Below are 72,089 nucleotides of genomic sequence, written 5' to 3' on the forward strand. Positions count from 1 at the left end.
ATCTTTCTTCTTCCCTGTACCTACTCTTACTCAGTTCACATTTTAAGAATGCCAACATTCCCTGATGTTTTTGTTTTAACCAGATATTTAAATCCAATGGTTTTTCCTTCCTTTTCCTTTTTGGAGCTCCTCCCTGATCATTAAAGGTTACTTTGCAGGGATTACAGCAAAAGACTGATATGAAAAGATAAGAGATTTGAACATTTATCCTAAAGCTTAAGTTGGCTTTTCTGTACTTTGATGTATAAGCTTCTTTCTGAATTTTCTCCAAATGTCTTGAGCAATACTGTGAAAGTACCTTCTTAACCAAAGGTTTGCCAGGTGGTGACAGACTGCCAAACACCTCAAGTCCTTTGGGCATATTAGGAGTAAGAGGACTTCTTTCTTGGATAAGTGAAATTGTTCAAACAGCTAAGTCTAGTTTTAAAGCTTTTATTTTACTTAGAAGTAAGTAAAATTTTCGGGGGCATGTTTTCTTAATAAAATTATTATTTTTTTATATTAATTACATTTACTCACTTTGTATCCCAGCTGTAGCCTCCTCCCTGCTCCCCTTCCAATCCCACCCTTCCTCTCTCATCTCCTCCTATGCCCTCTCCAAGTCCACAGATAGGGGAGGTACTCCTTCCCTCCCATCTGACCTTAGCTTATCCAGTCTCATCAGAGCTGGCTGCATTGTCCTCCTCCATAGCCAGGCAAGGCTGCTCCCCCATCTGGGGAGGCAGTCAAAGAGCTAGCCACTGACTTCATGTCAGAGACAGTCCCTGTTCCCATTACTAGGGAACCCACATGGATACTGAGCTGCCAAGGGCTACATCTGAAGTTCTAGGTTATCTTCATGAATGGTCCTTGGTTGGCATATCAGTCTCAGAAAAGACCTCTGTGCCCAGATATTTTAGCTCTGTTTCTATCCTTGTGGAGCAAGGATAGAATAAGGAATCTTATTTCCTAAGATTCCTTGCACTCTGCCAAAGAAAGGTTTGGTTATGAGTCTCAGTATCTGCTTTGATACAATGCTGGGTATAGTCTTTCAGAGTTCCTCTGTGGTAGGCTCCTGTCCTGTTTCCTGTTTTCTCCTACTTCCAATGTCCATCCCATTAGCCTTTCTAAGTGAGGATTGATCATTTTACCCAAGGTCCTCCTTCTAGTTCACCTTCTTTAGATGTACAGATTTGTGTAGGTTTATCCTATATTATATGTCTAGTATCCATTTATAAGTGAGTATATGCCATGTCTGTCTTTGTGTTTCTGGGATATCTCACTCAGAATAATCTTTTCTAGTTCCTAGAATTTGCCTGCAAATTTCATTATTTCCTTGTTTTTATTTGCTGAGTAGTATTTCATTATGTAAATGTACCACAATTTCTGTATCCATTCCTCTGTTGATGGACATCTGGGTTGTTTCCAGGTTCTGGCTATTACAAATAAAGCTGCTACAAACATGGCTGAACAAATATCCTTGTTGTATACTTGAGCATATTTTGGATATATGTCTAGGAGTGGTATAGCTGGATCCTGAGGAAGTGTTATTCCTACTTCTCTGAGAAAACACCAGCTTGATTTCCAAAGTGGTTGTACAAGTTTACATTCCCAGCAGCAATGGAGGAGGGTTCCCTTTCTCCACAACCTCTACAGCATGTATTGTCACTTGAATGTTTGATCTTACCCATTCTGATGGGTATAAGGTGAAAATCTCAGGGCCATTTTGATTTGCATCTTCCTGATGACTAAGGACTTTGAACATTTCTTCAAGTGTTTCTCTGCCATTCTATATTCCTCTACAAAGAATTATATGTTTAGCTCTGTACCCCATTTTTAATCGGATTATTTGATTTGTTGTTTTTTTTAACTTCTTTAGTTCTTTATATATTCTGAATATTAGCCCTCTGTCAGATATAGGGTTGGTGAAGATCCTTTCCAGTCTATAGGCTGTTGTTTTGTTCTGATAACAGTGTCTTTTGCTTTACAGAAGCTTTTCAGTTTCATGAGGTCCCATTTATTGATTGTTGCTCTTAGAGTCTGTGCTGTTGGTGTTCTTTTCAGGAAGTTGTCACCTGTACCAATGAGTTCTAGGCTCTACCCAACTTTTTCTTCTAACCGATTTAGTGCTTCAGGTTTTATGTTGAGGTCTTTGACCCACTTGGACTTTAATTTTGTGCAGGGTGATAAATATAGATCTATTTTCATTATTCTACATGTAGACATCCAGTTGGACCAGTACCATTTGTTGAAGATGCTGTCTTTTTTCCATTGTATGGTTTTGGCTTCTTTGTCAAAAATCAAGTATCTATAGGTGTGTGGGTTTATTTCTTGGTCTTCAGTTCGATTCCATTGATCCACCATTCTGTTTCTATGCCAATACCATGTGTTTTTTTTTTTATTATTATTGCTCTGTAGTACAGCTTGAGATCAAGGATTGAGATACCTCCAGATGATCATTTGTTGTACAGGATCGTTTTGGCAATTCTGGGTTTTTTGTTTTTCCATATGAAGTTGAGAATTTTTCTTTCAAGGTCTGTAAAGAATTGTGTTGGTATTCTGATTGAAATTGCATTGAATCTGTAGATTACTTTTGGCAGGATGGCCATTTTCACTATGTTAATTCTACAGATCCATGAGTACGGGAGATCTTTCCATCTTTGATACCTTCTTCAATTTTCTTCTTCAGAGACTTGATGTTTTTTTCAAACAGGTCTTTCACTTGCTTGGTTAGAGTCACACCCAGTTACTTTATGTTATTAGTGGCTATTGTGAAGGGTGTTGTTTCCCTAATTTCTTTCTTGGCCCTTTTGTCTTCAGTATACAGGAGGGCTTCTGTTTTTTTTTTTGTTTTTGTTTTTTTTTGAGTTAACTTTGTATCCAGCCACTTTGCTGAAGGTGTTTAGTAGCTGTAGGAGTTCTCTTGGTATATTTTTGGAGTCATTCATTTAGACTATCATGTCATCTGCAAATAGTGATACTTTGACTTCTTCCTTTCCAATTTATATCCCCTTAATCCCCTTAATCTCCTTTAGTTGTCTCATTACTCTAGCTAGGACTTCAAGTACTATGTTGAAGAGATATGGAAAGAGTGGGCAGCCTTGCCTTGTCCCTGATTTCAGTGGGATTGCTTTAAGGTTCTCTCTGTTTAGTTTGATGTTGGCTATAGGCTTGCTGTATAAAACTTTTACTATGTTTAAGTATGTGCTGTGTATCCCTGATCTCTCCAAGACTTTAAACATGAATGGGGGTTGGATTTGTAAAATGATTTTTCAACATCTAAGGAGATAATCATGTGGTTTTTCTACTTCAGTTTGTTTATATGATGGATTACATTGATGGATTTCTGTATACTGCACCTCTCCTGCATGCATGTTATAAAGCCTACTTGGTCATGGTGGGTGATATCTTTTATATGTTTTTGGATTCAGTTTGCCAGGATTTTATTGAGAATTTTTGCATCAATGTTCATAAGAGAGAGAGGTATGAGTTTATTTTTTTGTTTGGGCCTTTGTGTGGTTAAGTATTAAGGTAATGTTCCTTCTGTTTCTATTTTGTGGAATAATTTGAAGAGAATTGGATATAGTACTTCTTTGAAGATATGGTAGAATTCTGCACTGAAACCATCTGGACCTGAGCTTTTTTGGGAAGGGAGTCTTTGATGACTGCTTCTATTTCCTTGGAAAATATAGGAATATTCAATCTTTCTACCTGATCTTGATTTAATTTTAGAAAATGTTATCTATCCAGAAAATTGTCCATTTCTTTAGATTTTCAAATTTTGTGGCATGTAGGCTTTTGTAGTATGACCTAATAATTGTTTGGATTTCCTCGGTGTCTGTGATTATGTCCCTATTTTCATTTCTGATTTTGTTGATTTGGATAGTTTCTCTCTGCCTTTTAGTTAGTTTGGCTAAAGTCTGTCTAACTTGTTGATTTTCTCAAAGAACCAGCTCTTGGTTTCATTGATTCTTTGAATAGTTTTATTTGTTTCTAATTGATCAATTTCAACCCTGAGTTTGATTATTTCCAGCTGTCTGCTCACTTCTTTTTTTTTTTTCTAGGACTTTCCGTTGGGCCATTAAGTTGCTTGTATGAGATATTATATATTTCTTCTTGAAGGCACTTAGTGCTATGAGTTTTCCTGTGAGCACTGCTTTCATTGTGTCTCATATGTTGTGCCTTCATTTTCATTGAATTCTAAGAAGTCTTTAATTTCTTTCTTCATTTCTTCCTTAACCCAGCTATCATTTAGTAGGGAGTTGCTCAGTTTCCACGTGTTTAGGCTTTTTGCTATTTCTGTTATTGTTGAGGTCTAGCTTTAGTCCATGCTGGTCAGATAGAATACAAGGGATTACTTAATCTTCTTGTATCTGCTGAGGTGTGCTTTCTGGCCAACAATATGGTCTATTTTGGAGAAGGTTCCATGAGGTGCTGAAAAGAAGGTATATTCTTTTTAATTTGGGTGAAAAGTTCTGTAGACATCTGTTAGGTCCATTTGATTTAGGACCTGTGTAAGTGCCCTTATTTCCCTATTTGGCTTCTGTCTAGATGTTCTGTCCCTTGGTAAGAGTGAAGCATTTAAGTCTTCCACTATTAAGGTGTTGGGATCGATATTGTTTTCACCTTTAATAATGATTCATTTACAAATATAGGCACTGTTGTATTTGGGGCATAGATGTTCAGAATTGTGATATCCTTTTGATAGGTTTTTCCTTTGATGAAAATGTAGTGTCCCTCCTCATCTTTTTTGATTAATTTTGGTTGAAAGTATATTTTATTAGATACTAGGATAGCTACCCCAGCCTGTTTTCTGGGCTCATTTGCTTGAAAACATTTTTCCAGCCCTTTACTTTGAGGTAGTGGTTATCTTTGTTGCAGAGTTGTGTTTCTTGGATGCAACAGAATGTTGGATCCTGTTTCTGCAACCATTCTGTTAGTCTGTGTCTTTTTATTGACACACTGAGTCCATTGATATTGATAAGATAATAGTGACCAATGAATGTTAGTTCCTTTTATTGTGGAGTTGGTGGTGTTACTGTGATTCATTGCTTATTTTCTTTTAATTTTTCTTGTGAAAGTTATCTGTATCCTTTGTTTTCTTGGGTATAGTTGTTTTTCATTTGATTGGTGTTTTCCTTCTAGTATCTTCTGTAAGGCTGGTTTCCTGTGTAGATATTGTTTAAATTTAGTTTTGACATGAATTATTTTGCTTTCTCAATCTATCTTGATTGAAAGCTTTGCAGGGTATAGTAGTCTGGGTTGGCATGCGTGTTCCCTCAAGGTCTGCAAGACATCTGCCAAGGCCCTTCTGGTTTTATAGTTTCTGAAGAGAAGTCAGGTGTGGTTCTGATAGGTCTACATTTTTATGTTATTTGGCCTTTTTTCCTTCTGTCTTTAATATTTTTTCTTTGTTCTATAGGTTTAGTGTTTTGACTATGATATGATGTGATGAGTTTCTTTTCTGGTCTAGTCTATTTGGTGTTCTGTAGGCCTCTTGTATGGATATCTCTTTCTTTAAGTTGGAGAATTTTCTTTTGTGATTTTTTTTTTTAAATATTTACTTGACCTTGGAGCCTGGAATCTTCTTTTTCATCAATTCCTATTATTCTTAGATTTTGTCTTTTCATGGCATCCTTGATTTCATGGATGTTTTGTGTTTGGGACTTTCTGATTTTACTTTTTCTTTGAGAGAAGTATAAATTTCTGCGAGTGTATTTTCAGCACCTGAGATTCTCTTCCATCTTGTATTCTATTGGTGATGCTTACCTTTGTGGTTCCTGATCTTTCTTCTAAGTTTTCTAGCTCTAGGTTTTTCTCTGTTTGTGTTTTTTTATTGATTCTAATTCTTTTTTCATACCTTGCACCATTTCCTTTATCTGTTTGAATGTGGATTCCTGTCTCTCTTTGTTTCCACTCTATATGCTACTAATTGTGCCTCTACTTGTGCCTCTGCTCTGTTTGTTTTGCTGTATTTGTCTGTATTTCGTTGATTGCTTTGTTTCTTTCCTCTTTATTTGACTCGCTTGTGTGGCTATTTCTCTGAGAGATTTGCTTGCTTCCTCTTTATGTGCCTCAAATAACTGGATAAACATAGTTTTAAAGTCATTTCCTGTGTTTGTGATGAATTTATATATCCATTGATTTTGGGGGTTGCTGGTAGAGCCATAAGATCCTGATTTTTCTTGTGTTTATTCTTACACTTACTGCTGGCCATCTGCTCATCTATAACCTTCACTGTTTGTTCCTGGAGTCTGTACTTCAGACTGGGTCCATCTTTCTCTGGTTTCTGGAGTATTCTTCAGGAAGGTGAGAATGGTCCACTAGTTTGAGAGTGTGTGTTGGTGTTTCAGCTTTACCATTTTCAGAGTTTCAGATCCTCTGGCCCTCAGACATGGTGCATGTTGATTGAGGCCATCTTGGGAGATATTTTAAGGAATGGAGTTTTTCTGAAGAAATAGTTGCTAACAGAAACTTATGTAAGTATAATCAAATGTTAGTTCTTAAGAGCTAATACAATAAAATAGCCCAAAACATCTAGCCAGGCCCTTAATTTTGCAAGCAAAATATACTTCCTGCTTCTCAGGTATTACAGGTAACCATAAGAAAATGAAAAGGTGCCTATCTATTAACAACATTCTAAAGGCCATACATTTTCTTTTATTTGCTGGCCTTTATTTGTTCTCAATGACCTAATGTTTCCATTGATGAAATGTAACTATTCAGAGGATGTCCAAGTGTGGCTTATCAAGACAATAGAAACCAAACTTTGGGCAGAGTGCAGGAATCATATGAAAGAAGAGGGTGTTAGTAAGTGCTGGAGGGGACAGAAATACAAAAAGGAGAGCAACAGAACCATAATATCTGGGCAGAGGGGTCTCTTCTGAGGTTGACAATCCAACCAAGGACCATTCATGGATATAACCTAGAATCCCTGCTCAGATGTAGTCCATAGCAGCTCAGTATCCAAGTGGGTACCCTAGTAAGGGGAACAGGGACTGTCTCTGACATGAACTCAGTGGCTGCCTCTTTGACCACCCCCCTTGAGGGAGGAGCAGCCTTACCAGGCCACAAAGGAGGACATTGCAGCCATTCCTGATGAGATCTAATAAGCTAGGGTCAGATGGAAGGGGAGTTCCTCCCTTATCAGTGGACTTGGAGAGGGGCATGGGAGAAGAGGGAGGGTGGGTGGGGTTGAGAGGGAATGAGGGAGGGGGCTACAGCTGGGATACAAAGTGAATAAAATGTAATTAATGTAAAACATTAACATTTAATTTAAAAATAAAAAAAAATTAAAAAGACAATGGGGGGGGGTGCAGAGTTCAAGGAATCTCTGAGTTCAAGGCTAACCTGATCTACAGAGTGAATTCTAGGACAGCCAGGGCAACAGAGAGAAACCCTGTCTCAAGGGGGAAAATGACTACAGCAGACTTAAAATTTAATGCAATCAAATTGACTGTCCACAGGTGTAAGTGGCTGAGATTTGGGGAAAAACCTTGGAACAAATCCTTGAGGAACAGCACCATTTAAGTGATGCTTATTCACACTCTTGATGAAACCCATAGAGGTCTGCCTGTCATACAGGATCTCCCATGACCTTATGCTATAACTGCAAAGTCAGAAATCACATTTTAAAAATAGACTTACTAATGCCAACAAAAATAAAATGTATAATCTTCACACAACTTGTTGAGGCAAAGCATATCATGGCACAAAGTCTTCCTGCCACAAGTTAGGTCTATCTAGCATCTTTGAACTGTCCTTCAGTGACAAGTTCTCTTACCATAGTGATTCTTTCTCAAGACCACCAGATTTAGTGTTCCTTAAATCTGCCATGAAACTCTCTCTTGGGATTCCACAAGAAAATGAACATAGCAGCATGTTCTTGTAACCATGGCTGTCCCATACACATTTTCAGGCATACGCATGTGCTTACTCTCAGGACGCTGATTAAGAGGTGAATGTATCCCAGAGCACTCAGAACAATGGGATACTTAAATATATCTTTATTATTCTTTATTATAAAGTAGTTACAGAACAGTTGTGTTTTATAGAACATATTACAATGTAATTTTCATGAACAGTTAAGGTATGGTTGTGGAAAATGTTAAGATATACAAATCAGCAGTAAATTGGTCAGGGAATGGCCACTGCATTCATGCTCATATTTTACACAGGACAAATACTGTCTCTGTGGAAATACTCCCAAGTGTCTCATTCCTACAGTGAGCTGTGGAATAAAGTGGGCTCTCAGAAATAATTACTTTTCTATCATTTTCTTGATATAAGATTAGGAATAGTCTAATCACTAATTAACAGGAAGAATATTTTATTAGAGAAATGCCAGTTCTCCGGAGGGTGGGCAAAATAAGTCTTGTGCACATGAGCTCATGGAAAGCCAGTGCTGAGAAGTTCCTCAGGGATCCTCTGTCCCATTCTTTCTTTCACAGAAGCTCAAGGTCACAGGTCAAGTGAGGGGTAGAGGTGAAGCATCTGCCATAGCAGAGTATTTCTGTTACTGCACTGCAGTGTCATTTTGCCACCTCCAAATGGACGAAAGTCAAGCCAGGTAGCACAGACCAGCGTTACAGGGTTTGGATTCGGAGGAGACACCTAGTGATAATTAGGAAGCATACTGGAAGGCCATCAAGAGCCACTTTGGCCACCATTTCTTCTGTTTTGTCAGGTGTTTTGTTTTTCTTTGTTTATATATTTTTTATAGCTGCTAAGTATTTTTGCCACTACAAGAGCTCATGTTCATCTTCCCAAATGGGATTTTAATCTTAAAGAAGATTAAAATGAGGAAGTAGTAGGAAGGTTGGGAGAGTAAGGCAGAAGTGAAAGTCTAGCGAAAAGATTTTAAGACTAATGGGCTTTGGAAAGTATTTGCAAATCCGAGCTAGGCACAGGCTGGGTTGTCATGGAAACAGCAGTGCTGAGACATAGCAACAAGACCCAGTGAGGAAGGTTCTCCTTGAAGTTCTGGGGAATCTTTGGGTTTGTAATCAGCCTCTCTGCTACACAGAAAATGCATGCCACGGGGCTGAAAACATCTCAAGAGTTAAAAGCATTCCTTCCTTTGTCATCCTGCTGTTTTAGAAAATCCATATATTGTGTTCTTGGCTCCTCCTCTCTCTTATCTGCTGCAGAACAGGAGCAGAGGAGAGAAAGGCAAGGGCATCAGCACAGAAAGCATTTGGCAATGTTCTATCGATTTCCACTTCCTGCTTCATCAAATTACAGCAAAAAACTGTTTTCCACAAGCGGTGCTCATGGGGTATCAATTGTCATAATATGTTTGCTGAAAAGCTCTTTTCACAAAGGCTATCTTGTCAAGGAAGTAATTTTTACTGTGTGAGAACTCTGTAATACTGTTTGACTTTTGGAAATGCTGTTGTTTTGTACCTCAATTTAATAAGATTTTTATATGATTTGATATGTATATATCATATACAAATTTGTATATATATTATATATTTCATATAAAATTATATATAAATATGCACGTATAGAAGAGTTTGTATATATGTGCATTGATGTACACACAGCATACGTTTTTATCTTTTATGTACGTATTTTTTGTCTTAATTTCATTTTCTTCTAAACTTTTGTATGTAATATTTACCATTATTTGCAGTTAGTATAAAATATTTACTGCTTTTGAAAATTTTATAGGACAATGCTGTTAAGGTACTTAGAATTTTCTTGTTGATAAGAGAACAATTAAAATATTTTTGTCACCTTATCAGGTTTATCATATGATTCCTCCTTAGTATCTCCTTACAAGTCACTAAAATTGCAGTTACATTACTATATAAGAAATAAACACACACCTCAGAATAGGGAAGAGCTAGTACCTTCAAGAAAACACTGAAAATAGAAAGAGGGATGAGTGTAGCCATGAATAAAAACTTACTCGGGGGCAGGTGGTATGTGAGATTGATGCTTAGACTACTTGGCTTTCTGCCTTTACACTCTCCTGTTCAGCTCAATTAATCTGTCTCTACACTCATTGATTCAACCATGTCTATACCTTAACAGAGAAAGTACCAGAAGCCCACAACTACTGAACTGGATGAAGCAGATTATTTTTTATTACTGAGAATACTACTTCACACATATTTTTAAAACAAAATATTCTGATACCATACAAACATGGACTAATTTGATAATACTGAGAAATAAAGGTAGATGATATTAAAATCTTTTTTCCATAATTAAACCATTACATCCTATAAGAGTAGAAAATGAATATTCCATAGAAGGAATGAAATTCATAGAGCAATAGTCTTGAATCTGAGTGGAGGAATTTCAACAAACTGCATTGACGTATTTCAGCACAAAATACACATATTGAATGTCCAAAACCAAGGATGGCTACAAAGATAGCCTGTGGGGAGAACTGCTAGATTGCCAGAAACATGTCAGATTAATTATGCTTGGAGTTTAAATTAGGTTTTAGTCACTGTGTGTTCAGAAAAGGTTGACTGCTGTCAAATTCTTCATGATCCCACCTTCACTTACCTTACCCTTGCTTTAAAAAGTCTTACTTTGGTCTTTTGTGTGGGGATCAGGAACGGTTGGTGGGTACTCAGTGGAAACTGAGCCCATGCAGAATCCCAGGAATCAGACTCCAGAGACCAGTCTCAAAGGTGCAGATCTAACTTTATTGTCCAGTGTAAAGGCCACGCAGACCATCCCATGCTAGCCTCAAGTACCGGTAACAATCAACCAGGTTGGTGCAACAATAAGGAAATGTGGGAGACCTCCATAAAGAAGGGGAAGCAGTTACTGACCTGGCCTTGCATTAATTTTGAGACTTCACTAGTGTACGAGAAGTCCCTAGTAGATCAAAACTGTGTACAGTGGATCAGGATCTTTGGAGGAGTCATAGATGTCACTGATGCTTCACTCTCCATTACCTATCTCTATTGGCCTCCAAAAGGCTTACCTCAACATCCCCTCACTGTTGAAAACATTGTGCTCAGTCTCATTTCATGATAAGCAGCCTGGATGCAGTCTCTTTTCTGCCCACATCCTTTGCTTTCCACTAGTGGAAGTACCTTCTGGAATTCCTTCATGTTGCAAAGGAAGAATGGCCAGTTATGCACATCCCCAGCCTTTCTTGCAACCAATGTTTTAAATGTGAAGTAGAACTTATGCTTGGATGAGATTTGAGAGACAGAGCACTATTATTTGACACCAACCTCACTAGCAAACAAATCCTGCCCCATTGCTTCATGTCAGTTCTTTAAGTTCCTGACAGTAGAGCTGTGATTTCAGCAGTGCAGACGCCTGTGTCCACAGGCTGACATTAACCAATGCCAATAGCAAATGTAATGGCAGCTCCTGATTCTTGGATTTCAATGTGTCAACAATAACTTCTTGTATCAGTTGCCAGAGTCATCAACTTCCCAATAGTTTGAGAGGTAAGCATCCAATTTCTTACATTAAATAATTTGTGGAGTGAAATACATAGGTTTGGGCTTTCTAACATGAAGTCTAACTAACAATAACTATGTGGTCAGATTCTGTGAGGAGAGGGCAGAGATGGTATAACTTACAAATTCAACAAATGAGTCATTAACCTAAGACAGGATGAAGAAATCAAGAATAAAACATTCTAGTGATCTAGGCTGGCAGGGCTCACTGCATGAGCTCTCAAATCACAAGCAGAAGATGCATTTGACCTTGGATGAGAATCTCTTCTCATGTTCCAGAAAGTGAAGAGGAATTACAAATGAACACTACCATGGACCAGGTGCTAATGTAGATTCGTCTATGTCATCTGTAATAACTAATCAGATAAATGCCATCACTGCCACCCCTTTAGAGGCTACATCATAGAGTGATAAAAGAACGTGGTAAAGATTGCATGATTGGTAACAGGCAAAGCCAGAACTTGAGCCCAGACCATTGTAAGCCAAAGTCTCTGAAAAAAACATGTTGGAGTCACTTTGCAAGTAGTCTTCTTTCCTGACTTTCAGTGGGTATAGATATATTTTTCTAAACTTTCTTACTTTGGTGGTGGTCACTGGGCTAAGAAAAAAGTTTCCAAACTAATTTTGATCTGTGATACCCTCAGCCATTTCCATAGTAACTCAGTGATCCCAGGATCTCTAAGATTGTCACAATGTCTACTCTTCCTTTCTCTCTTTTTTGGGGGGACCTGGGTTGTCAGATTGTCCATCAGTCAGCTAGCATCGTCTTCCTCCCATGTGGCAGGCAGTCTCTTCTGTGTGGGCCAATGCCCTTGTCCTCTTTTTATACTAGTACTGGAGGGAAAGAGCAATCCTGCCAGGAAAGGTGCTACCCAGATGGAATTTAAAGAGAGTAGAACACAAAGTAATTTAATTGTGTGTGGGAGAGCACATTTGAAGGTAATAGGGAAAAGAACATAATAATGAGAACAGTTCTAGATATAATGAAATGCCCCCATTGTTGCTATTTGTGTGCATCTTTTTTTACACATGCTAAGCTTGTTTTGCTGTATTCTATTATTTTCCTGCTGAGGACACCCATTTCCCTCCCACATAAGCATGACCCTTTCCTCAGAGACAAAGTCATATTCTAATTTCCACTATCTTGGAAGCACGAGCTTTTTAGTTGGGAAAATGAAACTAAGAAGGAAGAAGAAACGCTTGACTTGCTCTGCCTCACCTTGGAGACTAGACCAAGGCTCCCAGGCTTCATATGCTCAGATGACCTCACAGAGGAGCCTAGGCCCAAGCTCCTAGCCTGTAAGGCTCGCAGCCTGTGTGTGCTCAGATGGAGATGAATGAAAAAAAAATAATTTAAAAGGAAAGGAACATGTGTGCTCCTAGGTATAAAGAGGGAAAACATCCAGAGTAGACATTACCAGGCTGAGATGGGCCATGTGAGGAGAAGGGAAGAGAGAGGGTAAAGAGAGAAACCAGGTACAACAGACAGGATACCAAAGGTACAAAAGGGACAATTAACTAAGATATCTGGATTATATAAGGAAGAGCTTCTGGGAAAAGGGCAGCCCAGCACCTGAGCTAGAGAGGTCAGGGAAAAGGCTGGAGTTAGCTATTCTCAGTATGGACTGAGGAATGCTGAGAGAACCTAGAGGTCAGGTAAGGTGTGCTATATTAAACAGACCCCTCAGCTATTTGTCCAGGGTTTGAAACTCACCAGGAAACCTCACAGGGATGCCTAGGCCCAGGCTCCAAGGCTCCAGAGCTCCCAGGCTATGTGTGCTCAGATGGTAGCCTCACAGAAGTGCCTAAACCCAGGCTTGCAAGCTGAATTTGTGCAAAGGTGGCCTCCCTGTGGCCTCCCACGGGCTTGAGAGGCTCGTATTTTTTAGTCCTACCAACAAGAGCTATTGTGAAATCCAATTTTGTATATTTATGTTCCTTTGTGTGTTCATTGCTTCTTTTTAAAGATTTCTTTTAATTTCTTTTAATCTGTCTATGTGGTGTATTTCGCATGTGTGTGAGTGCTTGCAGAGGTCAGACAAGACCACTGGATACTCTGGAGATAGAGTTACAAGTAGTAGTGTGTTGGAGCATTGCACATAAATGGAGCTGTGTGAGAAGAGTGCTGAGAGCTTGTGATATAATTCTAAGGAAACAAGGCAAGTCTTGTAACCTCCATTTCTCCATAACATGGGCTGTGCTTAGAATGTGCTTCCATTGCCCCTCACAGGTGTAATAAACAGGAGTGGTTTGCTTCAGATTACCCATCATCTTAAGGTTATTATTATTCCCAATGATGTTTCCAGGCATGAACTGTCATGTATACAACCTAAACTCATGTTACCTTTGCTTATTTGACCTTGCTTAACATTCAGAATGCCCACAGAATATAAATTGTCTGATGCCCTGAATAAAGTTGCCTGTTGCTTAAGACTTCAGTCTGCCTCATTTTTAGGCTTCCCCCTCTCCAGGTTCACACTGCCTATTAGAGCAGCAACCATAGTGCTTGAAATTAAACTGGTTTTCTCTGGAAGAGCAGTCAGTCGCTGCAGCTCTCTCTCTCCACCTCATTCATCTCTTTTGTGATGAATCTGCTAGTATGTTTTGTAGTAAAAATAGCTAACAAAGGACTGTGTTAAATTTTCCTGAAATTACCTAATCTATGGCTCACAAATGTCCTTGTGAATAGCTATTAAATATATCTCGGTTCCATAGAAGAAAGCCATTCTAGGATGAGGTAGCCAAAGAAAGGCTACTAAAATTGACCCATGAACAGCTCAGTCTTTTTGATTCTGGATACATTCCTAATGTCTTTCCTCACTGCGTTGGTCTCACCTTTCTTACAGAATGATACAGGATCATATCCGTACGTGTGGCCAGTGTGCTACCTGGAACTATGTAGAAGGGCAACAAGTAATGACACGGATAGCTAATAACTACAAGAATCAGGTAAAATCCAGGAGACAAGTGTTCAGGCATACACATGTGTTCTAGTGTGCACCACTACTATTGAAAGTTTACATTTTATTAACAATGAGATGTTATTTTCTTCATATGAAGATAAACAATTATATGACTTGGGACTAGAAAACAGACCCATATTGAAGAACATACCACTTGGAGTTTGCAATACTTTGTATCTTCAGTGCTTTGTTGTTTGTTTCTGGTGTGAAATAATTAGTTGAGGTTCAACACAAGTCTTCTTCCCAGTCCATAAAAGAAAAAGAGTACCATACTTCAATAGGGAATTGAATGAACTGCAAATGCCACTCAAAATACTCAGTTATTATGTTTTCAGGAAGTTCCTTGGATATTAAATAAACTTACTTACTAAAATGACAACCATACAAAGAGAAAAGCAAGCAAGGCAGCAAAGACGCATTTACAAGGTCCACTAATTTAATTCTTTATTCTTCAAATCCTGACTGAAGTCAGAGAGTGCGCTAGACATGGAACACTTAAGTGAAGGTGCCAGCCCTTATAGCTCCTCAGAAAATTTTCATTCAAACATGCTATTGTCTTTCATCTACAGGTAGAAAATAACTATAAATAGTGAGGAAGAACCAAATGAAAGAATAAAAGGAGATAAAAGAATAAAAGGAATAAAACCAAAATGAAAGATAAAAGGCCAATTCAAAGCTCCTTTAAGGGGAAACCCCAACCTTTTATGGAAATGGATGCTGGGTTTTTTTAAGCATTCAATGCTGACCTTGAATTGAACTTTCACTTGCCAGTTCCAGCTGCAAGTCAGAGGATGTGAAAATGACAATGAGTTGGTTTTATGTCTTAGAGTCAATAGTGCAGGCCTAACTTTGATTACAGTGCATTCAAATACACATATGACCTTAACCTAACTAGCTTTACAATAAAACAAGTGCATGCCACAAAATAAAATGCCACTTTCTGGACAGTGTCCTTTAAAAGTGTCCACGAAAAAAAATGCAAACACCTACTAGCTGAGCTGTACCAACAGCTGGATCTTTGATCTTCTCACTTAGATGTAAAAGGCAGTAAGTCATGAAAGAGAGAACACTGAGAGAACACTCAGCAGACTTTGCATGTTTAACATCTGTAACCTTGCATGGAGTGTGGGAAGCTCTGGTCTAGGAATCAGGGAGAGTTCCTTGTGAGGAGGAGCTGGTGCTACCCAACATTTGCCAAGGCCAGAGAGCCTGAATGTCTTTGTGCTTTGGGCAGGAATCAGTTTCCATGTGTGTACACTAAGGCTATAATACTCCTTGAGCTCAAATTTTATATTAGAGGCTGAAAGCTTGAAACTGGAGGATATTGCTTACAAAGGTAAATCTGAATCACCAGATAATAAGTAAATATCATAGAAAAAAAAAAGCCTGAGAAACAAATTTCATTTGAGAAAAGTGACCCTTCTAAATGGTTAGTCAAAACTGCTGTGTTTCTTATGGCTAGCGTTTTTCCACCCAGCCCATTTACCTTTTTTCTTTTTTTTAAACTTAAACAGCAGATAGCCTCTGAAGCAGGTCAAAATGGGAGATTTAATTCACTGTGTGTAGTCAGTTTTCACTGTCTCATTAGACCAAATCCTGCGGTCTCAGCTACAAGCCCCTTAGAAGACACAACATGGAACAGTAATACAACTATAGTAATCAACTTCATTCCTTCCCTATTACTCTTCTCTTGGTCCCTGACAGGCTGAACAGAGCAAGGTAATGATCAAAAAGCCACCTGTTCCCCAGAGCAGTTATGCAAATAAACCCTAGGCCATTGTGATGTTATTGGCACATAAACCAACAAATAGATGCTGCATTCATCCACTTCTGAACTGGAAATGTGCCCTAATTAAAACAGACACAATAGCTCTGCAGATGCAGCCAGACAGTAAATGAAGGGGCTGCCTGCCTGAGTCTTTAACATCCAAGTTATTGTGAGGTTTCCATGAATTATATCAAGTCATCTGCAACTTAGTATTCCACAATGTAAATGACTGGGGTTCTACCTATCTGTCCTTTAAGATTAGTGTACAAAGCATAGAAATTTAGGGAATAATATGTAACTGTCTCTTAGAAGAAACAGGTATCTAAATTATCTGAGGGGCTGTAGAGAAAAGCCAAGTTCTGTTCCCAGCATTTATGTCAGGCAGTTCACAACCAGTTCTAATTCCATCTTCAAAGGCATCTGATGCCTCTAGCCTTTATAAGCACTATATTCATGAACAGATACCCACACACATACACATAATAAAAATAAATCTTCCAGTGATCTAACTGAAAGGCATGATTGCTCTACACTCTATTTTTATTTATTTGTTTATTTATTTATCATTTTTGCAGCCTGATTCCAGACCCTTCCTTCCTCTCCTCCCAGTCCCATCCTCATTCCCCTTCTCCACCCCGTCCCTTTCCTCAGAGAAGCAGGGGCCCCCAAGGGTACCAATCCACCCTGGCACCTCAAGTCCCTGCAGGACTAAGCAGCATCCTCTCCCACTGAAGCCTGACAAAGGAGCCCAGCTAGAAGGAAGGGATCAGAGAAAGGCAACAGGGTCAGAGACAGCCCCTACTCCCATTGTTAGGGGATCCATATGTTGACCAAGCTGCATATCTGTGCATATGTGTAAGAGGTCTAGGTCCAACGCATGCATATTCTTTGGTTGGTTGTTCAGTCTCTGTGTGGACCCATGCTTCAAACTCTGTCCTGGACTTTTAGTAGACCATGCTGGCTTGAATTCAAGAGAGATCCTCCTGCCTCTGCTTCCACAAGTACAGGGATTGCAGGCATGCGTCTCTGCACCTGGCTCAAGCTCCACAGCTTTTTTTGTTTTTTTGTTTGTTTGTTTTGTATTTTGAGACAGGTTTTCTCTGTGTTGCCTTGACAGACCTGGACTTGCTTTGTAGACCAGACTGGGCTCAAACACAGCTATCCTCCTGCCTTTGCCTCCCGAGTGCTAGGATTAAAGGCGTGCTCCACCAGACCCGCCTCATGCTCCAAATTCTTAAGGATGCCCACCTACTAACTCTTAACCACAGGGCACCTAGTAACAAAGACAGACAGCGTCGGAGGGACTCAGAGTGTAAAGCCAGGACACTGAGTTCCAAGCAGCATAGGTGGCCATACTTTGTCTCTGCATATCACCAACAGCTGTCCTACTTGCCTTAAGATGGCGGAACAAAGCTCGTCTCTCCTAGGTGAAATCAGCAAAGATTATACACATACAGTAGGTCAGTGAAAAAGAAAAGCCTTCATTTGATGGTCTTTTGATGAAATAAGACATTAGAGACATGTTCATAACATTTACAACTTAAGCTTTCTTTGCACATGTTCTTCAGTGCAGGAAGGGAGGCAATCCATATGTGAAAAACTGTTTTTATTATAGGTTTGTGTGTGTGTGTACAAAAAATGCTCAGATAGCAAAAGTCAAAAAGAAAACCACATACCAAAGTAACTTTGGGCTAGTTTAAATCATAAATGAAAGTTAAATGCAAGCACTTTAATTTGTCCATTAAAAGTGAAAGAAAATACTGATGAGTATTTATCTTTATAAATGAAGCACAGTGGGAAGTTTTCTTAGTATAACTTCAAAGACTGTGAAGAAAAAGATAGATTTAGTCACGTACAAATTCAAATTTTCATATAATGAAAATAATCACAAATAAAATTAAAAGCTAATGAGGAACCAGAAAATTATTTCTGGCATACAATTTAAAAACGCCAAGAAACAGTATATATTTTTTAAAAAACCCAGTGAAAAAAAATTATAATATGAAATAAGTATATAAGCAAAAATAAGCAATTTATTATAGAAGAACTATAAATAACCAAAAATGCACAAAAAGAATGCCACTTAACTTCCTGTAACTAATGAAATGAAAATTAAATAACCTTATATTACTGTTCCTAATTCTCTTAGGGAAATTTTTTTTAACTGCCAGTTACCATGGCAACAAAGATTCAAGAAAAGGGCCATCACTACATTGCTAATGTATGCGAACAACCTAATCTTTCTGAAAAGTAGTTTGCTAAAATAAAATAATAAGGTGGAAATAACTATGTTTTACCACCCAGTAATTCACATCTACCCTGAATATTTACAACATGCATATACAGCCCAACTGTAGACAGTTTCCCTATAGTGCAGTTGGACCTTGGTTCAGTCGTCAGTACTGTTAAATATAATTACAATTTGGAAATAATTAGTGAGATTTGTCTAAAATAATGTTTACTAAAACAACCATCACACCAGAGAGAGAAAATTTCACTGTGTTTTATGTTTAAAGTAGTAGCATTCAGAATATTCAATGTGTAATATTTTACTACAAAATGCAGCTGGATATTATTAATCTATAAGAGCAAGTTATAAAACATAAAGATAGAATTTATGTATTCAACTTTTAAAATGCGTGCTATTTGGGGAACTGGAGAGGCAGCTCAGCAGTCAAAAGCATCCACTGCTCCTGCATAGGCTTTGAGTTCAGTTCCCCACACCTATGTCTATCAGTTCACAATTGCCTATAACTCCAGAAAACCAAACACTTCTTGCCTCTGCTAGCACCTAAACTCGTGTGTTTATACTCATACATACACATATCTTTAAAAGATAAATATATAATATGCTATACAGAATACATTATGACATATCATATAAAATTATTAAAATTTAAATATGTAAATTAAATAAATATTAAAGTATAAAATATTCACCATGTATTTTATGTTTATATAGATATATACAGAGAATACTATCTCAAGATTGTTCTTTAAATAAATAAAAGATCTCACCAAAATCAAACAGTAATCTGTTGCTCAGAAGTGGCACTATGACCACAGCAATAAATGAAAGCATTTAATTGGAGCTTACTCACAGTTTCAGAGGTTTAGTTCATTATCCTCATGTTGGGAGCACAGTGACTCAAGGGCAGACATGGAAGTTGAGAGTGCTATATCCAGATCTGAAAGCAGTAGGAAGCACACTAGGACTGACTTGGGCCTTTGAAACCCCAAAGCCCAGCCACAGAGGTACTTTCTCCAACAAGGCCACACCTACTTGAACAAGGCCATACCTCCTAATCCTTTCAAATAGTGTCATTCCCTAAGTGTTCAAGTATATGAACCTATAGATTCACATTATCATATTCTACTCCCTGGCCACTATAAGCTTGTAGCCATATCATAATATAAAAATGCATTCAGTCCAACTTCAAAAGTCCCACAGTATGTAAGAGTTCCAACTGTTTAAAATTCCAAAGTTCAAAGTCTCTGATGCTTGTAATCTCTTAACTGTAACCCTTGTAATATCTACATTAAAAAACAGGACACATACTTCTAAAATACAATGGTACAGAATATACATTACTATTGCAAAAGGGAGAAAGGGAACGTAGTGAAGAAATTCTGGACCAAAGCAAGACCAAAGTCAGAGCAAACTGTCTAATGTCAAAGCACTCTTCAGATCACCAACTCCTTTCACCCATGTTGACTGCATCATGCTTCTTTCACTTGGGCTGGTTCTATGTTGCTGAAGCTGCCAAGTTCTGCTGCTTGCTGGAGCTGGAATGTGGCCCCCTGTTTAATTACATCTGCACCAGCTTTCTGTTTCTGTTTTTTTTTTTTTTTTTTTTTTTTTTTTTGTTGTTGTTTTCTGCTAAAGCTTTTCTTCAATTTTTTTTTCATGAGTTGGAAGCTTAGGTGGGTGGAGTCTCCCCTGGAGTTAACACTCTTTTTATTTCATTTAGTATCAGGCTTTTCTATAATCTGTTTATGTCCCTGAGGACAGGACATAGCTCAATTATAATTATTGGTGTCCCCTTTCTCCTCAAACTCTACATTTTGTATTTTTCCTTGCTCAACCTGTTCCTTTTCATTATAGATCTGCATAAGACTGGCCACTAGTAATCATGTGACATAGTCAATACTAGGCAGTTCTAGAATCTTCTCTGCCAATATAGAGAAGATTAATACAAACTCTTTAATGTAGCCTCAAGCAGACTTTTCTGATAAGGGCAAAAAGCAGCTACATTCTTCACCAAAATATCTTGAGAATGATCTTTAAGCTACACGCTAATAATCCTCTCTGAAACCTCTTGAGTCAGGCTTTGATATCTACAGCACCACTGTCTTACCAGCACCTACTGTATGGCCTATTAAACCTCACTTAAAGCATTCAACTGCTTTCCTAATACAAAATCCTAAAGTCCACATTTTGCTAATAAGAAGCACAGCCAGGTCTGTAACAGCAGTGCCCCACTCACAGTATTAACTTTTGTTCTGGTCAGTGTTCTATTGCTGTGAGGAGATACCATAACTATAGAAACTCTTCTAGAGGAGAGCATTTAACTGGGGCTTGCTTTTAGTTTCAGAGGTTTAGACCATTATCCACGATGGGGAGCATGGCAGTACACAGGCAGACATAGTAGCTGAGAGTTCTACATCCAGATCTGTAGGTAGCAGGAAGAGAGAGACAACAGGACTGGCTAGGACTTTTGAAATCCCAAAGTTCACTCCTAGTGATACACTTCCTCCTACAAGGCCACGACCACTTCAATAAGGCCATACACTTCAATCCCCTCAAATAGTGCTACTCCCTAAGCATTCAAAGATTTGACCCTTTGGGGGATATTTTAATTCAAACCACCACAAGAGGTGATTCTGTAAGCATAAGACATGACAAACTTTGTTTTATTCTCTGTATTGTTTTATATTTCCTAAATTATTTTTTTTAAATTCATCTAAAATTATGGAATATAGGAGCTGGAGATATGGTTCAGGCAGTTATATGCTTGCTTGCTACTCAACATGAGGACGTGGTTTGGAAACAGCCCCTACATCTAAACACTGGGAAAGCAGAGAGAATAGGCTCCCATGGGCAAGCTGGCCAGTCAGTGTGGCTGAACTGGTAAGCTCCAAGAATTCCAACTCAAAACTAGCAGTTGGAAGAGAACACCTGACACTGACCTCTGACCTCCACACAAAAATACACATATAGGCATAGTACACAGCAAAACTGAATCAAAAAAAAAAAAAGAAAAGAAATATAAATACTAAAAGATCCAAGCAAACAAATAGAAGATTTTGTGAATTCTTAGTGACTATTCAAATTCAGTATATGCACAACAAAAAGTCATTGCATGATAAGAAGTATGTAAAAAAAAGGAAGGGAAGGAGAGAAACAAAGAAGATGGGAAAAATAGATTTCAGCCACAGGTACCAGTAATGTGTCCTTTACAAAGTGGATAAGCTGTAGTTAATATAAAAATAATAAAAATTTAATTAAAAAATAAAAAATGAACTAGGGACTCAGGTAGACAGAGCTCAAAACGAGAATCCTGAAGCTATGGAGGTAATTCTAAGACTGACTCCCTCTGTGCCCTGGGACAAGACACTCACCTACTCACGTGAGACTCACAGGACTCATGTCTTTCATGTAAAAATAAGTGTGTTACAGGATCATGTAGATGACTTGGTAGGTAATGCCTATCTCGAAGTGTGAAGCTGGGAGTTCAGGTTCCCAGCAGCCATGTAAGTTCTAGAAGTTACAAGAAATGTGATCCCAGAGGCAACTTCTTTAGACTAGACAAAATTGTGAAGCTGAAAGTTAATCAAGAGACCCCCATCTCAACAGATAAACACACACACACACACACAAACGCACAAACGTACATTCATGGAGATCTCATTTAATTCATTTAATGTCTAATGTAAGGCCCCTTACAAAGTTGCACAGGAAAAGTGAGACTTTAGATTGAAAAAACAGAGAGAATAGGAGTTATTTGAAGATGGAAAATCTTTTCTTTTCAGTGAAGAGACATTGGTTTATCATACACACTTATGGGCAGGCCTCATGCTCAGGAGTAGTTGCCAACACAAATCAGACTCCATGATTTTTGTTATTTGTCTTCTCCTCCTCCTCCTTCTTCTCCTTCTTCTCCTCCTCTACTTTCATCTTCTTCATTGGTTTACAGAGAAAGAAAACACTTCAAGTTAGTGTGTAGGAATAAAGGAGGTGTTGTGAGGAAATGTGGTACAGGAAAGGATGTGATTTTAAAAAAGTATACTGTATGAAATTCTCCAAAAATAAAATTGAATAAGTGCAAGACTGTGGAGGTATCATGCAGAAATTTCATTCTGTCTAAGGTTTAGTTCTATTCTAAAGGGAGACGTGAATGGCATGCCTCCTTGGCTCACATAGACCCCTGGAAAATGAGAGATGTTACCAGGGCCCATAGGCTCTACTTGGACACTTACTTTTCTAGGATAAATAAAGTGTACTTTATAACTTAAAATAGATCAGACATCTTTTTAAAGGGATTGATATTGTGTTTGCTAGATGTTATTTTTAAGTATTCTCTTTGTGAGGTTTTCTTTTTTATGTTTATGGGTGTTTTGCTTGTAAGTGTACTGTGTACTGTGTGCGTGCAGGAATCAAGGAAGCCAAAAGAGAGCATTTGATCTCCTGGAACTGGAGCTGGGAGCTGACATGTGGGTACTAGATATTAAATCTGACTCATTTCTCCAGCCTCCCAAACATTCTTTGGATATCAGTATAATTATCAAGAGAATAATGATATATTTCTGTTACCCCTAAATCACAAAATTCATTATAAAAGAATTTTATAAATGCAGCCAATATACAAAAAAGCACTGACCTAAATGGGCCTTTGTCAACTCTATTGTCAAGGCAGAATAATGGGTGTCTACCAAGTTGTCTAACACTTTATCAACGTCATTTATAAAGCGGTGGGCTTTCATGAGGAAAAGCTTTTAAGTTTCTATGGACTTGAGATTTGGACTATATGAGTTTTTAATATTACATATACCTTTTATATCTTAGAGGGCTTCTATAAAACCATTTTATATGTTTTGAAAAATTAAAATATAAAAAACAAAAGGTTGCCATTGTTAAAGGAAACACATCACATTCAGGTACTAAGCAAGTGCATTGCATAGTTTAACCCTCCATATCACTCTGCAGCTGATTTTCTGTCTTTCTCTGGGGCCAAGTACTTTTCTGACTCCTCGTGGAATAAAAAAGTCAAGCAGAATGACTCTGGATTCTTTTGGAAACGTATCAGTTAACATTTCTGAAGCTTAAGCGCAGGTGCTAAAAATGGAGAATGCTTGGCATGGAGGTTGTTCGGAAGTGTACTGATCATAACCTTGATGGTCAATTTAGTGAAATCTAGACAATCTCTAGATTGTATGTAAGAGCATGTATGTGAAACATTAATTAGATTAGATGAAATGAGTTGGAAAGATCTCTTCTAACTGTGGGCAGCATTATTTTGTGGGTCCTGGGCTCAAAGAAAAGGGGAAAGTGATCTGTGAGCATCTATAGTCATTTCTCTCTACTTCAGGATTATGGAGTCAACATGATTAGCTGACTCAGTAGCGCAGTGCTGATTTCTCTGTTACGGTGGACAATCCACACAAGTGTGAGCCCAAACAAGCCTTTCCTTCCTTAAAAGAAAAAATTAACTAATGTAGGAGACCAAGGTTTTGCTAGTGATACTATCAAAGGGCATGATACGCACTGAAACATTCTAAGACTTGGCTTAGCCTATGGTCCATAGTCATGGAAAGAGGCCTCATTGCTCTGAACACATTTTCTTAGCCTGTCTTGTAGTACACTGTAAGCTCCCTCAGATGGGTAGACATTACCCTCTGTGTGCCCAAGGTTTGGCACATAACAGGCCCTAGTCAGGATCGGTTTACCTAAACAAAACAATTCCGAAGAAGTGCAGTCATGTGTAAGGTTCTAACAGCTCAGATCACACTTTATGAACTCATAGGTTAAAAAGCAAGACTACAAAGTAGTTGGTGTTGAAACTGTCTTAAAATAATTTTCTGAGCTGTTGCACTTATACTAAGGCTAAGAAGGGAGAGTTGCAAGTCACGACAGGGTGCCTGAAATTGGGTCACTGCTGAGAATCTACTTTCCTATTGGTGGGTTAAAGATGAAGCAGGCCCTTAATTGTAGCTTCAACTCCTGTATGTCGATGTCAGCACTTCTCAGGGATAAATTTGTAAAATGATAATACTTTGATTTAGTGTTAGACTTTTACCATTCACTGCACTTTGCCACCTATTATTTTCTTTTATCCTCACAAAGAGCCTGAGAGGGAGAACAATTTTACAGATGAGCAAATAGCAGCACAGTAGGTTAAGTGGCCAGCAGAGGGTCACAGAGTGATTTTAATAGCAGAACTGGGATGCAATGCAGGCTTCAGACTCCCAGTCTTGCACTTCCTTTCTGGGACTTGGGTCTCCATTATCCAAGCTCTCAGAAAAGGCCGGTTCAAAGAACTCATGCCAGGACAGTACTGTACTGTTCTGTGTCCAGGAAGGATCTAGTAACTGCCTAGAAAATGAAGAAAGCAGGAGAGAGGAAGGATTTATCTAGAAGAAAATATTCAGTAGGAGGCTACTGTGTCTGGATAATTACAGTGATTTAAAAGCACTGAATGGTTTAGAAGTGGTTCCCATGTTCCTTCAGAACCTCATCGTCCAGTCTAGATTACAGGAGTATTGAGAACTGTTGAACAACATATTCTTGATGGTTTCCTATGAAGCCATATTCACCAGCCTTCTTATTCACCTTTAGGTGTTTGAAGTTTGCTAATTCGTCCTTGTTTTAAGGACCAAAGTCAAAATTTCTCATTAAAAAGACCATGTTGCTACATACAATGAGCCTTTGATGATAAAATGAGGAAGAATGCAGCTGATGATCAATTTATTTGAGTAGTACTCTGTTTTTTCTTGGGTCATATACCTCTTTGAGAAGGTAATAAAAACCACATGTCTAATTTCCAGAATAAAACAATCACTACATTATGCACAGAAACTGTAAATTTTCACATGCTTTCACTAGGTTCTCATGGGAATTTATCTTTCATTGACTATAACATTTCATACAACAGCCTTTTGCTTTTAGTTTTTAGTATCCACTAAAAATTCAGAAACAGAAATGTCTCATCAAAGAGAAAGAAGTCTAAATGGACAGGACTGATACTAATTCCCTGAATGCTGGTCCAGAGCTCTGTCCCCATATTTAAGCACCCAAGTTATAGGTGAAAACAACAACATTGTCCCAAAACTTTACCTCAGCAAGTAAGAGTGAATTTAAGAGAGTAATAGCTCAACCTTTCCTTTATAGATATTATTTAAAATATTGCTTTATTATTCTCCAGTGCATCTTTAAACCATCCCGGAAAACTATTTTGCCCCAAAGATATCTCCATTGAAATCATAACTACTTCACAGGGGACCAAGGCATTGCTTAGGATTAAAAACCAGGATAAATATTATAATATTGTATGAGAGAGGCTGGCTGTGAGACTACATGGGAGATCTTAGGCAGTTACCCACTCATAAAGTAGTAAGTCTTGAGCAGGACATACCATAGAAAGCAATTGTACTCAGATTCTGACCAAACTCCAAAGTTAGAGTCAGCATTTGTATATGAAGGATAGTAGGTCTGAGTGAAAAAGAAAAAGTCAAGGATATGTCCACAGTTTGGGTTTGACTAGTAGAAGCTGGCACTAACAGAGATGAGAACATAAATGTATCCAGAAATAATTTTTGCATGCTAACTTTATTTATTTGGTAACTAAATTGAAATATTTAATAGACAATTGATAAACCTTATAGCCTTAGAATTCTGAGAAGAGATCTTTTCTAAACATAAACATACCATGACTATGGTATAAAAAGGGGCTAGTGAGTTTTGGCAGAGAAGATCAAGGACTAAGACCTGGGTATTATGTTATTATGCACTTAACCCTTTAGTAGGCTTCTATGTGCCACAAGAATGTGTCCTAGATAACAGCAAAGAGAAACAGGTATGCATCAATCCCTGTTCTTCCACCCCTCAGGAAGTCTGTACCTCAAACACTGATAACAACTTCACTTATTTATATTTCCATGTTGTTAAAACAAAAGTTGAGTGTTTCTGTGGATGTCTTGAATACCACTAGATGAAACCCAGGGCAAGAAGCAAGAGGCATAGGCCAAAGTAAGTAACACCATAACCAAGACAACTTATCAAAGAAAATGTTTATTTTGACTTACAGTTTCAGAAGGTTAGAATTCATGATGGCAGAGGCAAGGAATGGCAAAGAGCTGGCATTTATACATACAACCAAGAAGCAGAGAGATACATTGAAAATTCCAGGAATCTTTTGAAACTTCACTCCTAACAGGAATGACAGACCTCATCCATCTGGCCACACCTCCATGTCCTTCCCAAACAGTTTCACTAACTGGGACACAAAAATCTTTAAATATATTAGCCTGCAACAGCCATTCTCATTCAAACCACCTCAAAAGATAGATGAAAGCTAAATATGCATGCTAGCTACAGTATTATACCTTGGCTAAATCCTTATATCAGATTTTCTATAGTTCTACCTCCAAAAATTTTGATCTTCTGAAATGCAAGAATGTTTTATTCTTTTTATGCCTAAATTTTATGACTAAATACTGGGTCTTCTAGACACAGACCTATTTGAATAAATAAAACAGAGATAGCTAATAGTGAGGCAAAGCTATATTTTGTAAAAGTAGATTTATTAGGAGCAGCATGGGAGAAGGAGTTAGAGAGATAAGAAAAGCACGCACAGAGAGAAAGGGAGAAGAGGAGGAGAGACACAGAAAAGAGCAGGAGAGAGAGAAAGAGAGAGAGAGAGAGGAAAAGGCAGAAGAAAGGGGAAAGGACAAAAGGCAAAAAGAGTAGGGAGAAACCAAAATGTCTGGATTATCTTGTGAAGGGCCTCTGGGAGAGGGGAAGCCCCAGCCAGAGGTAGGGCTAGTATGTCAGCCACACCCTGCAGCAGATAGAGGCCTAACAAGAACATCTTCCTTACTTGTTAAATTAAAATGAACTGATGTGACATGAGAAACAAAGTGAATTTGTTTCTCACACATACTTGCTGCTGGCAAATATGTGTGAGCTTTCATCTGTGCTTTGTTTCCTCCTCTAGTGATGTAAATGTAACAAATTTGACATAAAGTCTTGAACTGCTTTATTTATTTTGGATGTTTGCAATTTTTTAATTTTCTTTTTATTGACTTATTATTTATCACTTTGTATCCTGGCTGTAGCCCCCTTCCTCATTTTCTCCCAGTCCTACCCTCTCACCCTCTTCTCCCTCTATGTCCTTCCCCTAGTCCACAGATAGGGGAGGTCCTCCTCTCCTACTATCTGACCCTAGCTCATCAGGTTTTATCAGGATTGGCTGCATTCTCTTCCTCTGTTACCTGGCAAGGCTCTCTCCCCACCTCCCTGTCGAGGGGAGGTGATCAAAGAGTCAGCCACTGAGTCCATGCCAAAGACAGCCACTGCTTCCCTTACTAGGGACCCTGCTTAGACACTGTGCTGCCTAGAGCTAGAGCTGCATCTGACCAGGGGGTCTAGGTTCTCTCTTGTCTTTTGTCTTTGCTTTTTTTTTTTTTGTAAAGAATTTTCACTCTTCTGTCATTCTTTGTCCCAAGAATCCTTTGCTTCTTTCTGCTTTCTTGCTTAAAGTTGTCACAAGAGGGTTTTTGACCTTTGCTCTAAATGTAATTTACCATGACCTCAGTTACTCTCTCCTGAGGATTTACATTCCAAGCCTCATTTTTAACAAGAGAAGACTAGAATTCCATGCTGTTACAATGAATTTCAGAAATTTTTACCTTTTAAGGGTGCATAGTGGAATATTCCACATCCAAATGTAGACTGAACACTCAGAGGCAGCAGAGGCTTGGAAGCTTGCAGGTGATAGGGCTGTGTCTGTTTTAAGAGGATGATCATAGAGGCCATATGGAAGGTTAAGCACAGTTGGAAAAGATTTGTTTCTGATAGGACAGTTTTGGAGACAGAAAACAAGAAGCAAAATACGAGAGAGGGAATAAAAGTTGAAAACTCCAGACTAAGGGGACTTTTCCTGTGCTTCTCTAGACCCGAAGAAGCACAGGAAAAGTCATCTAGCCATGCCAGATGCCCAGAGAGATAAGTGTGGGTCACTAAGTACTTTTAGACCTAAGCCAGAAATGCTTCAAGCCATCTTTGCTTTAATTTACTTTACATTCTGTATTTTAAAGTTTTCCACCACTATTTTGTGTTCTCTGCATATATCTGTTTCCTGAATCTCAGAAAACAGCTGGTGGTATTTTAGCCAGAAAATATTTTTTCTTCCCGTTCAATGCTGGTTTATAGAGCACCATTACTGATAATAGATGCTGCCAAAACATTTCAAGTTTCTTTATGTTTCTTTTCTACCCCAAGATTTTAAAATGGGTGTTAAAACATTTTATGTAGTTTTCTAGCCTCAATATGTTTTTTCCTAACATTATTACTTATTTTCTTCCAAAGTATAATAAAAAAATTAACAAGTCCTGTTACTGCTTATTCCCCATCTGTTAGGAATGATATAAAATTTCATATATGCTTATAAAATAACTACTGAACATGCCAAATGTAATCTATGGTATACTAAACATTATGTTCATTGCATATGTTTTATGTAGCACTTCTAATAAAAACATGCATTATTATAGCATGAGCCAACCTGTTTAAACTACAGTAATTCTGTCATACTCTGTGGTGGCAATGAACAGAACTGGGTATCCTATATGTGCATCGTATAAAGTATTTGAACATTTTCAACACTTAAAGATCAAACTGTGTTCTTATTCAGAGCATCAAGACCAGTGTTAAAAGGCAATGTCAAAGACATTCATAATGACTGAAGGTAAAGAAACTGAGCATATAAAATAGAAGCAATATTGTACATTATTCTTTAAAGTGTTTTTATTTCATTTCATTCCTTTTATTTCATCACATTAATTTTCTTTCCAGTCATTCTTATTGACTAAAATAAGCTAATAGAAGATTAGGACACTGTTCATTTTGTAAAAAATAAATGCAGGTACTGGAATGACCAATTATTGGAGAAGATAAAGTTACTATGAATAAAAGTAACTTCATCTTGGGCTTGCTTTCAACCGTCCACTGCTAGGAAGAGAATAAATGTTTGTATAACCCTACTCCATGATATTACATAATCTGTTTACAGGCATCCTGAAAACCACCAGTGAGTAAACACACACACACACACACACACACACACACTATTCCTTCTCATGGAAATGCATTACATTGTATTTCCCACTCTTATTTCTGCCCCATTTATATTAAATTTGTAGCTGGTTTGGCTTAGCTGTTATATAATAATAACCTAACCAAGACAGTGTTTTCTTGTTTTGTAGTATCTCCCCATTGATTCATGTTATACTATTTGGGGTTTCCACCATAGTTACTAGCAAATGAGTTTACTCTAATTGTTGTTTTGTTTTGTTGAATCAGCTTTTCTCTGTGTAACAGAGCCTTGGGTGGCCTCAAACTCACAGAGATCCACCTGGGAATCCAGAAGTTGCTACTTGTAACTAAGCCAGTGAGAAAAGATGCCTACGCTGTAGTAACATAGATGAATGCTTTCGGTGTTAATTGTCTTGTGTTAGAAAGTCTAGGTAAGATGTGGAGAATATGCAGCATATGAGGAAGGAACTACAACTTTTGTTTTATCATTGTAGACAAGAAACCTCAAAAAACAAACAAACTAAAACACTGACATTTAAAAAAAATTTCTTCACAATTTATTCATTATATATTTGAAGTTTGAAGCCCCTTTTCTCTTCTCCTCCAATCCCACCATTCCTCCCTCTTCCCTTCATCCCCTTCCCTGAGTCCGCTGAAAGGGAGAGTTCTCCACTACTGCCATCTGCCCATAACTTGTTAAATCTCATCAGGACTGCCTGGATCCTCTTCCTCCATGGCCTGTCAAAGATGATCATCAGTGTCGAATGATCAGAGAGCAGTCAACTGAGTTCATGATAGAGGCAGCCCCTTCTCCCCTCACTCAGAAAGCCACATGGAGACTGAGCTGCCAATCAGACACATCTGAGCAGGAGGACATTTTTAAAAAGTGTAGGACCAGAGACAAAATGCCACATGATGAGTGTCCTAAAAGTTATTCTGTATTTTACTGAGAGGGAGGTGGGAAGAAAAGCACGAGGAGCCATAGCTTCCCTCTTCCTTTTCCTTACGCTTTACTTCTATTTGTTCTCTCTTCTGTTCTTAGAACGATACTGTTCTCCCAAGGAAAGCAATATATTTTTTTAGTAAGAAGTTTTGTGTGTATAATATTGGAAAGCCATGATTATTTCATGGGAAAAGGTGGAACATAAAAGAAGAATGTTAGCATATTTACAGATTTGGATTAGGGTTAGGAGGGATTGTGAACCATTAGAAGTGTCCACTGCTTAGCGAAGAAGCCATTTTAGAGCACAGAGCAGCTGGATGTGTGAAGTGACACCCACCCAGATAAAGAATAGTAGATTCTCCTGTAATCATGATGCTGTGGAGAAATGATACTGAACATTAGACATAAACATTAGCATTGACATGCTGTCCATCAATGCTGTAGATGAGTCAGAAGGCAAATAGTATTGTTGTTCTTGAAGTCCAGATTTCTTCGGAACCAAGATTCCTCACTGGAGTGTGATCTGCTCTAGCCTAACTCAGGTATAAAACTGTGTGTTGTAGAACTGAGTACTTCTGTGAACATTTTAGTTTATGCTAAACATGTTTTTGTTATAATCCCAAGTGGTTGATTTTAGTTTATCCACGACTGTTAATTGTCTTTTTGTGAGCTGGAATTAGTTGAATTCTCAGGACTTTGAGGTGTATAAATATGATAGCCCAGAGTAAGGAGGTACAGTGGCTTGAAAGAGACAGAGGAGGACTGCTTGCTGCTCTTGCTGGTTTACTGGCTACCTGGACTTCTGGACAGATATTCTCCCAAAAGAATCCTATGACCCTACCTGGCAGGAAGAAGTAAAGAGGACTACATCCCCTTTCCCTTACAACTTTCTTTTTCCACTACCTGGGTTGGGGGGTTGAAAGAGAAATATAAACTTTAAGGATCACCCAAATACAGTAGTGTCTGAAAACTTAGTGCCTTAGAGGACTTTCCATATGCTAATTGCCATGCCATTCTAGGGATCAGTGACACAGAAATAAAAACATCAGTGTTCCTGTCCAGAGTGTAACTTGGTCAATCTGGTGGTTATTCCTAAATATTTTATTTCCTCGTGAACCTGTTCTTAGTGTACATAAACATATTCACCTTACAGGGGAACTCTTGCAGTCTCTTCCTTTCTCAAATGTAAGTACAACTGGAACTCATAGCAGCTCAAAATATTTCCCTTTTCCTCCCTAACTCATTTTTGCTGAACATAGTATGTACAGAAAAGGGCTATATGCCTGATAAAATCATCAACTCACTTCTAGAGAAAGAGGTAAGCAAGAGAACAGCCATTCTACTGATTCCACAAACCTCCAGCAACAGGCTTCAATGTTCAACATTTAGAGCAGTCAGCAAAATCCAGATTTAATTACAACCGAGTAATTGTACAAAAGATCATTCATTATTCTAACTTTAATGGAAGAGAAAAGCCTACTCTAAAATGGCTTGAGTAGCATAAATGGAGATCTATTCATTAGAATCATGAAATAAAATGAAAATCTGTTTTGTTTGTAGAGCAATATGATTACCACCAGCAGTAATGACATTATCAGAGGAAAGCCTAGTGTCTGTTAAGACACATGCATTCTTTCTGCTTTGGACTTCACTTTGCTCCTTTGACATGCTCACAATAAGACCTAGATAGGTTCAGATTATCACAAATATTCCATCCTGCTGCTTAGAGCTGATGCTTCTTACCTGTAAGGATTCAGAATACACACTGTCCAGACACTTCTTCCCAATGAGTCTGAAAGTGCTTTTGGTTTTTAGAATTTAAACCTTCTGGCTTATTTTCATAGTATGTAGATTAAAAGACTAGTGCAGCATTTTTCTTATAAAAGATTTTATTTAAATTGGAAATGAAGCTAGTTATTGAGGAGATACAGAGACTAAAAAATAGAAATAGGGTCTTAGTAGGAAAGCCCTAGGTATTTGACTTTATTTTAATCTCAAAGGAGGATTTGAGGCAGGGATTATAAAGCAGGGGCAAAGAGACTGAAATGAAGAAAGAATAAGGTGATACTGAGAAATCCAAAAGCTTGCTTTTTATATAATTTCAATTAAGAATTCAATATATTTGCAAACACTGATATAATGATGCAGAATACGACAGGTTTGATTTTCATCTGAAACTCTTTTTACTTGGCCTTATAGAAATGTGGCAACTACTGAGATAGTGGGAATGGAGGAGTAGAGTAATTAAAAAGAAGAATTGATATTTCTTGGCCAAGACTAAAAACTAAACTGAGAAAGATGCTTGGGTTTGAAGAAAAGAGAAGTAGTTAGCTAGAATTATTTGGAAAAGTACTCATTTGCACCGGCTATTGAAAAGCAATCATAGAGAGAGGTTGGTGTAGAAACAGCTGCTTCCGGTTCGACATCTTGCATGTGTATGCTTACAAGCTATACTTGTTAGGATGTTAGCACTGGTTCCTCATCACAATCACTTCCTTCTGTGTTTAGGGAAGAAGCTCCAAGTCTCCCTTCATGATCATGAAACATACATACATAAACTTCAAATCAGAGTGAAGAGCAACTCTTTTGAGTTACAATTCAATCATCCTTCTCCCAGGCTTCCTACCTTTTCCTTTTCTTAGGCATAGATAGGGCAAAGAGACCTATTATTGGTATTATAGTTTCCAAGTAGGGTCCATGAGATGGCTCAGCTGGGAAAGGCACGTGCTCCCAAACCTAACAAGCTGGGCCTCATCCATCCACAGGACCCACATTGCTAAGGAGAAAACAGACCCCTGAAAGTTGTCCTTTGGTTTGTGTGCCACCAGGCACACACACACACACACACACACACACACACACACACACACACACTTTTAAAATTCTTAAAATGCTTTCATTAGATCATCACCTTTAGAATCTGAAGTTACCTAGTACAAGAAACTAAACTTGCACTATTTTTACAGAAGGAGCAGAACCATGAGTTAAGAGGTAAATGTTCATTCACTTTATAAGAAGAATAGTGCCTTTGTTTACAGTGATCCTCTGTCTGTGGTATGAGCAGGCAACTATTTAAAACAACACAATACGACCTTCTTTGAAAGTTAGATTTCATGACGTGCAATAACTTTTCCAAAACTCATATTTACATCTGGATTTTTTTTTCCAGGATTCATTTTCACAACAAAGAAGTTATCTGCAAAGCTGAAGGAACACAAGCAGTGGAAGATCTGTGTTAGGAATTCAATGATGCCCCACACCATTACAATGTAAAGGTGTCATACACATCTGTCTCTGGCCAACTTAAAAAATTCTTTTTTATTTTTTTTTTCTAGAAACTTGACAGATATCCAGTGGGTTAAATAGATAGATATTACATACAGTTCTCTTCTAATGAATAAGGGGCTAGTAGGTAAAAATTTTAAACCCATATGTTTATAGGTTTTAAATTTTTGAAATAAGTTCTCTATGTGAATCATTTCAGTATCTAGAAAATTAGCAATGTCCTCGTTGAAAACACTTTAAATAGCTGTACTACTAATTCAGTTTCATTTTCTCCTGGATCAAAGTATATAAGGTAGAACATTTCAGTGGTTGGTTGACTCATTCTTGAAAACTCTAAGCATCAGGTCATATTTGAGCCCAGACAGTGCATTGGACTGAGTCTCTACTATATTTCACCCTCTATAAAATTTGCTGAAATTTGGACTAGTGGACTCAATTTAGGTTTATTATCAGTAAGTTATGGCTGATGCATCTAATTTATTTCTTTAAAAGAAGTACTGGATAGGATAGCCTTAGGATGCAGAAAGCATTGCCCACATAAACATGATGTGAGACTTCAGCCAGAGAGTTAATGAGGCCAGTCACAACAGTTTTGACAAGAGATGAGAAAACTTAAATTAGAAACTAAGAAACTTTAGTAGAGAACTGCAATTTTTAAGTATTCACATGCAAGTGACGTTCTACAGTGAGAGCAGATTAATAAAATGGCTTCTTCCCCTTTGTTCTAGTCCATCCAAAATTATTTTCTATGTCTTAGAAAGTAACTTTTCAATTAACACAGTACTTAGATAAATAGCATGCTAGACTTTACAATCAAACTTCATGGTTTTAGACTGGACTAATAATTTGAGGTTAATAAAATAAAAATCTGTCTTCAATGGAGACAGTTGCATAGGTAATTTAAACTGGAAAAACAACTGAATCTGAAGACAACAGGGAAATGGTTCATACAGCACCATCACATATGGCATAGTCTTGAGATTTTGATTAACCGTAACCGAGTCCAGGCAGAAAGAGCAATGTGACCCTTACTCAAAAAATAAAATGGAGGCTAAATACACTAAAATGGTACACAGTCTAGAATGAAGACATTTACTTGTATATACCTGTGCTTATTCTTTGTAAATGGTTGTTTGTACTTTGGCTTGTAACTTCATTCTTACTAGCTTTCTATGTTGCTTTGTCAATTGGTTAATTTTATTGATAATTTCATACATGTATATAATGTGTTATGATCACTCTCTCCCATTATATTCCTCTTATCCCTAGCAGTCAACCCTCACCCCAAGCAATCCTTTTTTATTAAAAAAAAAAATCTGGATTTTAAACTAGATGGGCATCAAGCTTCCACAATCACAATGAAGTATTAGAAAGCTTTTATCTGATATAGTGCTTACTTCCATTGACAAGATGAGGTTGTGGGGGAGGTTCACTTTTCTTTTTTCTTTTCTTTTTTTTATATTTTTGATACATTGGTATAAATTTTAGTATATTGTCATAAATCCAAGGTTACTTCCAATACTTTTAAATTGATATAACAAACTAGGATATTAGATAATGCAAATTTTTTTAGTTTATCAACTCATAATCAAGCCAGACACTACTCTAATTTATCATAGAAATATATATCCTAGATTTAACAAATAGACATGATTCTATAGACAAATAAATTATATAAAGACAGACAGAATATGGCATTTTAAAATGTTTTTATTATTTTGAAGATACTTTTATATTGAGACAGGTCATCTCCTGGCAGCACCCAACCTACCTCAAAGAAGATGATGAGCATCAAAGAACCTCAATATGGAGATGGCTTCAAATATGGCAAACCAGACACCCTGGTAAAGAAAATGCTATTGCTTCCTGACAGAGAGAATTCTGCCTAAAATGGGCAAGTTTGAATGCAGGCCAAGTCGACTACCAAAGTCTGTCTAGGCAGGGTAAGTATGTCCTAAATAGTTCCTGCTTGACAAATATATCAGTCAAACATACTGAGCCAGAAGGCTGAAGATGATGCTCCAACATTATACAGCATTTTGGGTGGCTGTTATGGTAGCAAAATGTCTCTGCCAATTTTCAATTCTTTAGAAGCTGCTAGCATGTGCTTCCTATTTTTTCAATTATTTAATTTTTATTCCTTCTCAAGTCACTGATGGGGTTGAAGACTAGAAGTAAGTCAAAGTATTTCAATTTGCTTAGTTGCTTAGGAATTAAAAGGATGTTTGGAGTCTAGATAGATGTTTTTAGATTGATAGATACAAACTATAATAAATAACTTAGGCACAAAACTTTAGACCCTCATGGATAGGATATTTTCTTCAAGGTTGCCAAAGACATTTATATTAAACGTTGTTTATAGCAGTTTTACCTATTTGTTTTAATAATTGCTTCATATTATTCTTACTATAAAAAATGACCTTTTTTATTTAGACAGAAAAGGGAAATTGTTGGAGGTTGGATGCTGATTACTGCCCCTCTGTGTAAACCTGCCTAAGTCATTATACCTGATTGGCTAATTGAACAGCATATACCTGGGCAGGGTAAAATTGGATTTGTGTGGCTAAGGTTCCTGGGCTTTGGAGAATCTCAGGAGGAATCACTGGAAGAACAGATGGATGAGAGACAGAGGGATGGGAAGACAGCAAGAAGGAGGAGGCCACCATGGGTGAGCATGGAGAAAGAAAGAACAGGTGGGATTGGAGAAAGGACTCCAATGATGGCATGGAAAACCTTGCCAGGCCACAGAAGAAGATGATGCAGCCAGTCCCAATGAGACCTGATAGGCTAGGGTTAAATGGAAGGGGAGGAGGACCTCCCCTATCAGTGGACTTAGTGAGGGGCAGGAAGGAGATGAGGAAGGGAGTGTGGAATTGGGAGGAGATAAGGGCGGGAGCCACAGACAGGATATAAATTGAATAAATTTTAATAAATGAAAATAATAAAAAAGGAAAAAAATGATTAAATTTTAGAAAACACTAATGGTGACTAGAATACATTTGTTTTCTAAAATGTGATGATAGGCTCTGAAAAAGAAAGTCATCATTATGTACAATCATGTGGGCAGACTATCAGAATATAATGAAAACAATGCCTCCCATCCTTGGAAATACAAATTAGGCATCTGAATGAAGTTCTTCAATAGCTCCTTAATGCTCTGCCAGGAGAAATAACTCACAACTGAGCATTTGCTGTATAGCTGTAGATTTGTAAGTTTAGTTGATTGATATTATTGATTTGGAGTATAAATATCAGTTATTTTTCAAAAATTATATTTGTAATCATTTTTATTCATTATCCATACATAGTTTAATTTAGACCTGAGGAACAACTTAGGTGTCTAATTTTCAATAGACTACAGAAAAAAAATTCCCAATTTTACCGTTTACCTATAATATCATGTGTGCATTTAAGGGTAAACGAGTTGAGGACACAATAGAAATCAAGAAGGTATAAGATAATGAAGGAGAAGAAAAACAAAAGGATTTTTAAAATCATCATAAATGGTAAAGAAATTAAGAACTATTGTATTGAATCTTCAGACACACATCAGTCATGTGCATTTGCACATCAGAATTCAGATAGAAATAAAAATTCCAGTTACACAAAAACTTGTGATTTTCAGTATTATAGACAGAACAGATATGTTAATATTTAAGTAATTTTTATTTTATTTTTATCTTCATTTGAACATTAGAAGAAAATAATAAAGTGGGATATGACAAACAGCAAATCTAAGGTTCCAAGCAAGCAATATTTACCATAAAATGCTAGCTTGCCAATAATCTATCATGCAATGAAACACGTGTCCCTTTTCTTCTTTATATTAATTTTTATTTTTTTAATATTAATCACAGGTTATTTACTTTGTATCCCAGCCGTAGCTCCCTCCCTCATTCCCTGCCAATCCCACCCTCCCTCCTTCATCTCCTCCCTGCCCCTTTCCAAGTCCACTGCTAAGGGAGGTCCTCCTCCCTTCCATCTGATCCTAGCTTATCAGGTATCTTCAGGACTGGATGCCATATGCTCCTCTGTGGCCTAGCAAGGCTGCTCCTCCCTCGGGGGGTGGGGGAAGATAAAGGAGCCAGTCATTGAGTTCATGTCACCACACTTTAATGTTAGGCTGCCATATTCCACACTGGAATTGTATAAAGCTGTTTTCTAGAGGAAAAATTCTCCAGCCTGGTAATTGCTGTTATACCAGCTTCAAATTCCATTTCACTTTATCCTTCCTCATCAAAACATTTATATTGTTTATCTTTGGCAAGAAGGTTTATAATCCCTCTCATTAAGATTCTTAATAGATATTGCAAGCCTTGGAGCAGGAGCCACTAAGAAGCAATTTAAAATAACTATGTGTCAGTTGCATAGGTTGTGTTGGACTGGAGGAACAAGATAAGAGCATAATGTTAATAAACAAGAACATTTCAACTCCTAACATTTCCATTCTTTTAACCTAGGGGTTTAACAACTTTCAGAAGAAAATTTATATTGAAGATCCTTAATATATTACATTAGGTTATATGACATCAAAGAAGATACAAAATAATCCTTCCATGTTTAAAGTATTTATGTTTATTGTGGCTCAGATTAACACAATGTTAAACTGTTTATCAATAATATTAGCCTCATATTTGCCAGTTTGTCTACACTGGTCTGTGGAAACTGTAAAGTTAGGGAGCCAGAAACAGCTGCTGTCACTAGGATGAGGTATAATCTGCAGAATGCCACAAGGCGCATCATACGCAAGTAAATCCAGCCCTGATGGAAAAAAGAATCCCATCTGAAAGCTGAAAATATCCCGAAGGATTCTGGAAGATTGGATCACATTGTAAGTCAGCACTAAGTAATTTAAGTCAGGGAGATACCACGATAGTCAGTTCTGCTGCACAGATAGAGTACCGTGCAATTGACCCAAGAGGGTTAATTTTCACTCAAATGGTGATAGTAGTTTGGGGTTAAAATTAGTAATAACATGTTTAATGTTACTATTTACGTGAGATTTTTTAAAAACCTGTTCTTCATATATATAAATGGATTTCATCACCTAATTTTTGTCATTATTTCAACCTACCTGCATCTATACATCTATCTGTGTTTAAATATTCAGAGATATCTTGATATATTGGCATAAACATATAGATATTTATGCCTATATAGATATATAAAATGCATGTATTTCTATATACAATATTTATAAATACTTGTGTTTTATATACAGACATATGAGAATACATACTATTAAATTATGCAATATATACATTATATGCTTGTGTATTTTACATATAGGAAAACAGAGAGAGAGAAGAAAGAACTTTCCTTGTGTGATATTACCTTCCCGAACATCTCAATTTTGCCTTTGAGTTAAGAGTCTTTCTCTGAATGATCTCATAGAGTCTATACAGGAGCTGGTTTAAACACTCCTTTCGTAATAATTCTCCTTACTCCTTCTGCTAGTTACAAACTTGTCATTTGTGAAATCAATTATCACTCAATTTTTCAGTTTTTGAAAAGGTTGAAATTTAGGTAAAGTGCATATCTTCATTCAGCCAGTGAGAGAATAGCCTATGCAGCCACCAAAGGAAGGAGTTCCCCCACACTGTAGAAAGCAAACAGCCTTGAATTCCTTGGTGCTGGAAACATGCTAATTACCAGGTCACTTCTTTCTGTGGTGCTTTTCTTGAATGAAAGCTTGTCATGCCTTCAGCTTCTACTTCTGTGGAATGCAAAGCAAACCAAGTTTCCAGAAACTAACCTTATCTTTCAGACTCGTTGCATTCATGCCACTGCTGTTGGTGGTGATTCTTTTAAAGTATTATAATAGCATTTACAAAGATAATTTTATACCTTTGGAAAAAAATGATAAAGTATCTAATCCAATCATCCCCTCTCCCCAGTTTAGCTGAAAATTATTCTAAATGACTATGTGACCCAATTCAATTAAATAAAAATGAATATTTCTGTTGAGCCACAGGTACTAACGTCTTCTCTTGGGTCCACCAGGCCAGAGGGGATGTACTGGAGCACCAGACCAACATCCCAGCAAGTGTAGATTCTGTCTCACAGGCAGGGCTCAGTGAGTGGCTGACATAGTTCATCGTTTTTGTTTAAATATATGGAGGAAATAAAGCAATTTCTCCAATGGTACACATAAGAAGCTAAAGCTATGCATCCATTTAAAAAAATGTGTATTTGGGGATAACATACGTTGTTATATAGTTATACTGGTTTCTAATTTCCTTAGCACTCATTAATTGACTTTACCTCATTTGAGTATTTTGATAACCCTGTGACTTATTAAACATTTTTCTCAACTAGGGTGGCAACAAAAAAGAGGCACAAGGAAGTGGAAGATTTGTCCATAGTACACTTCCTACAAATGGCAAAGTGGGGTATAGAATGTGTATCCTCTGGCATGTCCATCAAGCTTGCATCTGTTCTGAAATGCCACAGCTCAAATTCACCCTTCAGTATCAAGCAACTATATCCACTGTCTACCATGTGCTTTCGACTATATTATGGCTAACAAGGAAAAGAAAAAAAAAGAGTAAAATAAATAAACAAGTAAATAAATAAATAAATAGACCCTAGTTTTAACAAGTAAGCACTAATATTAGACAATTCTAAGGTTTGTTGACATATAGCAATGTAAGGAAATAAACTGTCATGTTTTGGTTTGAGTGCAAATTGTCCACATAGGCTTATTTGAGTGTTTGGTTGATTCATCTGTTTGGTAAGAATTAGGAGATGTGGCCTTTTTGGAATGAAGAAGGTGTGACACTGACATAGGCTTTGAGGTTTAAAGAGCCCAGCTAGATTTCTCTCTGCTTCTTTGGATCAGAAGTAAGCTCTTAGCTTCTGCTCAGTACCCACCATGGCTGCCTGCTTGCTGCCATGCACCCTGCCATAATGTTCACAAACTCACTCTCTGAAATTGTAAGCAAGCTCCCAGTTAAATGCTTAGTTGCCTTGGTTAGAGCGGAGTGTTTCTTCACAGTAATAGAAAAGTAACTAAGACATAGTATCTCACAAACTTGCAGTCAACTACATTTGGTTCAAAATCACCAACTTTCTGTTATATTGTGAATCACAAACTCTGAATGTCCTAATACTGCCCAGTGTTAAGTAGCCCCAGTTGTTCATTGCTCCTAGTATCCATGGGTATTAATCAAGGAAAGAAACAAAACTCCTGAGTTAGAATTAATCTTAGCGCTCTTCAGTCTAGTTCTTAGGAGAACCATGATGAATACATCAAAGAACCTCCACCTTCCCTGCATCCTGCTGCAGGCTCTCCACTCTCACTTCTGTGTCCCTGCTCTCACCTCACTTGATCTACAGTTTTAAATGTGCTCTCTGCTCCCTTGGAATTGAAGCCCAAATAACTCTCCCCATTATGGTAAACATAAGCCTCCACTGCTCCTGATCCTTCTCAGTCTGAAAGTATTCTCCTGTGGCCACAACCCATCTTTCAAAGATTTTAACTTTTCTTTTGCACAGCTTTACAGAAACCCTAAGGGAGAAAAGATTATAGCCAGAATATACATTATGCACATGTTTCTCCATTAATAAGTCTCTCTGTCTGTTTCTGTCTTTCCATCTCTGTGTGTGTGTGTGTGTGCGTGTGTGTGTGTTTGTGATGTTCTCAGTGAGAGAGGAGTATATTTTCTCTTTTCAAGGAGAAACATTCTCTCCTCCCCTCAGGTTTCTGGCTGCTGGATGCTTGCTGATTAATTTAAACCTACACACAACTGGTTTCCTTATTAATGATTCTGCCAGGTTTCCAGAACATAGTGGGATTAACTTGCTCTCAGAGCAGACTGCTCTTTTTTTTAAAGGCGCCATTGCCTTATAAAAAACATGAGAGGATATGTAGCATCGTAATACCAATGTGAACAAGGAGAAAACCATGGTTTCTCTCCTCAGAGCTCTGGAATATATCTGTCTAATGGAAGTTATCAATATTTCATGCCATGCTCCTGTGGTCAGACATCTATAACATACCCAGAGACTCCCAACACTTGTGCCAGCAAATCAAGAAAACATCTAAAACACTAACTGCAATGACTGGAGTGAAGAAACATCAAGGAGGTAAGGCTGAAATGAGAGAGTAACTTAGATGTAAATCTAAACAATTTCATTAAACCACATGTGAAGAAAGATCATGGGAACAGCAGGCAGCTTGTAAGTATAGCAAAAATGGAAAGAATAATAAGTCCTGGTGCTTCACACCCACATGTTCTCCGAGGGGAGTCTGATGAGACAGGTCATGCCATGTGTGTGAGGACACACATACTCCTTAACAGCTTTACAGAATCAAGCCCACTCTGAACAGAGCCCACCACAGCTTCCCACACATGGAAAATGGCCTATGGGTCAGGCTCAAACAAACTCATTGTGAACTGTGGCTTCACAAACTCCCTTCATGAGATCCACTCTCAGATTCACTTTCACAGTATTATTTGTCCAAAATGCTGAGCCCTGAAAACTAGAGGAACAGAGCTAGACATTATATGGATATCAAACTGTCCTCTTTACAAGAGTATATTTACTATTTGTTTTCATGCCTTTGTGAATCACCAAACTAATATATGCTCTTCCAGTGCATGCAACTGCAAAATGGAGGTCAGGATTAGCCAGCAACAGTCCCTAGACCTCAGATGCTTATACTCATTATCTTACATCAGGACTCCTCATACATACATACATATGAAAGAAGATGCATTCCATTCCACTGCTATTTTAGTTTCCAATACTTTAAATGAATGACATTTGGGAGACACATTCTGAACTGAGACAAATATTCTGAAATTTCTAGTAGCCAAAAAGATCATTAACAAATGCACCAGCAGCACTCACAGAGGCATAATAACCAAGTGACCATCTCTGGACTTCAGTCACACTAGGTGCTCTCCCAAGGAACGATGTGAAATTAGTCTACCTTCAATTAGCTAAGACTAACAACACAGAAATAGATGTAGACACAGACGCGCCTTCTTGTCCTCTGAATTCAGTAAGGATGACTTGTATTAAAATTTGATTGCATGGGTCTCTCATGGGGGTGTGCAGTACATTCTTAACAAGCTACTCAGATTAGTTTTTGCAGTATGCACATGTATGTTTCCTAATAGATAAGTAATATACTCATTCTATAAATAAGCCAATACAATAGGAAAGGAAAGGCAAAGAAATTTAATTCTTTAAGGCAGGAAAAAGAAGAAAGGGATTAAATATCTTCTCAGTTGGCTATCTATTCTCTTTGTTTAACGCTGGGACTGACAGCATGAAGCAAAGGAATGCCAGATGTAAGTATAGCATGAAAAGCAGACCTGGGAACTGTCCAGCTTTCTGTTCCCACAGACACACTCAACAGTCCCCAGAGCTGAGATTTTTCTCTGAATCCAGGATTCAGCCAAATGTCTCTATGGCAAACCTGGGGTTCAGTTCCAGGACTGGAGCTTGGCCATCCTAGTGCATTAGCAAGACTCTAACCAGAAGCAGCTTGTCAACAAGGCAGTGTCAAGGCAGAGCTATGCTTTCCTTCCAGCAGAGCAGCTGTTTAGCATGCCTGTGTTGGACTTTGGAAAATGGCTGAATATTTAGGCAAATATTAGAAGGATGAAAAAAACTTAGAAATATAAAATACTTCAGAAAATAAAACATTACATTTTCACGATTATGTACATAAACAAAAATTAAAAGCTCTGGGGGAAAAAAAGCAGGAATCATGATTCTAAAATGCAGATTACAAGCCAGGAGTCTCCTCAAGCTTTTCTGTGACTTCTGATTACATGAATGGTGTAAAATTCTGCTTGAGTAAGGTCCTGTCCCCAAGCACTTTCCAAATACAAAACCTGTGTTTACTTCCCAGGACCATGCCTTCAAAGTGACAAGATTCTTTGTTCCTTTCTATTTGGGACATCTTTTTAAAAATTAAATTCTAAATGTGTTTCCACCAGAGGGCAGTGAATAAAAAAACAAACAAACAAATGGCTCTTTTCACTGAACAGAAATTGCCTCTAAAATCAGATAAAAGCATTCTACTTTCCAGCAGTTTTGCAGGCTCCGATACTGTCTAAAAATCCTTATTTGCTCACCTCTCCTGGACTTGTCTTCAGTGGTGTCATTTCCCAGGACTCAAAGCGTGGCCTATAAACAGATCCCAGGAGAAAACAGGGAGGCTGATTTTATAAAACGTAAAGCATTTCTGTCACCTTAGATGTGCTGTCCCGAATGCCCATACTGGGCCTACCTGGCTCTGAAATGGCTTCCCTGTTGGCCAAGGGACTTGGTAGACTCCACTCACTGTTTTTCATTGTTGTGAGGAGACACTGGCAAGAGGCCTCAGGAACTCTCTAACTCCTGTGAATACTGAGTAGGAAACCTGTGAGGAAAGAAAGGACAGCAATGCCATCCAGTGGTCAGCCAGGAGTCTCGCTGCCTGTGACAGCCTCCAGCTCACTCTATACTGCTTGGGCCTTGCAGAAGCTTAAAAAATTCATTCTGCAGGGAACTATCCATGGCAAACAAAAGTCAGGCCAAAATCTGAGCTCCGTTCAACCTCACAGTCTACTTTCTCAATTGAAAAATAAGAATAAAGGTGGTGTAGCTAATCCAGGTCCAGGAAGCTAATGTAGGAAGCTCTATTCTCAGAAACACTGGCGTGCAATGGCTTCACTAGCTTTCAAATGCAGAGTTTGGAGATCACCAGTACAATAGCAACAGCAAGGGGTGTGGCTCAAGAATCTGAATTTCTAAAGGAATTCAGGGCAATCTACTGAGGTGATTGTGGCCTCAGCTAAGGACTGGCTATTGGTAATTCACTGCTTTTATCCCTCTTCTCCCTTCAGGTGGCATTGTATCCATCTTGATTCTAATTCTGGTCGTCTTTCCTGGCTCTAACAAAAGAGCAGAAACATTTCTTCAGAACCCATCAGTGCCTGATGTTAAACAAGATGTGTGTGTGTGTGTGTGTGTGTGTGTGTGTGCGCGCGCGTGTGCCTGTGCGCGCATACACGAGCACGGTGTGTATGTTTATGTGTGTAAATTGATGTCAAATCAATTATAGACAGACACATAGACATACTGGCAGACAGATATATAGGATTGAATTTTTAAAGTTCTGAGCAGGTTTTTGCTTCTCCAACTTAAAGAGCAGAGTCCCCTAAGTCTTAGGCTTTCTGCAACAAGAGCTGTTCCCCACAAGATAAACTGACCCAGCCAGAGTCCTACTCTTCCCATTTCTGATGGCTGTGTCTTTGTCTCTAGAAGTTCTCTCCAGCATTTGTGTATTCACCAACACAGCAGACTAAGTTGATTCTCTAGGTTGTCTTGTACAACACCTGCAGATTTTTGTCCTAGAAAGCTATGTCCTGTTTCCTAAATCTCTTAGTCCTGTTTTGAATAGGCAGATATGTCAGAAATCCCTCTTGCAAACACTACATGGTAGGAAGCAAGCCTACAAATGCTTCATAAACAGGGTGTCCACAGTTACAGGATGCCCTTTGTGTAAATATTGAGAGACCAAAAGATAAGCAGCGATTGTTAACACTATGTAGAGTAGGCGCGGTATAGCAGTAAGTTCCCTGAGGGGAGAGCTACCTCACTGCATTCTTTCCCGCCTTCCCGGTTCCGGGTATGTGACTCAGCTCACAATCTGTCTTCCCGCTTTCCCAGTTCTGGGTACGTGACTTAACTACGGCTTTGTTCAAACCACCCAATCAGACCCCTGTAACTATGCTTCTCGCTTCTGTAACTGCACTTCCTGCTCCCGAGCCCTATAAAAACCCGTCACCCCAACCGAGAGGCGCGCAAGTCTTCCAAGAGACTATGTCGCCCCGGGTACCCGTGTACTCAATAAAGCCTCTTGCTGGTTGCATCCGAACAACTGGACTCGTTGATCTTTGGGTACGGGGTCTCCCTGACGGAAGACAACCTTCGGGGGTCTTTCAATATCAGAACTATTATTATTTCCTTTTTCTTCAAAGTTTGTTCTTCTTAATTTTCATTTTCTTTTACTTCCCATAAAGTCAAGGTGCTGAGGCCCAAGTCGATAATGTTGCCTGAAGTCTGTGAGAATAAATACATGCACAGAAATTCATGCAAACTTACCATCCTCCTGAATGAAAGAATCTAAGTCAAAACAAGAATGAGTTAAAATTGTAGAAGTAGAAAATAGCAAGTACTATTACTGTACTTTAGACTACAGCATGCTTGTTTCAAAATTACTAATAACTGACTGTTCAGCAAATTTCTATGAACACATATCTTGCCTGGGTTGTGAGGATGCCCTGGGTAATAATAGAAAGAACAAGAGAGTATCTAGGCTATTAAAGAAATATATTTTCAGAAGAAGCCAAGCCTACAACTTTAAGTGTTAGAAATTGCTTCAAGGAAATATATACTAAGACATGCATAAAAGGCATAATAACTATGTGTTGTTAGGGCTTGATGGAAGACTGCCACAGCCAGTAGTAATCACAGGATGCTGATGGGAGAAACCGTCCTTATATTAAACAGTGTTAATGAACAAAACCACCTAAAGGTTCCAGAGGTTCTCTGGAAAAGATCATGAAATGTATCTGGAGGAAAAAGATGCCATTGAAAAGAACATGCTCCTGAATCTGGAATTCATGAGAATGGCATTTGGCTAGACTATGTATGAGATAAAATGTAGAATTCAGAATTAATACTATTGAAAGGACCAGGTCTGACCCCCTCCCTCAAAAGTCATCAGTTCCAAGAACTAGGCCATAGGTCACCTCTTCCAGGAATAAGAAGCCCATAAAATTCCCTACCCAAGGAATAGCCTGTAGGTAACCACAAGAATGGGAAGGTATCTTATCTCAGGGTGAGGCATCTTTGCTGGGCAGCCCACTGGCCTAACATTCCTGAGGTCTATAGATAGCTCACTCAATGTTAATTATGTTAGTTAGCCAATCACTTTATAACAAACTTGCCCTTGCTGAATATTATCCAGTCGTGTAACTGTTAAGCTGGGAATTCAGGGTTCTTGTTCAAACCCCATATAAAAACCCTGTCATGTGGCTGCTCGGGGCTCTCCTCTCTGATCCACTGTGCTGGTGATGATGGAGAGACAGAGCTTAAGCCCTAATAAAGCTCTTCACTCTTGCATTTGTGGTCTAGCTCCTGGTGTGTCATTGGGGACCTTAAGATCTGGGCACAACATTATAGGGTTCATCTATAGGACTTTTAAGGAGATGTTACATGCCCCTCCAAAATATTGTTTTAAGAAAATTAGTATGACAGCAATATATTCCAGAGGTGAAGCTGGCAAAATATCTCTCTAATGTACCTATTCTGTGAGATTTAAGCAGAAGGTAAATAAATCAAAGATATCCCAAGCCAAATAAAGGGAAATACACTAAGTTAAGCAAAGTAAAATAAGCTGTGTGTATCCATTTTGTGTGTGTGTGTGTGTGTGTGTGTTTTAGTATACATAAGTTTCTGTGGATTTTCTCAGATCCTTGACTATTTCCTAAGGAGCTGGAAAAATACCTCTTGTACTGAACTCTGAACTTTTTCTCCACATTACAACCCACAAGATTAACATTCTAAGATACAAATTTTGGTTGTTGAAGGGACACTGAAGTAAGGATGAGTACTAGCTATGGGAAGACATATATAGATTCTTGTTCCAGTTGGTCACAGGAATTGAAGAATAGACCAGGTGTGAAGAAGCAACCATCCCTTTCTATTCACTTATGCCAGGTGTCTCACGTCAAACTACCCTCTCTTCCACTCAGAACATAAGAGTAACCTCATCAATGCTGGGAACTAAGCCCTGGGACCCTTCCTAAGAGCCTGGCCCGCCAGATAAGCACCGGAGGTCAGCAGCCATAGTTTCTTACGACCCATTGTTCCCGAAACTGTTTGCTTTGGGACACATCCGTGACCACAGTTATTATCTTTGGGCCTTGTAACTCTTTAACCCACCTTCTTAGTCTTGGGAACTTCCCACCTCCCCACCAAGGGCCTTGGTATTTTTCCACTACTACTCCCCTTTTCTCGCCCCTCTCCCCCGCCCTGCCAGAGCCGTGCTTTAAAAGAAATACCAAAGCTCAATAAAGCTGACACTTGACTGGCAACCGTCTGCTTGTGTCCTTTCTCTCTCTCTCTCGCCCATCTTTTTCAGGATTGACCCCCTTCGCCCCCACGAATAACTAGGTCCCGCGGGTCGGAGCACATCAATACCTAATGAGTCTGCCTGATGAAACAAATCTAGACTATGACCACTCCTCACAACTGCTTTGGTTACTTTTCTGAAGAATATCATCACTGTCCTTCTAGCTGGTCTCTTTAAATGTCTGTGGTGCAGTGGTTGGTTTGTGTCTGCCAACGCAGCCAGAGTATCCACACTGAAAACCAATGAGACTGTGTCAGTTCTCTGTTCAAAACTCTACAATAGCTTTCATATCATCCTAGACAATAGCAAACATGCAGACAAGAGCCTGGTCCCCCCTAGACTGAAACATTGTTCCCTGAAGGAAGGCTCTTTAAACCAAGGGTAAACAATTCAAAATAGCTTCAGGAAGTCCACTGACCCACTGACTAGGTCCCTCCTTGCCAGAGTAAACAGTAAAGGCTGAGAACTCTTTTCATACTGAAGCAATCTGAGCTGCAAAGAAGACTCCGAGACCACTTGAACTGCCTGAAGAGGTTTATACTAACTGAGCCCCTTGGAAAGGACACTCTTTAGTCTGCTGAGCTGCCTGCTGGCTGCGCAGGTTTGCTCCAGATTCTCAGCTTTTGTGAGCTGACATCCATATTGGGGTTGGGCTTTCGCGATGCTGCTACATTTCAGTCATTTCTGCTCCTGTACGTAAACACTCACCCCTGCTCCTGTAAGTAACCCTAAGAAGAATTCAGGGTACACCAAGTTGAAGTTTGGTGGTATCTGTACTTCGGTCTATCATGGGCTCTCTATCTGGGGGGACTTGTGTGTTGGGTCATCCCAGGAAAAGTTCTATGACACAACAATCCTCAAAAGCAAATATGTCCTTACCAACCCTTGCCACCGCTCTGAGTGCACCTTCTGCCACTCTTTCCCCTTCTCTCCCACACCAAGCACAGTGCCCCTTCTCCTGATCCCTGAACAGCCCTGGAAGGGTGAGCTTGGCTTGGGCTTCCTTCTACCTGGTAATGTCCTCAACAACAGTATTCTGTGTTGCTCCTTCACGCTATTCACATGTCTAACACATTGGAAAGCCTATGTACCTCCTCCTGAGACCATTCCACATACTAATTCTCAGTTTTGTTGTTACTGTTGTCGTTTGTTTGTTTGTTTGAACCTGTCTAGTACTTTTAACCACAAACTGACCTGTTGGCTGGTATTTTCTTACCTTGCTATGCTTCTATTGTATGTCCCTGGCAAAAGAAGAGGATTTCCTCACCCACTGTGCTTTATGTCAATTTCCTAGCATAGAGGAAACAAAACATTTGCTAAACTTATTGATTAATTAATTTTCAACAGCAATTTCACGAGTAGGTCTGAGAAGCCATTTTCTATATTTTGTAGATAAAGACATTGAGAGCATGATTTTTAATTTGTTCAAGAGTGGAGGTTAATGCTTAGTTAATTTTCAGTTTTCCAATGTTCAGATTAGGTTCTGGGCCTCCTGACTTTTTCTGCTTGCAGTTATGTCACAGGGTTAGGGTAAGAATTATAAATACAACTTTAAACAAATAAAATTATCTCAGAGAATATTCTTGATGTGTCCATTAAAAAATACCGTAATGTAATTATTTCCTTGATCTACTAAAGGTTATACAAAATTGCATCCATATTCCATGTAATATGTGAAGAAAAGATATTACATGCGAAGAGACAATAGCCACAGAGAAGTATGAAAATGTCTTAGCAAAAACTCATCTACACAGATCTGACATGTGTGTGCATCAGTGTTGGGTAACTCAACATTACAAACATTCAGAAGTATTTTTATTACCCTTGTAAAGAGGAATACCTATGTGACAATACTCAAGGTAGCAAAAATACAAACCTTATGGAAATACCAAAGTAATGGTTCATCCATGAACAACTGCCACTAACCAGCCCAACCTTCCAGGGACATCATATATGCCCATTAAAACAACTGTCTTCTCTTAAACTCCACAATTCTCTACTATTTTGTTTTTAAATATTATTTTTTTCATACAATATATTCTGATCACGCTTTCCCCACCTTCAGCTCCTCCAAGTCCTCCCTATCCACTCAACTCCATTTCTTCTTTCTCTCTCTTTTTAGAAAACAAACAAGCAAATAAAACAATATCTTTGTTTCCACACATGTTCCTCATACTTACCAATATTCTCTCGGAGACATCAATTCCTACAATTTTTCTATTATCAGGACAATATAATGAGACAATACAACTAACCTAAGAGACAACTCCAATGAGCCCTAGTCTCTTGTTAACAGAATTCCTTTTCCTACAGGTACCAATGACCCTGGAAAGGGAACAAGTCCAACTCAGAGAACTTTTGAACCTACTAGTAGGAGACACCAATTTCTTTTGATTCCAGAACAGTTTATATATGATGTCCTAGTGAGTGTCAAGGATGCTTGGGCTGTTTAGTGGTGGTTTTTACATCTTACCTAGATCATTTATTCTTGGTTCATAGTTTTGTAAAATAGCAGAAGCAACTGGAAAATCTGTTTTTTTAAATTAATTTATTTTTTAATATTAATTACAGTTGATTCACTTTATATCCTATATACCCCTTCCTTGTCCCCTCCCAATCCCACTCACTAGTCCTCTTTTCCTCCCATGCCCCTCCCTAGTTTACTAATAGGAGGAGGACCTCTGACCCTAGCCAGCAGGTCTCATCAGGACTGGGTGTATTGTCTTCCTCTGTGGCCTGGTAAGGCTGATCAGGGGAAGGTGATCAAAGAGCCAGCCACTGAGTTCATGTTAGAGACAGTCCCTGTTCCCATTCAATGTCCCACCTGGACACTGAACTGCCATGGGCTATTAGAACTGCAGGGGTTCTAGGTTATCTCTATGAATGGCCCTTGGTTGGAGTATCATTCTCAGAAAAGACCCCTGGGGCCAGATTTTTTGGTTCTGTTCCTCTCCTTGTGGAGCTCCTTTTCCCTCCAGGTCTTTCTATCTTCCCCTTCTTTCATAAAATTCCTTGCACTCTGCCCAAAGTTTGGCTATGAGCATCAGCATCTGTTTGATACCCTGCTGTGTACAGTCTTTCAGAGTCCCTCTGTGATAGTCTCCTGTCCTGTTCCCTGTTTTCTCTTCCAGTGTCCTTCCCATTTGCCTTTCCGAATGAGGATTGAGCATACTACCCAGGGTCCTTCTTCTTTAGGTGTATATATTTTAGTATGATTATCCTACATTATATGTCTGATATCCACTATATGGTATATATTCAATTATAAATGGATATTAAACATGTAATATACCATGTGTATCTTTTTGCTTCTGGAATACCCCATTCAGAATGATCTTTTCTCATTCTCACCATTTGCCTGTAAATTTTATGATTTCCTTGTTTTTAATTGCTGAGTAGTATTCCATTGTGTAAATGTACCACAATTTCTGTATCTATTCCTCAGTTGAGGGACATCTGGGTTGTTTCCAGATTCTGGCTATTATAAATTAAGCTGCTATGAACATGGTTGAGCAAATATCCTTGTGTACTTGAGCAACTTTTGGATATATGTCTAGGAGTGGTATAGCTGGATCTTGCAGTTGCACTATTCCTAATTTTCTGAGAAAGAGTCAGATTGATTCCCAAAGTGGTTGTACAAGTTTACATTCCCAGCAGCAAAGGAGGAAGGTTCCCCTTTCTCCACATCCTCTCCAGCATGTGTTGCCACTTCAGTATTTGATCTTAGCAATTCTGATGGGTGTAAAGTGAAATCTCAGGGTGGTTTTGATTTGCATTTCCCTGGTAGCTAAGGATGTTGAGCATTTCTTTAAGTGTTTCTCTGCCATTTGATAGTAATCTACTGAGTATTCTCTGTTTAACTCTGTATCCCATTTTTAATTGAGTTCCTTGATTTGTTGCTGTTTAAGTTCTTGAGTCCTTTATATGTTCTGGATATTAGCCCTCTGTCAGATAAAGGGTTGGTGAATATCTTTTCACATTTTGTAGGCTGTCGTTTTGCTCTGATGACAGTGTCTTTTGCGTTACAGAAGCTTTTCAGTTTCATGAGGTCCTATTTATTGATTGTTGCTCTTAGAGCCTGTGCTGTTGGTGTTTTGTTTAGGAAGTTTTCTCCTGTGCCAATGAGTTCAAGACTCTTCCCCACTTTTTTTTTTTTTTTTTCTGACAGGTCTAGTGTGTCTGGTTTGATATTAAGGTCTGCTTGGATTTTAGTTTTGTGCAGGGTGATAAGTATGGATCTATTTGCATTTTTCTACATGAAGATATCCAGTTAGACTAGCACCACTTTTTGAAAATGTTCTTTTTTTTTTCCATTGTATTGTTTTGGCATCGTTGTCAAAAATCAAGTGTCCATAAGTGTGTGGGTTTATTTCTGGGTCTTCTATTCAATTGCATTGATCCACCAGCCAGCTTCTATACTAGTAAATGCAGTTTTTGTTACTGTTGCTCTATAGTATAGCTTGAGATCAAGGAGGGAGATGCCCTCCAAGATCTTTTATTGTAGAGGATTGTTTTTGCGATTCTGGGATTCTTGTTATTCCATATGAAGTTGAGAATTTTTTTTTCATGGTCTGTAAAGAATTATGTTGGTAATTTGATGGGAATTTCATTGAATCTGTAGATTGCTTTTAATGAGATGGCCATTTTTACTATGTTAATTCTTTCAAGCCATGAGCATGGGAGATCTTTCCATCTTTTGATATCTTCTTCTATTTCTTCAGAGACTGGAAGTTTTTTTTCATACAAGTCTTTGACTTGCTTGTTTAGAGTTACACCAAGGTACTTTATGTTGGAAAGTGTGTTTAAAGTACAAAAAGTGTGGTGGTTTGAATGAGAATGAATGACATAGGCTCTGATATTTGAATGCTTGGTCTCTGGCTGATGTTGCTGCTTGGAGGCTTAGATCTTGCTTGAAGAAGTGACTCACTGGGGACCAGCTTTGATTATCTCTTTGCTTCCTGCTTGCAGCTTAAGTTGTGAGCTTTCAGCTTGCTATTCCAGCCAGCATGTCTGCGCTCTGTGTTCTACCATCATGGACTCCAATCCTCCAGAACAATTAGCCCAAATAAATTCTTCCTTCTATAACTTAGCCATAGTGTTCTATCACAGCAATAGAGCAGTGGCCAAGATGCAAGGTATGCTCAGCAGGTCTGGAGAGGAACCCACAACTCACACATTTCTAACAAGTCAGCCAGAAGCATGTTGCTACTGAAGAGGTACTCTCCTTCAGGGACTGCTGTACCAGCTGCCTTGGCTGGCTTGGTATTGTGGAAAAGACAATAAGAAACAGAGATCTCTGAGATAAAACCTCAGAAAATTTCTAATTGAGTCACCTTCTAAGCATTTTTGTTGTTGTTGTTTTTGCTTTTGGGTTTTTTGTTTTGTTTTGTTGTTTTGTTTTTGTTTTTTGTTTGTTTGTTTTTGTTGGTTTGTTTTATTTCAACAGGGTTTCTCTGTATAACGAACAGCTCACTGTCCTGGAACTCACTTTGTAGACCAGGCTGGCTTCGAACTCACAGCTGTCTACCTGCCTCTGCCTCTAGAGTGCTGGGATTAAAGAGGGATTAAAATGTGCTGGGATTAAAATGTGAGTCACTATTGCCTGACTTAAAAGGTTTTAGGTGGCACTCAAATTATGCAAGAGAACTAGAGAGCCAGAGAGACTTTTTAAAATTAATTTATTGTCACATATATTACATCCTGACCACAGTTTCCTTTCCTTCTTCTCCTTGCATCCTCTCTCCACACTCATTCCCTCCAACCTCACTCTTTCTACTCCACTCCTCTTTCATTTATCTTCAGAGGAGGGCAGGCCTCCTAAGGATAACAACCAAACATAGCATATCAAGTTTCAATAAAACTTAGCACCTTCTCTCATATTCAGGCTGAACAAGGCAACCCAGTCTGAGGAAAAGAGTCCCCAAAGCAGGCAAAAGTGTCAGAAACAGGCCCTGCTCCCTCTGTTAAGAGTTCCACAAAGACACCAAGCTACAGAAATATAACATGTGCAGAGGGCCTAGGTTAGACCTATGCAATGGATCTAACCATGCACTGTCAGATCAGTTTCATTGAATACCTATGACTCCAGGATTTTTGATTTTGTGGGCTTTCTTGTGTGTCCTTGATCATTCTGTCTTCTACAGTTCTTTCTCCCGTTCTTCCCCAGGCTTCCCTGAGCTCCATCTAATGTTTGGCTGTGGGTGTCTGCATCTGTTTCCATCAATTACTGGATGAGCCCTCTCTGATGGTGGTTAGGGCAGGCTCCTATCTATGAGGATAGCAGAATATCATTAGGAATCATTTCACTTATGGGTTTTTGTTTGTTTATTTGTTTGTTTTTGTTTCGATTTTTAGAATTTCTTTTTCTTGTCAGTGTTTGATTCTATCCTAGGTCTTTGGGTCATCCTGCCTCTAGTTTCTGGTCCTATAGGCAGTGTTAGAAGCAGGCTCCCTCTTGGGGCATGGATCTCAAGCTGGACCAGTCACTGATTGGCCACTCCCACAATTTTTGTGTCACTTTTACCCCAGCATATCTTGCTAGCAGGACAAATTGAATGTCAAAGGTTTTATAATTGGGTTGGTGTCTCAGTCCCTCCACTTGAAATCTTTCCTGGTTATAGGCTATGGCTGGTTCAGGCTCCATATCCTCCATTATTAGGAGCCTTAGTTAGGGTCACCCTAATAGGTTCTTTGGTGTTTCCATTGCTCTAGGTTTCTACATTGCCCCTGAATTGCCCCTCACTCTGCAATTCCAGTTGTCTTTCTTAGTACTCTCACCCTCCATTCTCCCCCAACTTGATCTTTCCTGGTCTTGTCCCCACCCAACCCTAGTTCACCCACAATCTCTATTCTGTATTTCCTCCCCAGGAAGAATTATGCATTCCCACACCCTTCAGCCATGTTACGTCGTCACTCTGGGTCTGTGAATTACAGCATGATTATCTTTTACTTTACAGTTAATATCCACTTATATGTGAGTACATTCTATGCTTGCATTTCTGGGTCAGAGTTACGTCATTCAATATGATTTTTTTTTCAGGTTCCATCCAATTGACTGCAAATTTCATGGTGTTATTTTCTTTAACAGCTTAGTAACACAATTGTGAGAATATACCATATTTCCTTTATCTATTCTTTAGTTGAAGGACATCTAGGTTGTTTTCAGTTTCTGGCTATTATTGAATAAAGCTGCTATGAACATAGTTGAGTAAATGTCTTTGTGGTAGAATAGAGAGTCTTTTGGATATATGGCCAGGAGTTGGGTATTGAAATGGGTTGAGCCCCAATTTTCTAAGGAATCTTTATATTGATTTCCAAAGTAGTTGTATAAGTTTCCACTCCTACCAACAATGGAGGGTTGTTCCCCTTGCTCCACAGCCTCACCAGCATGGGCTCTTATTAATGTTTTTTGATTATAACCATTCTGACAAATTTTCATTTCCATGATGGCTAAGGGCGTTCAATGTTTCTTCAATTGTTTCTCTGCCATTTGAAATTCCTTTATTGAGAATTCTTTGTTTAGATCTGTACCCTATTTCTTAAATTTGGTTACTTAGATTGTTGATGCCTAGTTTCTGGAGTTCTTTATATATTTTGGAAATTAGACGTAGGTCAAATGTAGAGTTGCTGAAATCTTTTCCCATTCTGTATGCTGCTATTTCATCCTATTGACTGTGTCTTTTGATTTACAGAAGATTTTCAGTTTCATGAGGTCACAGTTATTATAATTTATTAATTGTTGATTTTAGTACCTGTGCTATCAGTGTTATGTTCAGGAAGCTGTTTCTCTGTGAGGATGCATTTAAGGTTATCCTCCACTCCTCTACTGTTATGTTCAGCATTTTGGCTTTATGTTGAGATCTTTGATCCACTTGGACTAGAATTTTGTTCAAGGTGATAAAGTGGACCTATTTGCATTCTTCTACACGCTGACATACAGTTACACCAGCATCATTTGTTGAAATACTTTCCTTTTTCCATTGTATAATTCTGGCTTCTTTATAAAAAATCAGGTGTCCAGAGGTGTGTGGGCTTATGTCTGGGTCATCAATTCAATTCCATTGATCAACATATCTGTTTTTATGCCAACGCCATGCAGCTTTTATTACTATAGAGCCACTTACATAGACTTGTAACTGAGTGCAAGCCATGTTTTTCACATTACAAATTAAAACTTAATCTTAGTAATAAAATAACTTTTGTATAGATTTAATAAGAAAATAGAAGTCTCAAATCACAGACATGAAGAATTAATGGACACCACTGACAGGTTTTCAAACATAAATATCTATCATAAAGAAATGCTGAGAATAGCTGTCAACAGAAAATGAATAATCTCAATAAAATTCACACATTTCTTTTCAGACAAAACTATAAAATCCAATTTAAGAATAAATACTAAATTTGGATATGACTACTACAAATGGTGAAATTGGATTAATAGTGAAAACAGAGCTCAGAAAAAGAAAAGTCAGGTCTCCATTGCTTTACTGTGAATTCCAGTTCATGTTTAAAAAATAGGCAACACAGTCCTGATGAGGGTCAAATAGAAGGAGAGGAACACCGCCCCTATCTGTGGACTAGGGGAGGAGCATGGGAGGAGAAGAGGGAGGAAAGGCAAGATTGGGAGGGGACGAGAGAGGAGTTACAGTTGTGATACAAAATGAGTTAACTGTAATAAATGAAAAAATAGACAACCTCTAATACTTCAAAAATTTTCAAAAGTAAAAGAAAACACCTGTCAACATTGTTATGAGTCTAATACTACTCTGAACTAAAGTGAGACAAAGACTAACCATAAGTCATGTTAAAGTCTAATAACCCTTATGAACATGAATTTTAAAATTCTCTACAAGCTGATATTAAAGTTAATCCAGTAGTATGTGAAAAAAAAATACTGCATGCCACAACTAACAGGAACATTCCAAAAATCCAAGGTTATATAATGAGAGAAAACACAGGATCCTCTCAGTGACTCACAGAAACGTTATACAAAAGTTCCTCAGGTGATGCTTAGTGATACAAACCTAAATGCTCTCTTCTCAGATGCAACAGAAAACAAGAATGTCTTCTCACACTACTGACAATCAAGCTAGAGAAACTGGGCAACAAAAATAAGTAAAAGTCATCTAGATTGAAAAAAAAAAAAGAGTGATGTGTTAACTCTAAGTATATGTCATACTCCTACACAAATGTTAAATTCTACATACATGGAAAAGTATAAAAATCTATAAACAGACCATGGGCCAACATATGAGAGTAACAGGATTGTAGTATATAAGATTAATATAATCAATTGTAATATAATAATATAATATAATATAATATAATATAATATAATATAATATAATAATCAAGTATATTTCCTGGAAATGAACAGCCCAAAAAGGAAAAAAGTAAAGCAATTCCATTTATAGTAACATCTAATAGGAAACCATTTAGTTTTAAAGGTAACAAAAAGTCAAAGGTTTATGTATTAAAACTTATAATTTTTGAAAAGGAACTGAAGAAGACCTAAAGAAGTGGGAAAAAAAAAACATTATAAATCCATAAAACCAAAGATTTAGCATTGTTAAAAGTAACTGTCTGTCCAAAATTTCCCCTGTTGAAATTCTAACCTTTCTCATGATGAAGCAAAGAGTTACGGCCTTTGGGGGGGTGAATGAGTGGTAAGCATAAGAACCTGTGGTTGTTAGAAAGACAGATGGGATGTGCATTGAACGTATGACAGGAGTCTACTGAGCGCATCTGAAAGACTCTAACTAGCAGTGTTTCAAAGCAAAGACTCATGACCAAACCTTTGGCAGAGTACAGGGAATCATAAGAAAGAAGGGGAGTTAGTCTGATGGGGAAAGGATAGGAGCTCCACAAGGACCAAATATATCTGGGCACAGGGTCTTCTCTGAGACTGACATTCAACCAAGGACCATGTATGGACATAACCTAGAACCTCCACTCAGATGTAGCCTGTGGTAGCTCAGTAACTAAATTGGTTTCCCAAAGTGAGGGGAACAAGGACTATTTCTAAAAGGAACTCAATGACTGGCTCTTTGGCCTCCCCACCCCCAAAGGGAGGAGCAGTCCTGTTAGGCCACAGAGGAGGGCTTTGCAGCCAGTCCTGAAGATACCTGATAAAACAGGTTCAGATGAATGGGGAGGAGGTCCCCCCCATCAGTGGACTTGGAAAGGGGCACGGTGGAGATGAGGGAGGGAGGGAGGGAGGGACTGGGAGGGAATGAGGGATCGGGACACGGCTGGGATACAGAGTTAATAAAATGTAACTGATAAAAAAAAAAAAAAAAAAAAAAAAAAAAGAACCTGTGGTTGTGGGTTCTAACCACAACCCTCCACAGTGGTGGTGAGGAGAGATAGCCATCATACAAGGACAAAAACAAAACAAAACAAACAAAAAAAAAGTTGTCATAGACAAACCAGGAATTTTTTCTGAATCTACCAGTTCCTTAATCTTGGACTTTTCATCTTTCAGAAACCATGAAAAACAAATTTCTGTTGTGAAAGATGACAGCAGCCAATGTGTATAATATCTAAGGAGCAGAAGACCAGAGACTGCAAAAACAGAGAGTAAACAGGTGGCTGGAATCAAAACACTGACGTTTGTGCTTCCTAGACTGGAGGGGACATCCAGGAAATGGGGAATGATGAGATTCAGGCAACCAGGTTCAGGAGCCACTAACTATGAGCCCCTCCCCTTTTAGCAAACTTGAGAGAGAGCAGGCACCCAGTTTCAGTGACCCACTTCTCCAGCAGCCAGACACCGGATTCCTCCACCACCCCCAACCCCTTCCCCAGAAAGCAGCATCTGGATTCCTGGGAGAGCATCCCAACCTTCAAACCATGGATCTATAGGTCCCCTTGTGGAGACCAGGGGGACAATAAAATCATACAGAATCCAGGATTCAAGATGGCAAACAGAACCCAGACAAATATGAATCCCAGGAATGCACTGTCTGGTAGGCCTGTAACCCAGCATCTGAGCTACCTTCTGAGACACTGGATCCCCTAATGCTGTTACCCATGCCCACCTCCACCCCCTACGCCAGCAGCAGACACATGAGGCACCAGCAACCCACCCTTTAAGACACCTGTGCCTGCACACTTTCCCTTAAAGGCACCAGCTCCTGTGCCCTGCCTTTGAAAACACACATGCCAGAATGGCTGTATCCTAAACACCAACACCCCTTCCTGTTCTCCCAGTCTTCTCTTATCATCCTGAAGACTAGACTCCAGACTACAGAGACAGGGAGATACATACATCAGTTTAGGTTTCAGGAACAAAGAGCCAAGGCTACAGATAACCAGATGGCTAAAGGACAATATAAGAAGACAATCAACAAAAACCAGGACATCATGCCTCCACCAGAACCCCCCCCAAAAAATGGATATTCTAATGCAGCTAAAACATAGGAAAATTACCTTAACTGTATGCTAATACAGTTATTAGAGTCATATCAAAAGGAAATGAATAAATCTTTCAAAGAAATACTGGAAATATAATCAAAGAAATAGAAGCCATCAAGGACAGACAGGAAGCCACAGTCAAACAGGTGAAGAAAATGAACAAAATTGTTCAAGACCTGAAAATAGAATTATAATCAATAAAGAAAACACTAACAGAGAAAACCATGGAGATGAAATTTAGAGAAGAGATCAGGAACCACAGAGGTAAGCTTCACCAACAAAATAAAAGAAGTAGAGAAGAGAATCTCAAGCATTGAAGATACAATTGAAGAAATCAATACATACATCAAAGAAAATACTAAAATGGAAAAATTACTGACACAAAACATCCAAGAAATCAAGGACACCATGTAAAGATGAAGTCTAAGAATAATAGGAATAGACTAAAAAGATTCCAGGCTCCAAGGCCCAGAAAATACTTAAAAAAAAAAAATAGAAGAAAATTTCCACAGCGTTAAAAAAGAGATGTCTTTAAACAAACAAGAGGATTACAGAATGCAAAATAGATGAGACCAGAAAAGAAATTCCTCCCACCAGATAATAATCAAAACACTAAATCTATAGAACAATAAAAAAATATTAAACCTGGAAAGGGACAAAGGCCAGGTAACGTAAAGGTAAACTTCTCAGAATCATACCAGACTTCTCAACAGAGACTAGGAAAGCCAGGAGGACCTGGACAGCTGTCATTCAGACTCTAAGATACCACAGATGCCAACCCAGACTACTATACCCAGCAAAACTTTCAAACACCACAGATGGAGAACAAAAGATATTCCATGACAAAACCAAATTTAAACAATATCTATGTGCCAACCCAGCTCTACAGAAGACACTAGAAGGAAAATTCCAACCAAATGAGATCGACTACACCCAAGAAAACACAGCAAAACAAAAAGAAAACAAGTACACAAACGCATAATCACCACCAACTCCACAATAAAAGGAAGTCACAGTCATTAGTCACTAATATCTATGAACATCAATGGACTCAACTTTCCAATAAAAAGATACAAGTTGACAGAATGGTTATGGAAACAGGATCCAGCATTCTTTTGTATTCAAGAAACATACCTCAGCCCAAAGATAGACACTACCCCAGATTAAAGGGCTGGCAAAAGGTTTTCCAAACAAATGGACCCAAGAAGCAAGCTGGTATAGCCATCCTAATATCTAATAAAATAGACCTTCAGCCAAAATTAGCCAAAAGAAGATGGAGAAGAACACTTAATTCTCATTAAAAAAAAAAATCCATTAAGAGGATAGCACAATACTGAGCATTTATGCTCCAAATACAAGGGCACCTGAATTATAAAAGAAATATTTTTAAAGCTTAAATCACACATTGATCCCAACACATTAATAATGTGAGACTTCCAACACCCCACTCTCACCAATGGATAGATCATTGAGACAGAAGCTACATACGGAAATAATGAAGCTAACAGAAGTCATGAATCAAATGGACCTAATAGATATCTACAGAACATTTCACCCAAACCCAAAAGAATATAATTTTTTCTTAGCCCCACAAAGAATCTTCTCCAAAATTGACAACATAGTATGTCACAAAGCAAACCTCAACCGAGACATGAAAACTTAATTAACCCATTGTTCTTTATCAGCTCACCATGGATTAATTCTAGACCTCAACAACAGAAACAACAGAAAGCCCACATACTCATGGAAACTAAACGACTTCCTGCTCAGTGATCACTGGATGAGAGAAGAAGTAAAGAAACAAATTAATGACTTCCTAGAAAGTCAATGAAAATGAAAGCACAAATTAGCCAAACTTATGGGAGAGCATGAATGCAGTGCTAAGAGGAAAGTTTTAGCACTAAGTGCCTTCATAAAGAAATTGGAGAGATCCCATATTACCAACTTAACAGATCATTTGAAAGCTTAAGAAAAAAAAAAAAAAAAGGAAGCAAACACACCCAAGAGGAGTAGATGGCAGGATGGCAGGAAATAATCAAACTCAGGGCTGAAATAAATAAATTAGAAACAAAGCGAGCAATACAAAGAACCAATCAAACTAAGAGTTGGTTCTTTGAGAAAATCAACAAGATATATAGACAAACCCCTAGCCAAACTAATTAAAAGACAGAGAGACAGTACCCAAATTAACAAAATCAGAAATAAAAAGGGAGACATAACAGACACTGAGGAAATCCAAAGGATAATTATGTCTTACTTTAAAAGTCTGTTTTCCCCAAAATCAGAAAACATAAAGGAAATATAAAGAACATGTCATCTGCCATGATGAGAGAGGCTTTATCCCAGGGATACATATATGATTCAGCATATAAAAATCCATCAATGTAATCCACCACAAAACAAACTGAAAGAAAATAAAATATGATCATCTTATTAGATGCAGAAAAAGCCTTTGACAAAATCCAATACCCTTTCATGATAAAAGTCTTGGAGAAATCAGGGATACAAGGCCATTACCTAAACATAATAAAGGCAATATACAGAAAGCCAATAGCCAACATCAAGTTAAATGGAGAAAAACTTTAAGCATTCCTACTAAAATTAGGGACAAGACAAGGCTGCCCACTCTCTCCATAGCTCTTCAATATAGTACTAAAAGTTCTAGATAGAGTTATAAGAAAACTAAAAGAGATCAAAATGATATAAATCAGAAAAGAATAAGTTAAAGTACTGTTATTCACAAATTATATGACAGTACACATAAGCAACACCCAAAATTACATCAGAGAACTCCTGCAGCTGATAAACTCCTGCCGGAGACCAAGAATCCCAGGCACGTAATTACTACGGACGATGGCGCCAGGGCTGGAATTAACTTTGACCACCTGGATAGATTGCTTCCTGAGACCGGGAACCACCCCCCACCTGAGCGGTTTTAACAGTTAATGATAAAATCTTGGAATGCCTCAATGATGCACGAAATAACCTCCTGCCCCTCTCCCTCCTGTTCTACTACCTTATTCTTTGAGCATAAAAGTAAAGTCTTGCCCTACAATAAACAGACTTTGACAAAGATACTGCTTGGTCCCTTTCTCTCTCTCTCGCTCGTTTTTCTTTCAGGCTTGGTTCTCTTCGAGACCTACGAATTACCAGTCCCACAGGCGGGGAAAACTCCTTCAGCAAAGTGGCTGGATAAAAGATTAGTTTTAAAAAGAAAATCAGTAGCAGTCTTGAATACAAACGACAAACGGGCTGTGAAGGAAATTAGGGAAGCCACGCCCTTCAGTATAACCACAAGTAATATTAAGTATCTAGGGATTATTCTAGCCGAGGAAGTCAAAGACCTGCATGACAAGAACTTTATGTCTCTAAAAGAAGAAATTGAAGAAGATATCAGAAGATGGAAAGATCTCCCATGCTCATGGATTAGTAGAAGTAACATAGTAAAAATGGCCATTTTACCAAAGACAATCTATAGAATCAATGCAGTCCCCATCAAAATACCAATACAGTTTTTCACAGACTTTTGAAGAACAGTTCTAAACTTCATATGGAAAAAAAAAAATTCCAGAATTGCTAAATCAATACTTACAATAGAACTTCTGAGTTACCTCCATACCTGACCTCAACTTATACTACAGAGCAATAGTAATAAAAACTGCATGGTACTGGTATAGAAATGGGCAGGTTGATCAATGGAATTGACTCAAATATCTAGAAATAAACCCACACACCTATGCATACCTGATATTTTTGACAAAGGAGCCAAATCCATACAATGGAAAAATGACAGCATCTTCAAAAAACAGTGCTGGACATGTACATGTAAAAAATGCAAATGGATCCATATTTTTTGTGCTGTACAAAACTCAAGTGGATCAAAGACCTCAACATAAAACCATATACACTAAATCTACTAGATGAGAGATTGCACTTGAACTCATTGACACAGATGACAACTTCCTGAACAGAATATCTTAGGGTTCAGACTCTAAGATCTACAATTAATAAACGAGACCTCTTAAAAATAAAAAGCTTCTTCTATAAAGCAAGAACTCTAACAAGAGAACAAAATTGCAATTTACAGACTGGGAAAAGATCTTCATCAACCCTTCATCTGACAGAAATCTAATATCCAGAATATATAAAGAATTCAAGAAATTAAACACCAACAAACCAAATAATCTAATTAAAAAATGGGTTACAGAGCTAAACAGGGAATTCCCAGCAGAGGAATCTCAAATGGCAGAGAAACACTTAAAGAAATGCTCAATGTCCTTAGTCATCAAGGAAATGCAAATCAAAATGTCTCCGTGATTCCATCTTACACCTGTCAGAATAGCTAAGATCAAAAACTTAAGTGACAATACATGCTGGGGAGGACATGGAGAAAGGGGATCACTTCTCCATTGCTGGTGGAATTGCAAACTTTACAATCACTTTGGAACTCAGTCAGGTACTTTCTCAGAAAATCTTAAGACACACATGTTATATAATCACTTATAAGCAAATTTCAGTCATATAGTACAAGATAAACACACTACAATTGCAGAGAGGCCAAGAAGATAAGACCAATGGTCATCTTAGGCTTCATGTTATCCCACTAGTTAGGAGAGTGGGGAATATCTCTGACATGGACTATGTTGCCTGCTTTTTGATCATTTCCCTTTGATGGGACTTCCCTGCAAGGCCACAGGGGAGGAAGATAAACTCAGTACTCATGTGAATAGATGAGCTGGGGTGGTAAGGGGCTCCCCTATTCTGAAGAATAGGAGAGGGATATGGGTGTGAAGGTAGAACTGGGAGGAGAAGAGGGAGGGGTCTGTGGCCATGATATAAATTGAATTAATAAATTAAAAAATCTCTTTTGTACCAGCTACCCTGGCCTTGGCATTTTGTTACATCCTGAAAAAATTACTATGACAATAATCTCCAAACTGATCTTCAAATTTAATAAATCTTTGTGAGGGGAAAAAGACATTTGGTTTTGTAGAAACTGACAAACTGATACTAAAATTTGTGTTCAAAATTAATTGGATTCTAGGGTAAGTCAAAAATACCATCATCTAGATGTCTTCCCTGAAGCTAATGTGTTTGAGATAGTGTCTATAGACAGAAATTATTTTTGCTTCTCTGTAGAAGGTAGCAAATAGATTTCAGCTTATTTCTCTTTGATGTTAGCAACAATGTCAGGATATCAGTGGGGAACAGATAACATCATGACATCATAGTTTGTGGAAAAAAAAAACAGTTCAGCATTATACCTCTTTTTGCCAATATGAACCTTGAAAATTGGAGCCTTAAAATGAAGTGGACTAAAATATCATGTGATAAATAATTTCATTTAGAGAATCAAACAATTTATATTCTGTTATAATGTAATCAAGATAATGTAAGCAAGGTTCACTTGAGTTCTTGCTTTCTACAGTCACAAGGACAAGATTACATGAGTTTAGGTTACATACAGTCAGAAGGACAGCTCATGCTTGGAAACATCATTCGGAATTACGATGGGTAATCCAATGTAATCCCACTCCTATTATTACATCTGAGAGAGGTATGGAAGCACATTCAAAAATATTACCCATAGTATGGAGAAACAGAGATTTTAAGACTTTTGTCCCACTTACTTGGAGTTTTCTTATGAGTTCAGAGATATCATTCATGGACTGTGTTCTGACAGTACAGAACTTTAGCTTTTAGAGAAGGAAGCTGTCCCTCTTTCCAAGAGAAGAATAAGCATTGGAACTGAAGACCTTCACAAGGTCGATGTGTGACCTAAACAATGTTTGAAAGAGAAAAAGTAAGTGGATCTTCTCATCTATACGCAGCCAAGACTGCCCAGTGACTACAAAACCATGTAGATAAAATGTGGTTTCTACAGAACTCCATTTAGCATAGAAGAGTCACATCTATCATTTTAGTAGTGCAGCTCAGACTAGGTAAAGTCTGAGTCTGATTTTTATTTTCCTGAGAAAGAACAAAGTAAAACTATTCCATGCTAGCCCACACCAGCCATGAGAGTACATAGAAAACAAGCTTTGCAAGTAAGCAAAGTTGATCTGAGAATTAATTTTGCTGTTCCTAGAGGAACTGGTATTTTAATGTCCCAAATGGGAAAATAGTCTCTGTAGATTGTGATAAATTTGAAATGTCATCTTTTCAGTTGCTTGTCAGAGTAACTGGCAAGGTAATTGGGCAGCATATCCTAACATTAGATGCATTTGTCACTTAAAGGAAGGCATTCCTTCTCATTTGTGAGGTTCCTTTTATCATATTGAGTAGACAAAAGACACACATAGATCATTCAATTAGTCAAAGGAGTCGCAAACTCTGCGGGAAGACCTGAAGAGTTCTGTTCTCTCCATCACGATACACTGAAAGAAAAACATCCATTACATTTGCACTCTCGGTTCAGTCTCTCTAAACTTTCATATATAATATGTTTGAAAAAAAATTACATGATAGAAAAGATTTTCTTTATCATTTCAGGATGTGGAGAATGAAAGGGAAATAAACTCTACTCAAGCAATTTCATCCTCTGCTTTCCAAAAGGGGATAAAATTCATAGAATGTATTTTCTAATTAACACTGGACTCAGGAATCTGTGCCTAGAAAGTCAATAAAAAAAAACAGTCCACCATGCAAAGCTGGTAATTAAAAACAGAAGAGAGAAAGGCCTATTATAAATTACATTACACTTGAGGAGATAGAAACATCCTCTTTTTAATTAACTGAGAGAATGACACAAACTCTTAGCTTTTATAAGTGGTTTCTGAAGTTGTGAAACAAATGATATAATAATTTCTATATGTCACTGCTAAACTCAGTACTACTAACCACCATCTCAAGGGGTAGGGAGCACTTTGAACAAATTCCAGAAAGATTAACCTTGCAATGTTGGGGTCCACATGGTTTCATTTTAGCTTATTTATATGGCAAAAGCCAGAATATCTTCTGTCATTGAAAAGCTTTCTCAAAATAAAAAGTAGCTCATCTAAATACTCATGTTGATGATTATTAATATTTAATATTGATTTTTCCTTAAACAGCAGTTATTCCTAAACCAGCTGTATACACAAATCACCACACAGAGACTAGGATTTATTTAATTAACCGAGAGCACAATACTGGGCAATAATTACTCCATCCTAAACCTCCAAGCCTGCATAGTTTCCTCCCGGTCAGATTTCCCACATTATACAGGTCCAGTTCATTTCTCCTGGTATTTCCCAGTCCTCTCTTCTAGATTTTTCTTCTCCCACTCTTCTTTCTTTCTCCTCCCTTCCAGACTAGGATGTCCCACATTATTCTCTCCATTGCTCAGCATTGGCTGGTTGTTTTTAATTGGAGATACAGAGAAATGGTAACATGTTTACAAAAACTTGAGACAGGTGAAGCTTGAAAAAGAGACAGTGGGGTAGAGAAATCAGCATTTGAATGAACAGAGGTAAATTGTGTACATTCCAAAAAACATTGTAACAACACACTCATGAGAAGATCACAACAGAAAATCCAATACTGTAGACTCCAGGCTCAGCACTTGCATCCTGTGTTCTCTCTGGTAGGGAAACATATCATTTCTGTACTTTCTCAGTCAGGGATTCATACCCTACAATCATTAGAGTTTCTTTGGGAATAAAACCACCTTGGCCACCATCTCAGTTTTGTTAATTCTCACATTATCAAAATAATGGTGAGAAAATACTATCACCTGTCTTTAATATGATAACAGTGACATATTATGCTGACTTCGAAGCTCTTTTTGATCGGTAGTTCAAATGTAGGATTTATTGTGGGCCAACAGTAAACACCAGTACATCTAGAAAATAACTCAACATTGTTTAATAATTTGACTGAAAGTGGGGGAAAAACTTAGTTCTCAGAAACACTCCAAAACATGACTACTGGGTGACTATCATTGTTGACTATTGTCAAAGTAGAATTAGAGTCGATCTTGTGGCTCCCTTGTTCTTGTATATTTCACCATTCCTCTTCACTTGGAAATTCTTAAAATTACCTGCACCATCTCAAAAATGTACATTTCTAAGTGCAAACTAAAAGACAGAATAAAATATTTAAGCATGTTTATTCTGTCAAAAACTACAAATGCCTGGAAGGTAGAATAACTGAAGGCTGACTACAGAACACAAAAGCTTCCAAGAGGCTGGAAAGACAACTAGGAAAGGCAGAGAAAGTTCATTATTTAAGAATAAACAAGGCCCAGACACTCACCCCATGTCAGAAGAATCTGTCCTCTATCTATCTCTATCATAAAGTGGCAGTGCCCCTCCATTCTCTATGATCTCAGTCCCAAGCACCTTCATTACAGCTCAAGGTCACAAGGAAAGGTGACTCTTCACAGGGTCTACACAGGGACTCTAGAAATTCTACACAGGGACTCTAGATGGCACCCTTTCTTGCCAGTAGTAAAAAAGAACAGCTTTGTTTTCTAACTTAACAATTTTCATTTGTCTGACTGTATTTTCCTTCAATTTCTTCAGCTGTTTGAGGGACTGTCTCTGACATGAACTGATTGGACTGCTCTTTCATCACCTCCTCCTGATGGGGGAGCAGCCTTACCAGGCCACAGAGGAAGACAATGCAGCCACTTCTGATGAGACCTGATAAACTAGGATCAGTAGGAAGGTGAGGAGGACCTCCGTTATCAGTGGACTGGGTGAGGGGGAAAGGTGGGGAAAAGGGAGGGACGGTGGGATTGGGAGGGGAGGAGGGAACTACAGGGAGGATACAAAGTGAATAAACTATAATTAATAAAAATAAAAAGAAATTAAAACAACAACAACAACAAAAACAATTTTCAAATGACAAAAGTTTTCCTTTTTTGTTTTGATACAATTGTCCTATGTCATCTTATTGAAACTATAGATACTCATAAATCATCAGTCAGAATTCTCAAATTTCAAATTGTGCTTTTGATTACAAGCAAAACTCTTTTGATCAGTGTGCATGGGTTCCTGCTGCTGTCCTGAAGGAACCCTTCAGGATCCAGTGAGAGCCAGTGTTCAGCTTCACTGCAGGGATGGTTCCAGTGGTACATGTTCCTGTCATCCTTCTTAGGATAACACTTCCTATTTTATTGTGGAAATAATAAGAGGAAATCTGTGTCTGTGATCCCCACAGTTTCTTATCCTTAACTCCTCACTGCCCAGTACAAACTAGGTCCAGGTGGGGTCATGGTACCTCATTAAAACCAACAGCAGATGATGTCAGATGGTAGGAACTTATATTTCCCACTAACCTAGTGCTCTCTCTCTCTCTCTCTCTCTCTCTCTCTCTCTCTCTCTCTCTCTCTCTGCAACAGATAGACAGGAGACTTCAGAAATAATGCTTATGTTCTATGTCACCAAGGGTAGTGAGGATGCTTCAATGGCCTTCAAGCTACAGCAGCACCCACTCCATACTTACAGAGTACACTCCTTGGCAGGTAGAAGAGCATCTTCTCACATCCTCCAAAAGCTGCTCTTCCATTCCTAGCCCCACATACACACAATGAGAAAACAAACTGCTTTGCCTGTGGAATGGAGGGAAAAACTATTCAGCAGGGCTGGCCTGGGCACAGTTAGAATGCCATTAAGGTCACAAGTGTGGGTTGCTTATAGAATTCCTTTCTCTAATTAAGTGGTATTTCATGAATGGAGTGTTAAGTCTAGGGAGTTTTCAAGAATTTATATTCCTGTGATAACGAAAGATATTTCAGAAAGTGACAGAGTAAAAGCTATTCTCTATTTCTGTTTATTTAATTCCATAATATTTTTATCTACTCCAGCTTCTTCACTCTCCAAACTATGGGATTTCTAGTTGCTAAATCTGACTTTACCAGGAGTTTTCAGGCTGATCCCTCCATTAATCAGGTGTAGTAACAAAAAATACATGTGGACTTTTAACACTTAAGAAAACATACAGATAACCTCTGAATGACCTCTTGTCCACAAAGTAAAAATCCCTGTGCTTTTTGTGATTAAGAATTATTTTTTTCATATAAGTCTTCGACTTACTTGGTTAGGGTCACACCAAGGTACTTTATGTCCTTCATGGCTATTGTGAAGGGTGTTGTTTCCCTAATTTCTTTCTCAGCTCTTTTGTCTTTTGTATACAGGGGGGCTACTGATTTTTTTGAGTTGATTTTGTATCTGGCCACTTTGCTGAAGGTGTTTATCAGCTGTAAGAGTTCCCTGATAGAATTTTTGGGGTCACTCAGGTATACTATCATATCATCTGCAAACAGTGATACTTTGACTTCTTTCTTGATCTCCTTTTATTATCTTATTGCTCTAGCAAGGACTTCAAGAACTATGTTGAAGAGATATGGAAAGAGGGGGCAGCCTTGCCTTGTCCCTGATTTCAGTGGGATTGGTTTGAGTTTCTTTCCATTAAGTTTGATATTGGCTATAAGCTTGCTGTATATTGCCTTTGTTATGTTTAGGTATGTGCCTTGTGTCCCTGATCTCTCCAAGACTTTAAACATGAATGGATGTTGGATTTTGTCAAATGATTTTCAGCATCGAAGGAGATGATAGTGTGGTTTTTCTCCTTCTGTTTGTTTATATGGTGGATCACAATGATAGATTTTCATATATTGAAACACTCCTGCATGCCTGGGATGAAGCCTGCTTGGTCGTAGTGGATGATATTTTTGATGTATTCTTGGATTTGGTTTTCAAGTATTTTGTTGAATATTTTTGCATCAATGTTCATAAGGGAGATTGGCCTGAAATTCTCTTTCATTTTTGGGTCTTTGTGAGGTTTAGGTACCAAGGAGATTGTGGCTTCATAGAATGAGTTTAGTAATGTGCTTTCTGTTTCTATTTTGTGGAATAGTTTGAAGATTATTGGTGTTAGCTCTTCTTTGAAATTCTGGTAGAATTCTGTGCTGAAACCATCTAGGCCTGGGGTTTGTTTGCATGGCAGACTTTTGATGACGGCTTCTATTTCCCTAGGGTATATAGGACTATTTAATTATTTACCTGGTCTTGATTCAGCTTTGGCAAGTGAAATCGATTAAGAAAATTGTCCATTTCTTTTAGATTTTCAAATTTTGTGGCATATAAACTTTTGAAGTAAGACCTAATAATGATTGTTTGGATTTCCTCAGTGTCTGTCATTGTGTCCCCCTTTTCATTTCTGATTTTGTTAATTTGGATAGTGTCTCTCTGCCTTTTAGTTTGGCTAAGGGTTTGTCTATCTTGTTGATTTTCTTAAAGAACCAGCTCTTGGTTTCATTAATTATTCGAATAGTTTTATTTGTTTCTAATTGATTGACTTCAGCCCTGAATTTGATTATTTCTATCAGTCTACTCCTCTTTGGCATGTCTGCTTCTTTTTTTCCAGGGCTTTTAGGTGAGCCATTAATATTTGTAATAACCAGAAGCTGAAAACAACACAGATGCCGCTCACCTGAGGAATGGATACAGAAATTGTGGTACATCTATACAATGGAATATTACTCAGCAATAAAAAATAAGGAAATCATGAAATTTGCAGGTAAATGGTGAGAACTGAAAAAGGTAATCCTGAGTGAGGTATCCCAGAAGCAAAAAGACACACAGGGTATATACTCACTCATAAGTGGATATTAGATATATAGGATAAACCTACTAAAATCTGTACACCTAAAGAAACTAATCAAGAAGGAGGACTCTGGCTAAATCCTCAAACCTCATACAGCAAGGCAAAGAGGATGGACATCAGAAGAAAGAGAAAACAGGGAACAGTACAGGAGCCTGCCACAGAGGGCCTCTGAAAGGCTCTATCCTGCAAGGTATCAAAGCAGATACTGAGACTTATGGCCAACCTTTGGGTATAGTGCAGGGAATTTCATGAAAGAAGGAGGAAATAATAAGACCTGGAGAGTACAGGAGCTCCATAAGGAGAGCAACAGAACCAAAAAATCTGGGCACAGGGGTCTTTTCTGAGACTCATACTCCAACCAAAGACCATTGATGGAGATAAACTGGAACCCCTGCACAGATGTTGCCCATGGCAGTTCAGTGTCCAAGTGGGTTTCACAGTAATGGGAACAGGGACTGACATCTCTGACATGAACTGATTGGCCTGCTCTTTGATCACCTATCCCTGAGCGGGGAGCAACCTTACCAGGCCACAGAGGAAGATATTGCAGCTACTCCTGATGAAACCTGATAGACTAGGATCAGAAGGAAGGAGAGGAAGACCTCCCCTATCAGTGGACTTGGGGAGGAGCATGTGTGGAGAAGGGGGAGGGAGGGTGGGATTCGAAGGGGAGGAGAGTGGGGGTCATGAGGGGATACAAAATGAATAAAGCGTAATTAATTAAAATTAAAAATGGAAAGAAAGAAAGAATTATTATAAACACTTACTTCTCACTTAGTTGTTTCCCTCGGAGGTTATCTTGCTGCAAAATACTACAGTGAAGGCCCTTGAGGCCATACAAAAAGCAATGAGTTATATGAGCCCTCCTAAATAATTCAAATGGGTCATTTAACTTATCTTAGATCTCATCCCACAAATCCAAAGTTTGTTTTGGTTGCCTTAAGCCAACTATGCTTTGAGTTTTAATTCTTCTAAGGGAAATATCAGTGGGAAGAAAACAACATTTAAGGATTTACCCAGAAGCTCTTAAAAGCTTGCCATCTTTTCCATTTTGCTCAAATGTTTAGAACTCCATAAAAGTCAAGCTGCATTGAATAGTTTCTTTAAATGATACCAAATGTAGCTTTCTGGAAGGAGAGCTGCCAATTTTTCAAGACATAAGACTATGCCTCCAGATGGCCCTTTTCAGAGCGGGTGAGTGCTAATTGCGTTCTTTGTCCTTGTTTGAGTCTTCAATTTCTCCTG

The 72,089-nt window shown here is 38.3% G+C and overlaps 1 long non-coding RNA gene across 1 annotated transcript; it reads right to left on the reverse strand.

The window, feature by feature from the left end:
• Positions 1-17,845: 17,845 nt before the first annotated feature.
• On the reverse strand, positions 17,846-43,977 carry LOC132647967 (uncharacterized). The gene is made up of 3 exons (XR_009586292.1): positions 43,786-43,977; positions 19,253-19,339; positions 17,846-17,975 (listed from the first exon to the last, which is right to left on the reverse strand). It is a non-coding gene; the product is annotated as an uncharacterized LOC132647967 (long non-coding RNA).
• Positions 43,978-72,089: the final 28,112 nt, after the last annotated feature.

Source organism: Meriones unguiculatus, chromosome 15, assembly GCF_030254825.1.
Source record: "Meriones unguiculatus strain TT.TT164.6M chromosome 15, Bangor_MerUng_6.1, whole genome shotgun sequence".
In the NCBI taxonomy this organism is placed as follows: domain Eukaryota; kingdom Metazoa; phylum Chordata; class Mammalia; order Rodentia; family Muridae; genus Meriones; species Meriones unguiculatus.